Source organism: Cololabis saira, chromosome 18, assembly GCF_033807715.1.
Source record: "Cololabis saira isolate AMF1-May2022 chromosome 18, fColSai1.1, whole genome shotgun sequence".
NCBI lineage: Eukaryota > Metazoa > Chordata > Actinopteri > Beloniformes > Belonidae > Cololabis > Cololabis saira.
In genome coordinates this window covers 16871911-16943999 of record NC_084604.1, presented here as the reverse complement: position 1 = coordinate 16943999, position 72089 = coordinate 16871911, and the positions used below count along the sequence as shown (strand labels likewise).

Sequence of the window (72089 nt, the reverse complement as noted above, 5' to 3'; positions counted from 1 at the left end):
GTAAAAAAAAATGTAAAAAAAATTCTACCTGAAATAAATAAATATTAAATAAACTTCAACCTAAAATAAATAAATATTAAATAAAAAACTTAAAACTGAAATAAATCAAATCAAATCAAACTTTATTTATAAAGCACATTTCATACATAAAATGCAACACAAAGTGCTTTACATAAAACAAATAAACATAAAACGTATTAATGCCCTGCCCCCCTCCCCCCTCCCCGCACACACACAGACAGACACAAGCACACCACAATTCACCCAAGTTACACACACAGACACACACGCAGACACACGGTGTAGACATTGCTGAGCACAGAGGATCCAGGTGAGGAAACGGTAACAGGGAGCCGTCCACGCCAGGAGGTCTCATAGCCCGCAGCTACAAGGGGGGGGGCCACAGAGACCATCCCGGCCCCGACGGATAATAAATAAACAAATCCGAGTCACAAATAGCGATCAATAACTCATCAAAAGAAAGTTACTTCAACCACCTCAGTCCCCCGCAAAAAACTGAAAGCAGGTCCAGCAGGTCTGAAATCAGGACTAAACGTGCACGTGTGCCTTCTGTATTTTCTGCATGCAAAGTCATCAATGAGGTCGAATACTTCTTAACAACACAAATTGATATAAAACTATAGCCAATATGTTATATATTGGCTAAAGTTTGTGGCTTATATACAACCAACTGGTCATTTTACCACTCTTTTTCAACAGAGGTGAACGCATAGGGCTTTAACAAGTCAACATCATGTTCATGCTGCACCATATAGTGCGGAAAATACAGTCGGTCAGCTGGAGGTGTGAAATGACTTCCATAAAGCAAAGAAATGGGCAAATATTTTATTTAATCTGATGGGAAGTGACGACAAATGTATCAGTGAATCACCAGTTATTGAAATTCCTTTTGAGCAGAGCATGAAGGCCATCGCCGTCTGCAACAAATGTCACAGGGATATTTGTGCAGCCATCCTACAAAAATCACAACAATGAACTGTGTCCAGCAGTCGTGTTCTCGTCTACATATTGGTTTGGACGGGGGGAAAAAAAGGGGAAAGAGGAATGTTGGCGTCTTTCGTTTGATTTTTTCTTATTCAGCATTTATCAATCAATTTATTCCTACGAGAACATTCTGAACATGTGATGTAGTTGTGAATCTCCTTCAGGTGTTTTTTGGGGAATTGTTTGCCTTGCATGGGTTGAAAAATAGACCTGACTGGTCCATAAAAGAGCTCTTCTTTCTTGCATTGAACACCAGGGGGCACGTTCCATATTTCATACAGATGTCAAGTGGAAGCGAGGAGCCGGAGCAAATTGTGGCATCAAAGCAGGGGAGAGATCTCATGTTGTAGCTTTATGTTGCACGTTGCATTGCTTCCAGACGAAGACTGCAAACATTTCTTCATGTTTTCTCTATCTCTCCTCGTAGGTGAACTTGGCTATTATGCAGAAGCAGCTTTCGGAGATGGCCATGGGGAACCCGCGCCAGTCCAGCTCCAGTACACGTCAGAACGGCTTCTCGGGAGGGGTGGGCGCCCTGGGCATCATGAACAACCGGCTGGCAGAGACTAGCGTGGACAGATAGGGCCAACGGTATCAATGCCTGTATTGAATATATACAGAAGATGATGGAGGAAAAATAGCAGAAGTGTGGATGACCTGAAACTGAGAAAGGCTGACACCAAGCCCCCCCACCCCGAACCCAGAAGCTACTGTACGAATCCATCTCAGCTCACTCCCCCGTCAAGAATCGGCTCCATGAATGACGCATGACATTCTGCTGGAGCCTCACATCTGGACCGGTGTGCTGGAACGTTCCCTTGTGAGGAACGCAGTTTCCATGGTGATAGAAAAAGCCTGCCTTGAGCCTTGTATCTACGCTTCTTCACACCTAATCAAACCTCCACTCATCTGCAGTTTGTTACTACTCACTGTGACTCTACTCCAGTCCACACTGTATCTGTCTCTATACAGTAACATTAACGAAAGCAAAATAGCGTTAATAAAGTGGGTGTTTCCTGGTTGGTTTTTGTGCGTAACAGTGGTCTATAAAAAAAATATACATTATCTTTTTTTTTCAAAGCAGAGCATGACATCTTACAACCAGGTTCACAGGATTCATAATGCTCAGAAAGACGTATTGATGGATTTTAAATACCGTATTTTGCCGACCATTAGGCACACCGCATTATAATGCGCAATATCAATGAACAGGTCTATGTTCATACATAAGGCACCCGGGTTAGAAAGTGCATGATAAAATACATGTAAAGCAAAACAAAACAGTCTGGTAAGTCGAACTTTATTCAACTTGTTCACAGTAACTCAGAATATTGTTCAGTTGTAACTACAGAAAACAGAAAAATACTTTTTTAAATCATTTGTCTTCCACTACTAAAAAGTGAAGGAGGTTAGCATTGTACTACGTCCTGTTCTCTGATGGGTTCATCGTTGCCAGCAATAGCACACGCCTGAAGTTAGTGAGAGGTTGGAACAATGTCGTATAGAGGGAATGCGCATGACGGCACAGATGCGACTTCACAGCGGGTTACGCCCACTGAGTGGCAGAAAGACTGAGTGGCAGCGTAAACTTTCAGTTTGAGCACTCGAAAACATCTAAAATGAGAAAGAGCTGTTGTGCGATCAACTGTATTCATAGATTTAGCAAGAAGTTGGAGTTATCGTTTTACAGACTACCGAAAAATAAGCTTAAGAGAGACAAATGGATCACTGCAATTCGCAGAAACAACTGGATTCCAGGCACCAAAACGTGGATTTGTGCTTCCCATTTTGTATCAGGCAATGTTGGATTTTTGCTAACATTAAACGGTCAAATCATAAAGTTCGGTGTCCTCATCACTTTAATTTCGCCAACAAATCCTGCCTTATAGTAAGACCAAGCGTCAAGACTTTTGTATGCCTTCAAGTTTTGCTTTGTTTATTTCCCCGGCGTAGAAATGAAGTACATATTAATATCAGGAAACTCGATTTGTGGCCAAATATTAATGTCCATGGACCACTGGTTCTTGGGGTAACTGTACGGGTCATTGTCAAGTCCAACTGCCTTTAATTTAAGCTGATAATCAGCTGTTATCCTGTCTTTTCCACAGTTTCCCCTACTAGCTGCAGCTATTTTTGCCACTCCAGTGGGAAAGTGACGTCAATGCATTCCCTCTATTCCAACATTTGATTATAACTGGATTATGATACAGATTTGAAAATTGGGTTTACGATAAAAACCTAACATTGGCTGATCTAATTACTGTAAGTAAGGTAACATTGACTAGATGTTAGATGATGGTTGCTTGCTACATAATTAGTTATCTAACATTGTCTGACGTTCCAACCTGTATCCAACCAAGGACCGACTTTAATGTGTCTGAACGGTCCGACCATCAGTCAAGCCAAAGTCACACTGAAACATTTTAACAGGTTTTTGAGCGCAATGTACCACATAAAATTAGTTTGTAGGTTAGTAAGCACAACAAAATTCATACATAAGGCTCCTTGTATTATAAATGTAAGGATTTTAAGTTTGCCTCATAGTGCGGAAAATACGGTAGCCTAGTTTCTCTTTGCTCTGTCAAAGCCAAGATTTGAAGCTATCAGGGCAGAAAACAAAAATCCTCTGTTCCTTACCAGGTCTTAGAATTAGGAAAATACAACCTCAAAAAGGAACAACGGCATGAATTATAAGGCAAGGTACATTTATTTCTGTAGCACATTTCATGTACCGCTGTATTTATTTTTTTTTTACCAAAAACCGAACCAAAATAAAGAGTCAGGAAGACTAAATACATCCTTACTGTTTCTTTAAAAGTAGAGGTTTTGTACCTTTTATTCTGGTGCGTATTAACATAATACCAATGAGGAAAGATATCAGCAATGAGTTGAGAAACAATTTAAATTTCTAAACTATTGGGACTCGACAGTGAGAATATTTTCATCTTGACACTCTTGTTGTCTCATGTTGTCTGTTAATGTTCACCAGAGTACACTTAAACCAAGTATAAAGATGGTGGAGATGCCCTCTTTATTAAGCTTCCACTCTCCAGCTGTGTATTCCCATGAAGGCACGATATTCCCAGTGTGTGCTTTCACAAAGCATTACAGCGTCCCACAATCTGAAGACGATCCCCTTCCTCTACTCTGTTGTTGAAAGCCAGCAACAAGAACCTATAATGTCTCTGGTCACTGACGTAATACCTGTTTGTTTCCACGAGACACACAATAGAGCTACATGTACTTTCAGTTTCACAGTTGGCTGCTGGTGTTTGGGATGCTACGGTGGCTACAAGAAGGAGGCGCTCGCTGGCTTGAGCAGGAGGAAGACGAGGACCTGGCTTCAGCTGGTGGAGCATTCACTAGGTTGCTATGGGTGAGCAGAGCTCAAGCAGTCAACCATCCGTCCACATTGTCTCCGCCTGTCCAACCATGGTGGTAAAAATACACTTTTCTTTTTCATTATCTCAATAAATGCCCTCCAGAGGCAGAACAAACTGGCTGTGTCCATGAGGCTTTAGAAAAACACTGCAGAGGTCGGGCAGCGCAGCTTAGATTGTAAAGTCGCATCTGATCAAACATCCAGACTTCTGGGACATCAGACAAACTAATAATGCACAAAAACATTTGATTGAAAACTGAAGTCTACATATTGAACACACACAACTTAACATTTTTAATTGTCAAGCACAGTTGTGGAGGGATGATGATTTAGGCTTTGTTTACGACCACATGACCCGGTCACCAAGAACTGCGTGTGGTTGTTTGTTGTTTTATAGGGTGTACTCCTGCCTTTAACCTAAAGAGAGCTGGGTATAGACTCCAGCAGACCCCCATGACCCTGAAAGGGAAGGAGAGGTTGTAGATGATTGGTGGATTAGTGAACCACACGGTTAAATCTACAGCAGAAGCTCTGAAAAAGAAGAGTTGAGATCATCCAATCTCCCCAGTCAAAGTCTTACCCTCAACTTTATTGACATGCTATGGGAGAACTGGTACCTCAGTGAACTAATTTTTTTTAAGAGTCAAGCAAAACTCTCCAGTTTTCCATGGGAAGCAACTACTTTGAGTTATCTGTGGTAAACGCGTTTCTACGATGTAAGAACAAAATACCATCTGGGGGTTGGGACGGGATCCCAAAACCATCTCAAGCCAACCTCCTCGGAAAAAAAAAAGGATACAACACGACAAGAAGGTGTTTGAAGGTATTTAGGTAAAAATTCAAGAGGGAAAAAAATTTAAATAAAGTCTACATCTTAATATTGACATTTAACTTTGACAACTGCTGAAAAAAACACCATCTACAGACAGGACTAAGGCCACGTTTACACATAGCCGGGTATTTACAAAAACGGATATTTCCCCCTCTACGTTTTCAAAAAAATCCTCGTTTACACGAAGCGGCATGAAAACGCTGTTAAGGTGCTATGAGCATCCAAACCTGCAGGGGGCAGTACGGAGCGTGTCGCCGCGTACCCTACGCCGTAGGCTCTGCGTTGGTGTAACGCGGAACCATTAATCAGCCTTGACTGCCAGTTACTTCCAAGACTGAACGAGAGTCTTTCGTTTGGAGTGACAGAGAAGTGGAGTTAGACCCCGTCCACACGTAGCCGGGTATCTGCTAAACCGAAGATATTAGGATATTAACGCGGCAGCTCCGTGGCGGCCGGGACACGGGGGGACTCGGGCTCGTTAACTGCGGCTTACAGAGAAGGAGACGCGCCTCCCGGGGAAGCTGCAGCCCCAGATGATCTACAGGTTTAGAATGCTTATGAATGTGGTCGAAAAAGCAGATCTTCGGTTACGTGTGGAAGGGTTTTTTTTTTAAAAACGATGTAATGTGGATACAAATTATTTTATAAACGGAGGGGGGGGAATATTCGGTTTTAAAAATACCCAGCTACGTGTGGACGGGGTCTTACTTTTTAAGTGTGACTTAAGAATATAAAATACAAGAAAATATTGACGGTGGCCAAACAAATTGTAAACACCGGCCGCACAAATGATGCTGGTGATGTTTCTGTGACGTTCTGAGCCTAAATCTCCGTTTTCCTCCGTTTTCCTCTGTTTAGACGCAAACGTGAAAACGGAGTTTTTGAAAATCTCCACTTTGGCCGGCATTCTCAGAAATGATTGTTTTTGGTGACTTTGACCTCCGTTTTCGTGTAAACGAACGGCCAAAACGCATGAAAACGCCTCCGTTTTTGCTCCGTGTAAACGGGGCCTAACATTTCTCCCTGGTGACGCGTTAAGCGTCATTTTACTGGGATTACTGTCACGACTGGAGGGTGTAGGACCCAGATACAGGAGACAGAGGTGGCAGGAGTTCCAACACATCATTTATCTAAACTAAAAATGCTGCAATGCAGGACAATAAACAAGAGTCCAAACTTGACACAACCAGAAAAACATGACGGTGAAACACGATGGTGAAGAGAGTACAGACGAGCAGGGAGCAAGGGGAAGACAAGACAAGATATACATAGAGGACTTAACGAGACACAGGTGCAAACAATCAGGGCAGACGGGAACGAGGGAAGTGGAGACGCAAGAACACAGGCTTTCAAAATAAAACATGAACATAAACTATGGGGGTACATTTCTTACCTAATTTCTTACTCACATAAAAACAATCCTAACCCTAATAATGTATCAGACTCGTGTGTGACAGCAGAATTTGGGGTACAAGTTTTTTATTTACATACAAATGTTTATCAATACGAATAGTTATAACATGGACACATCTTTTTGGAAGTTATCTTACTCCATATGCAACCCGATTACTAAATGTCCGACATAGGTCCGAAGTAAATGGGGTTCAGGTGTTTGCATGCAGTTTAAAAGTCCGAACGATGTCTAATATGATCATAAACCCGATTGAACTGCTGCAGGTAAACGTACTGACTGAGAGCTACGCGCCGACTAGTGGTGTGAAGGCTGCATTGCTACTGTAGCCTGGCGGGAGCCTGTGAGTCCGAGCTCAGGGCAAGGGAAAAGATACGCACAAATCATTTTACACACGGATCTCATTTACAGATTTGCCGCGGCAGAAGTGTGTCAAAATCCACGTGTACAAAGACAGCCAATCGAGAGTTCCCGGCTGATTTTTTGCGCACACATACATATGAATACAGACACACACATCTTTTTACACACACACAAATGTGAATACGGACACACAAATCTTTTTACGCACACACAAATCTGAATACGGACACACAAATCTTTTTATGCACACACAGATTGAGATACGCACACACAAATAATATTGGAACAATAATACCCCCATAATAAACCCCAAAACTCTGACAAGACAAGTGAAGACATTTGTCTACCAAGCCTGTTAGCTATATCACAAATGTAATCTGTTGTGAAAAAGAAGAAATGAATGTATATGCTGAAGAATTTTATGGAACAGACCAGAATCCACAAATTAACGGCAGTAGATAAAATCCACCATTCAAAGCTTGTGAAATTATAAAATCAAGGAAGCGCTCACCTGACTGAGAATCTGGTAAAATCATCCTCTGCGTGCTCAAAATGTCTCCCTACTACTGCTCTACAGCCTGCTGATTTGAGGAGTGTACTTTTCTTTTTCATACACTGCTTTTGTGTTCCTTTTCTTTCTTTCTTTTTTAATGACGCAGTGTGATATGTAACAAGCAGCTGATCATTAGAGGTTGCATTCAGCTCATTTAAGACTTGCCAAAGACCATTATGGGAACTGAAAGAGTGTGTAATCTTAGTTTTTTTCACATAGATTGTATGTATTGAAGATGCAACTTCCTCAAAAAAAAATCCTCATTACATACCTAACAGATAATCTTTCGAGCAAAATGATGTTTACTTTGGATATGCGGGACATTATCTCAGCACAAATGCAAACATGAGGACACTTTCGCACCGTGTTGTTGTCCTGGCGTGCAGCTGGTTGCTATTGACATAAACTGAGTGAAACAACCAGAACTCATTATCTGTTTTTAACCTCGGCAGCATGGAGTGGATGTTTTTTCTCGTAGGCTGGATTCACGGCGAGGACAGGAAACAGAATGGACAGGAGACGGAAAGATGAGATTGTTAATACCGGTAACTCGTCCCTATAGTTGCTGATTAGAAACTTAAAAGCAGCCAAGAAGGAGGATGGCTTGCTGACACTCCAGGACACCGAAATTACAGGGTGAGAATATTCCAGGCGCCACCTGAGACGTCAACAGTTGAGCCTTCGCCTGAGGGGGGGCTGATTTTTCAGAGGAGAGCAATCATCTTCTTTTTTTTACACAGGTTCACGAGGGTTCATTTCCTCTCGTAGGAGAACAAAAACTGTGTCCTTTTCGGTTTAAGAGATGACGGAGGTAAGTTCACGGACAGAAAACTGCCACAGCTGATAAGAGAACCTTTTAATCAGTCTGGACTGCTGCTGATTGCTTCTAAGCAGTTTTTCTGGTAGGTATAAAACCATGGACGCCTGTTTCCTGCATACGGGGCGCCATCGTATGTCCATCAAACTTAGCGTTGCTTCCTGCTCCTTCAACCTGTCCAAATATCTGCTGAGCTGCCGTCAGACATTTACAGCAGAATATACCGTTTAACATGTCGACTTGATGGCAAAAACAAAATAGCCGCGGCATTTAGCCGACGCTGGGTTCGTACAAGCAAGGTGATGCTTTGCTGAGCATGACCATTACACATGAGGAAGTGCTAATGGCTAGCCATTGGCTGAGACAACTGTCAATTCATTTAAATTAATTTAATTCTTTACATAAACTCTCCTGGCAGGCCTAGACTGACTTTTTTATTTATCTATTTTTTTTAGATACTGTCCGTTGATGCACATTAGTTTTAACTGTATAATGTGAAATGGGTCATTGTCTCCTTGTCTCTTATTTGATGTAATTTAATCTGAAATGTCCATAAATATGTGTTAAAAAAAAAGAAATGCGAGGGCAATAAACCATAAACACTGACAGAAAAAAATAGGTAAAGCACGAATAAATTGGACAGTGGGCTTGAAGAAAGTGTATTGATACTTAAAACACTTTTACTCTGGTGACCTGATTTGTAATCATAAAAATTGTGCAAAAGCAGATCTGCATGCTCAAATCACACCACCATAAAATAGTAGTTAATAATCAGGATAATATATCATTTTCCCACACTTTAGAACTAGATTTACACCACACGCTATCTATTATCTCAAGTAAATAGACAACATTTCTGTACATTTAGTGAATGAGTGTTTATCCACAACATGTTATTGCTAATGACGTGTCATTGGCTCATCATTAAAGGTGATTGGACGAGGGCGGGGGGTCTGGAAGATGTGTGGACGGGACTACTGGGTCTATTTCTTTACATACAAAAAAAAAAAAAGGTCAGCCAGTGCTGGCCCATTAATGGCCGGCCCACCGGGAAAACTCCCCATGGACGACCCAGCCGCCTCCTGGTAGTAGTAGTAGTTTATTTGGTCAATCAGTTTCAATTGATACAATACATTGCATTTCATTTCTTTTTGTAGGAAAGAAATAATACAAAAAGAAGTAAGGAATAAACCGACCAAAAGGTGTAGCTGAAGCCTAAGCTTATTGTGCCTACCCTTTTTAACTTTGTTTACTTTATAGTTGATACTAATACATCAAGGACAAACAATCTACAACAAAAAAACAGCAAAGTAAACACACATGCAAAACAAAGAAGGAAGACAAACGTAAATATGACAGAAAAATCAAGTAAAAAACAAACAGAAGAAGGATCTCAGAAAAACAACTAACAGGGAAAGTAAATAATCAATGCTTAGAGGAAACAAAACAAAAAAAAAACAATCTCTAGAAGAGTGAAAACAAAAGGAAACCAAAGACCAATCATTACATTTTTTTGGTATATAGATATTATTATTACAACAATTATTCTTATTATTGTAATCGTTTCATATAGTATGGAGCATAATATATATGTATATATATATAGTTTTGTATCACACTAATGTTCTGTATCTTTCGATTATATTGGATTTATACATCGTTTTAAATGTATTTATTGAACTACAGTTTTTTAATTCATTCATTATTTAGGCTGTTCCATATTTTAACTCCTGTAACCGATATGCATCTTTCTTTAGTATTTATCCTGGTTTTGGTTCTATTATATATATTTGGTTCTATAGTCTTCTGGTACAAAAAAAAAATGTTATTGATGTGAAATCAAACAATTGAGACCAAAACGGTCTTTTGAACCAGGATGTAAATATGTTTATTTCTGCTTTAAAATTGGACATTTCAACATGGTAGTCTATGGAGAGTGACTCACTTTTGCAGCCGGCCTCTAGTGGCCAGTCGAGGAACCTCAACCAATCTCATGAGTCACAATCTCATGAGATGCAGAAGTAAGATGGTCTGCAGTTGGCAGGAGGTTTCCTGGGAACGGGTTACGCTCAAGCAACCCCCTCCGTGCCTCTGGTGTCATGATGCAGCGCAAAGGCTGAAAGCGCTGAATGACCAGCAAAAGACAAAGGAATTGACGGGAACAAAACTGACAACTAAAAGCAGACTTATTGTGATGAGAGTAGCAACCCTGTGAAATAATTATTTAAATCTAGAGAATTTGGAGCTTGCAGGTTGAAAAGGCTGTACAATATGATCTCTACACTTGATTCCTTTTATCTACACACGCAGTCATTAGGGGGCGTGACACGTCTGCCAGGGTGATGGAGGAAAACAGATACTGCTAGAATCAATTGTGTTTACCTGTGCAGTATTGCTGTTACTCCCTCGCCAGGAACTATGGGAACCCCCACCTCCTGTTAGATTAATAAGGGAGCGCCAAATGATTGATGGAATTGATAACTTTCTTTTCTTTGAAGTGGGATTTGAATGAAACCTCTATGATGAGAGCAGACGCCACAGGACACACTTGTCTCACCAAAGTCTGTGACCCAAATTCTGCAGGAATCTGAACGGTCTTAAATGATGAATCCTTTCGCTCATATTTTGTCCTGATTTTTGTTGTTTTTTCAGTAGACTCCTTCGTGTTTAGATGTGGTCACATATTTTGAGAACTATTGCTATAAAACTGTAACTGAAGCTTGTGTGGCTCAAAACGAGAAAAAAAAAACAACCTAACCCTACAATAAAAGAGGATTTTTGCAGGATTCAGTATATATTTCCTCACCATTAGATGACCATTTTGTAGTACATTGTTATAGATAAAAAATTAAAAAAAATTAAATCTGGGACCTCTGGACTCCAGCGCTCTTAAGTTTTATTGATGTTTGTTACATTTGTTTGCCATACAGAAATGTCATACCCTACCTTTAAATCCTAAGGAAGCAGTAAGGCGTTATTTAGTATTATCCACAAGTTTTTTTTCTTGTTTTCTTTTTGCTTAATTTTTTGTCAGATAAATAATGACATAGTCAAAACAAAACCTGTTATTCATCTGATCCTCTATTCATCAAATGAGATGAGTTTATTGTGTTATGAAAACTATGAAAAAAGATAATTTTTTATTCAAAATTGTAAGAGCAGTACAGCATCCCACAAATTATGTAATTGTTTGACATTTCAAGGAAATTGCACATCTTTCAAGCAATTTTGGTGCGGTTTGCAGTGCACTGAGAGAGGTGCATGTAGACACTTCAAGTAAAAGCATTTATAAATCATGTATATTGAGTTGAAATTTCAAAACACGGAATCTCACGGAATCTCACGGAGTACTGGATTTTTCCACATGTGGACATAAACATCAGAGAAACAACATTAACCATAAAAGATTATTAGTAAATGGTCCAATGCATTTTAATCAAATGCCTGTTTGTAGAATCTGAACTGATGATGTTATTTGAACCCAGAAAGATCTTTTTTTCTGTTTTTTTTGGCACGGAGACAATCTCACAGACACAGACCCCAGTACTAATAGGGCATCGCAGAATGTGTCAGAAAAGCTGTACCTACACAGATAATAATACCTTTGAACCAGTGCCGGTGTGCGTTTCTCTTTGAGTGAGTCTGTGACTGCGCAAAAGTGTGTGAGGGAGACAGAAGAGACTCACACCGATGCAGACGTACAAAGAGTCTTTGTTAAGGCTCTTTTCTGAGTCACGACGACAGTCACGATGACTCCCAGAGACCAGGCGACACCGCTGTTGCTTCTGTCATGCCAGAGCTGATTTGCACCGAACTCTAATGGACCTAATGATCTAAAAGAGTGTTTCAGGTGAGTGTTTCATCATTCTCTTTGCTTAAAGAGTGACAACTCTGAATACAGTAAATACATCCTGTGAGACAACAAGCATCTTGGAAATAAGTGAGGAGTCCAAACACACTTCCATAGTTAATAAACGTTGCTTCATATGTGCATAGCTTCAATAATTAGGCCTAAAATCAGCAATGAGAACAAATATTGCCTTTTATTTTGCCTTGGCTGGACATGGGAGAAATCCAAGTCTGTGAAATCCAGGTGACATCTGGAGAGAGGGAAACATTAGCAAAGAAAGATAAAATGATTTCTTCAACTTTATTTTTGCAGCAGTGTTTCAAGGATCATCAACAGGCGCGTACACACCTCGATAACCAGCTCATGGCGATCCATTCATTGGAATCAGGTGTAATGGTGCAGACAGACGTCAAAGGCGTGCCGAGCAACGGCCCTCGATGAATGGAGAACACAACTTTACAGCAAAGAACCCAGTAGTTGTTAAACACTGGAGATCACAGTCGTCTGTGTTGCTCCCATCTTTATCACATGAAACAAACTCATGTCTTGTCTTATAGAACAAAGAACCTAAATTACTTAGCAGCACCAGTTACAGCCCAGAGGATTAATGATTGGCTGGGATGTGCAACCATGCCAACAGATTGATTGTTATCCACATTAAAAACCTGTATTCAACTATTATCTCTACCTGTTGCCAATACTCAGGTCCGGGGTCTGCCGGGGCCTATCCCTGCTGTCATCAGGATACACCCTGGACGGGTCACCTGTCAATCACAAAACCAGCCCTAGACCACACACGCGGTACTAAAGCTAATTTAGATTCACCAATCCGCCTGTTCTTGGACTGGCAGAGGAAGCCAGAGTAAACCCACACCAGCACAGGGAGGACATGCAAACTCCACACAGACGGTACCGAGCTGGGGCTTGAACCGGGACCTCCGAACCAACAAGGAATTAAAAAACGTGCGAACCACCAACCCACGGTGTCATTTCGAAAAACGCTATACACTCACCAGCCTGGTACTCAATAAGGTGGCGAGTGTAATAAGTGAGTGTATAATTAACATTAGTTTACACTGTTTTATAGTAAATAGTATTACTACTAATAGTAGTTATGAGACTATGATTGTTGATATTATTGTTGTCACTGCAGATATCTCTATAGTCACTATTACTATTATAAGTGTACTGCCAGGCATGTATTCCTCTCCTCTCTGTGTATATATGAGTAGGTATATTTATATGTATGTACATGCATGTATATGAGCGAATGCTTGCATGTTCATATTTGAATACATGTTCATACATGACCTTTTATGAGTGTTTCTCTGATGAATAACGGTGGCTGACAGTCAGCGTGTTACAGATCTATATATGTACATTTTTGTTTACTTATTTACTTATAAATGGCAGCTTCAATATGGGAACTATGAGCCAGACCAAACCACTGACCATCATATAAGCAGCTCTACATTCTCAAACACACACAAAACCAAACTGAGATGAACTATTAATTAATAGCTTGTAAATAAATCTGAATGAAGGTAAGATGGCATGGTGGAGAGAACAGAAATGACCTGACGTGATTTTGTCAGAAAGCACAGACTGATATTGGCTTCTAAGGAAAGACAGCAAGAGTGACTGATGGTCATGACGCGGACGCTGGATTTCAAGAGATGACGTGGAAAGGTCAGAGAGCACCTGGAGACGGATGGTTGTGAAGAAGAAGTTGGCAGCTGGAGAGAACAAGGTGAGCACCACAACATCAGCAGAGCAGCGTGAAGGGAGCGTGTAAAAGCTCTACTGGCATTTTGGTACGAAGTGGTTAGACACAGAGGTATATGCAAATGTTTCTCTCCCAAGTAACTGTTGCACATTTGTATAATACTCCATTTTCTTGTAATATTAGCCTACCACTACTCAAATATCAATTATCATTCTTAATTTTTTTTAAATGCAACTAAGTCTAAAGTGAATTGTTTTCTTCTTCTTGGTTCACCTGTAATGCAAATTCAAATCAGGAAGTCAGATTTTCTTGGTTTTTGTTTGTGTAGCAAATGAAATGATTGATGGATGGGTATAAATGATGTTTCAGTTTCGAGTACAGTTGTAAGGCAGTAACAGTCAGCTGAATAGTTTAAGTTAATAGCACATTAACTAGCATTGAAATCTGAAGAATCTGGTTTTCCCATTTTATCCCTTTTACTCTTTTTTTCTTATTTATTCAGCTGTTTTTGTTGTGGCATATACATGCAACGTAATTTAGTTCCGCAGCGCATCTCATATGTTATGCTTGAATGACAATAAAATCTGAAAACGTTGCTGCATGTAGAGAAATCCATGGTTGGGTGAGGTTCAAAGTAGATCTACTCCAATAAATGCAGACTTTGACTTTTTTTTTTTTTAACCCTCCGGGACACCTTTAATAATTGTTACACTCTGACCCCTTCGCGCAGAAAACGCGCTTTTCATAAGGTAGCTATAAAAGATATTATACATTAATATTATATTCCACTTTAATTGAGCTAATTTCTTTCACCAATATCTGACCTAAGTGTTGATATCAAATATTAATGATATTTTAAAGATTTAACCCTTTAAATGCCAGGTTTTTGTCACGATGCCACCATGTTTTTAGATGAAAAAAACAGAAAAATTGAATTATTTTCAATATACTACATGCAAAGTAGATTTTTTTGTTTTGGGTTATTACAGCCTGGGATATGTCAATGATGAGTAGCAACATTGATTTTCATGCATTATTATTTTTTGTGCAGTGTCAAATAGTTACACTCTGACCCCTTCGCGCAGAAAACGCGCTTTTCATAAGGTAGCTATAAAACATATTATACATTAATATTATATTCTACTTTAATTGAGCTAATTTCTTTCACCAATATCTGACCTAAGTATTGATATCAAATATTCATGATTTTTTAAAGATTTAACCCTTTAAATGCCAGGTTTTTGTCACGATGCCACCATGTTTTTAGATGAAAAAAACAGAAAAATTGAATTATTTTCAATATACTACATGCAAAGTAGATTTTTTTGTTTTGGGTTATTACAGCCTGGGATATGTCAATGATGAGTAGCAACATTGATTTTCATGCATTATTATTTTTTGTGCAGTGTCAAATAGTTACACTCTGACCCCTTCGCACAGAAAACGCGCTTTTCATAAGGTAGCTATAAAACATATTATACATTAATATTATATTCTACTTTAATTGAGCTAATTTCTTTCACCAATATCTGACCTAAGTATTGATATCAAATATTCATGATTTTTTAAAGATTTAACCCTTTAAATGCCAGGTTTTTGTCACGATGCCACCATGTTTTTAGATGAAAAAAACAGAAAAATTGAATTATTTTCAATATACTACATGCAAAGTAGATTTTTTTCTTTTGGGTTATTACAGCCTGGGATATGTCAATGATGAGTAGCAACATTGATTTTCATGCATTATTATTTTTTGTGCATTGTCAAATAGTTACACTCTGACCCCTTTGCGCAGAAAACGCGCTTTTCATAAGGTAGCTATAAAACATATTATACATTAATATTATATTCTACTTTAATTGAGCTAATTTCTTTCACCAATATCTGACCTAAGTATTGATATCAAATATTCATGATTTTTTAAAGATTTAACCCTTTAAATGCCAGGTTTTTGTCACGATGCCACCATGTTTTTAGATGAAAAAAACAGAAAAATTGAATTATTTTCAATATACTACATGCAAAGTAGATTTTTTTGTTTTGGGTTATTACAGCCTGGGATATGTCAATGATGAGTAGCAATATTGATTTTCATGCATTATTATTTTTTGTGCAGTGTCAAATACTCACACTTTGACCCCTTAGCGCAAAAAATGCGCTTTTCATAAGGTAGCTATAAAACATATTATACATTAATATTATATTCCACTTTTATTGAGCTAATTTGTTTCACCAATATCTGACCTAAGTATTAATATCAAATATTCATTATTTTTTAAAGATTTAACCCTTTAAATGCCAGGTTTTTGTCATGATGCCATGTTTTTAGATGAACAACACAGGGAACACAGAGCAGCAACATTGATCTTCATGCATTATTATTTTTTATGCATTTCAAAAGGTAGCTATAACACATACTTTTTTACCCAGAAGTGAAACAATGAACAATGAACCAGGAACAGTGAGCCAGGAACATCAAAACTGACTAAATAACATTCAATAACATTCAATAACAGCAACAAAATTGTGACAGAGAGAAAGAGACTGTGTGTGCGTGTGCGTGTGCGCGTGTGTGTGTGTGCGCGCGCGCGTGTGCGTGTGTGTGCGTGTGTGCGCGTGTGTGTGTGTGTGTGTGTGTGAGTGTGTGTGAGTGTGTGTGAGTCAGTTCAGGTGAGGCAGGAGCTGCAAACAATTTGGTAGTGCTCCTTGCAGATGGGACTGTCGCACTTTCTGCAGGTGTAGACGTAGGAGTTTGTTGCTGGTGCTCAAAACACACTGCCTCCTCCTCTGGGTGGTGTGTGGGGATGGGCTTGCACTTGAGCTTGGACCTGGGTCTCCTTTGAGTTCAGCACCAACACCAAGGCCGCAGCAGCTGGTGTGCGGGGAGGTGGCGTCTCCTTGCCATTTGTGGAGCTACAAGAGTCTTCCCCAGCTCCTCAATGAACAGCCTTTCTCCGCTAACTTTTTCCCCGTTGCCATGAGGGATCCACGGTGGTCCAAAGGATGAAAGCAAATTTCACTGCCACTGAATTTCCCCACTTCTGGAAGTCTCATCTTCCTCACTGTCAGAGGACACATCCAAGCTCTCAGAAGACGATTCAGACACCGGTTCCTCGTCTGTAGTATCTGTGTTCTCTGTGTCAGATTCCTCTTGCCCGCGATCAGAATCAGACTCCATCGCTATGTCCAAAGCGTTGTGCACTCAATAGGCTCTCTCCATCTTGCCAAATAAGAAATGACTAGTTCCACAGGTTGCATTTTTATAAACTTTGGCTGCAGTCGCAGCTGTGTAAACGACTCAACAAAAAGCATGATTCTCTCTATGGCTGCACCTTTCATGTGATTCAAAATGCCCCATGTTTGGATTTATTTGTGTTTATGGACCTCTTGTGTAAGTGTGTGTGGTGTGCATTTATACAAAATAATCTTAGAGGGGCTTTGAACTTCTGCACAAAAACCATGTGAATGAATGAAAACAGTGGCACTTGAAAGCCTTTGCTCATAATGTCATAAGGTCACACACACACACACACACCACACACACACAAACACACACACACACACAAACACACACACATACACACACACACATATACTAACTGTACATGCACACACACACACATACACACACACATTAAGGGAGGGGGAGGGGTGAATTGTGACGGTGCCATCCAGTGGAAATAGCATGTTTTTTCTCCATATGCCAAATATGGTAAAAATGAGGTAATCTGGTTCAGAGTAGTAAATATGATCAATTCCAAGGCAAAAGACCAGATTGACACCTAGATATAATAAAATGCATTTATTATGCTTTAATGGAAGCGAGATCAAAAATTGAAGTTTGAATGGGTTTCAATGGCGCGTTTTTTGCGCTAAGGGGTCAGAGTGTAACAATTGTATTTTACAGAGTGTATTTTAGACTTACTGTAGGAACTGAGCTGGAAATATAAAGATCATATAAAAATACACAATCTCACCAAAATTCATGCCATATGGATGAACTCAGCCAAAATTATCCAAAAATGAAAAGTGAAAAGCGCGTAAAATGCGCCTAGGTGTCCCGGAGGGTTAAACATGTGTTTTAGTTTTTTGTTTGCAATTTACAGCAAATCAAACAGGACATTTTTACAGGCAAGACAACAGAGCAAACTTCTCCTTACTCACCCTCGCTAAATAAGTAAAACATTAAAACTGTCACAGGGTGTGGCAGGACCCAAATGCAACACAACTCAGATAGCAGTAACAGTGATTTTTGTATACTCAAAGCAGGTAAACAGTCTAACAGGCTCCTCTCGTGGTCAGGAACAGAAGGCAGTAGTGTTTACCGGGGCAGAGACAAGAAGAGAAGATCAGAGACAAGCCGAGTCGGTACCAGGAAGTCAGTTTACAGGTGAATGCTGGAAGGTCAGGCATGAAGCTAAGACAGTCTGGCAGTGAGTGGATGAACTGGAGCTGCTTATAAAGCGGCCGGGGAATGAGATGCATTTGGGAGCAGCAGGTGTGGCTGATTGGCCTGATTGGGAGCTGTGGCCAGAAGTTAAGTGAGTGGAATTTTCCACCACAGCAGAAGAACAGCAGAGTGGAGTGTGACAAAAACTAAAAAAGATTAGATGAAGATAAAGCAAAAAGTAAGAAAAAGTAATAATAAATTAAAGCTGCAAGCAGCGATGAACGGGCCCTCGCGCATGCAATTTTCACCAATAAAATATGAATGAAAAGTTATGGCAGAAAATAGGAACTATCAAATATCGACCAATCAGAAGAAGGGGCGGGGCTAATTTGCACCAATTATGGTCAATTACTCAATACCAATACCACCCACGACTCTTTATGTCAAACCATTCAAAAGTTATAGCAGAAAGTAGGAACTATCAAATATGGACCAATCAGATGAAAGGGGGGTGCGCTTTTTGGCATCTATCATCGCCACAGTAACGCTTTTGAAAGAGAAAAGTAATGCGCATCATCGCAGGATCTAGACGCACATTTTGATGTATAACACACCTGGGTGCATGTTACGGTTCGGGCGAAGAAGCGGACCAAGAAATGGCATAAATTGCGCCAAAATTACATGATTAATTCAAAATGGCCAACTTCCTGTTCGGTTTCGGCCGTGGCGCCAAGAGACCTTTCTTTAAGTTGCGACATGATACAGGTGTGTACGGTTTTGTTTTCGTGCATGTACGTCAAACCGTATTGTGGGGCTTGAGGCACGAAGTTTTCTAGGGGGCGCTTTTGAGCCATTAGGCCACGCCCATTAATGCAAACCATTAAATATCAAATTTTTCGCCAGGCCTGGCTTGCGTGCAAAATTTGGTGACTTTTGGGGCACGTTTAGGGGGGCAAAAAGGCCCTCATTTCGTCGGAAAAATAAAATAAAACGAGAAAAAACATTGAGAGGAGTCAACTTGGGCATCTGTACCGGATGCCTCATGGACGCCTCCCTAGGGAGGTGTTCCAGGCATGTCCCACCGGGAGGAGACCACGGGGAAGACCCAGGACACGCTGGAGAGACTATGTCTCTCGGCTGGCCTGGGAACGCCTCGGACTCCCCTCAGAAGAGCTGGAGGAAGTGTCTGGGGTGAAGGAAGTCTGGGCATCCCTGCTGAGGCTGCTGCCCCCACGACCCGGGAACGGATAAGCGGAAGAAGATGAGTGAGAATGATGAGTGAGTGAGTGAGAAAAAAAAAAATCCTACAGATACAATAGGACTCATGCACTGACATCCTACCCCCTCAGAGCCTCTTCCTGCTGAAGCAAATTACCAACATTAACATCATGTCTCAAAAACCTTATAAAAGGTCTCCAGATGTCATCAAAAACATGATGTTTCCGTTTAATAATGGACGTTAACTTTTCCAATGTCACATTTGATGTCATGTATTTAATCCATCTTCCAATTCTTGGAGCATCGACATTTTTCCAATTAAGAGAAATTATACATTTAGCTTGTAATATACACATATCTACTAATCTAGATTCTTTATTTTATAAATGTGGGGTAGTTGGATATATGCCCAGAAGGAAAAGTTTGGGATCCAGGGGTAGCTTCTTAGTAAATACTTTATCGATCATGCTTATAACATCTTGCCAGAAGGATTTCACTTACACACAATCCCACTTTGTCACAAAGTGCTTTACAGAATAAAACAGTTTAGAGCAATAACATACATAGAATACATGATAGAAAAGAAAAGACATAAAATAACTTTTCTTTTCTATCATGTATTCTATGTATTTTATTTGTTTTAAGACATAAAATAACTTAAAACAATGCAGTTTACATAAAAGCCTGTTTAAAAGGGTAGGTTTTTAGTTGGCTTTTAAAAGAGCTCACAGACTCAATAGATCTAAAAGTTGCAGGTAGAGCATTCCAAAGTTTAGCGGCCATAACCTTGAAAGCTCGGTCACCACGAGTCTTAAGGTGGGTGCGAGAGATAGCCAGTAAGTTCTGCATATTTGATCTGAGCAAGCGAGCTGGTGAATACAGTTCCAGTAGGTCAGTTATATAAGAGGGAGCCTGACCATGCAGTGCTCTGTGGGTGAGGGTGAGGATTTTAAACTGTATTCTAAATGAAACCGGGAGCCAGTGGAGAGATTTAAGTATGGGAGTGATGTGTGACCGTCTATTTGACCTGGTGAGTAGTCTTGCAGCAGCATTTTGGACTAACTGTAGGTGCTCCAGAGCAGAAGAACTAAGTGCAGTAAAAAGTGCATTGCAGCAGACAATCTGGGATGAAATGAAAGCATGTGTGAGCATTTCAATTTCAGTGGCAGAAACTATGGATCTCAGTTTGCTGAGAGTTCAGAGTAATCAACCACTTTGCTATAATAATAATAATTAAAGCTGCAAGCAGCGATGAACGGGCCCTCGCACGTGCAATTTGCACCAATTAAGGTCAAGGACTCAAAACTAAGTCCAATGACACCACCCATGAGCCTTTATGTCAAACCATTCAAAAATTATGGCAGAGAAAAGTATTCTAGGGGGCGCTGTTGAGCCGTTAGGCCACGCCCATTCATGCAAACCATGAAATATCAAATTTATCACGAGGCCTGGCTTGCATGCAAAATTTGGTGACTTTTGGGGAACTATCAAATATGGACCAATCAGATGAAGGGGGGGCGTGCTTTTTGGCGTCTAGCGTCGCTACGGTAACGCTTTTGACTGAGAAAAGTAATGTGCGTTGTCACAGGATGGAGACGCACATTTTGATGTATAACACACTTGGGGACACGTTACGGTTCGGGCCGTATTAACTGTCGAAGGAATGGCATAAATTGCGCCAAAATTACGCAATTTATTCAAAATGTTCAAAATGGCCGATGGAAGAAAGTTTATCTTATCAAGTTAGTGCAAAATAATGTTAGAAAACAAAAATGCGGTGCGCGCATGGGGGTAGGTGTGTGTGTGTGTGTGTGTGTGTGTGTGTGTGTGTGTGTGTGTGTGTGTGTGCATGAGGTTCCTCTTACAAAGGATTAGTAGCATATGTAGGTAGGATAGTTAGGCTATATGTTGGAATAATTATAGCAGTAGAGATGTGTGTGCAGATAGGCCTAGATAAACAAAGCTAGCTCGTATTATGTGTGTAATTTTGTATGTTTTTAATGTTTGTATTGTGTATGTTTTTAATGTTTGTAAGGGCATGTCAAGTATGTGTACTTTTCTAACTCCTTTCTTTTAATTGTGATGTGAGCCCTGTTAGGGATGTTATGACCACCTGGCTCACGGTAGATCATAACAAGTAGGGAGACCACACAGGTAAACCATTTCATGTATTTATTAAAAATAAGGCCCTAAGGTACAAGGTAACTAAAGATAATAATGTGCAAAGTAACAAGAAACAACTAAGGGAAAAATGGTTGGCCGTTGTTGTCGCAGGCAGGGAGGGAGAGAGCGTGGCAGCCCTGGAACCCTCTCCTTAAATACCCTCCCAGGCAATCAGACCCAATCCTGTGCACCTGGATTGGACCTGACCTGAAAGGCAAAAATGAGGAAAGCACCAAGGCACCAGGGAAACAGCGCCTCCCCCACCACACAGGAGGAGGACAGCTATTCCCAATACAGAGATACATAACAGGGACGAGTGTTGCAAATTAGCATTCGCTATAATCGCTATGATACAGGCATCAGATAGCCATTTATGTCTGTCTGTGTTTTCTGTATCTGTCCCTTCCAAATAAACAAATGGAATGGAAATGGACTATTTAAATCTGGCTTCAGTGAGCGAAAAAAACAAACGAAAACAAATTCCCTGTCTGGCATGTTCATACTTGGCCAATAAAGTTTCTTCTATTCTATTCTATTCTATTCTATTCTATTCTCAGGTGTTATTATATTATATGCTGTAACAATGCACCTTTCAATAACCATGACTACCTCACACTGCTGCACCTTTCTATTCTATTCTATTCTATTCTATTCTATTCTATTCTATTCTATTCTATTCTATTCTATTCTATTCTATTCTCAGATGTTATGCTTGAATGGCAATAAAAGAATCTGAATCTGAAAACGTTGCTGCATGTAGATAAATCCATGGTTGGGTAAGGTCATTTTACTCTGTGTCATATCAAGAAAGTTTATCTTATCAAGTTAGTGCAGAACAACGTCAGAGAACAAAAACGCTGTCTGAGATTTTGGTCCCAGGTAGTTGCCGTAGCGCGTGACGTCACAGCAGAGGGACGCGCAGCGATGGTAAGTGAGCCAGCAGTTTTCTCTCCAGCTCAACTGTTTTCTTCCTTAAACTTTTAATACACACACATGTCTGCATTCATAATACCGTAGATGTTTTTAAATTGTGTTCACGTGTACTTTCAATTGCCTCCATGGTATTTTTACACATCAGTAACAGCAGAGCGACACGGATGTTATAAACCTACTAGCCGCGTTAGCTCTTCTGTAGCTACAGAAAAGGGCTTGAATATCTCATTTTTCTTTGTTTAAGGCAGATTTACGCTCTTCAGTGTAGTTTTTTTCCGTGGATGATGTTGATATTGGACTTATCTTCTTCACTTATCGTAAAGTGCTGGGATGATGTTCTTCGCTTTGACATCGTTTATAACTGCTCATTCAGATTCAATCACGTTGCAGGAAAATGTGTCAAAAACTATTATTTTGGTGATAAAAGTCTCAAACATTGTAGATGTCTTATCATTATTATTTATTATTATCTCAAATTATGGACAATTATTAAGCGTCATAAAACCCCTTTTTATCTGTTTGCGACATTGTGATCTTGGATCATGTTAATGTCATCAGGGAAGAAGAAAAGCCTTCTGTAAGCTTTAAATATCCACTGGGCTTACATCAAATACATCAAAACACAACAATAAAAAACAGTTTTCTGAACTTATCAATATGACTCTGTCCTTCACAGGATAAGTAAAATGGATCACTGCAAAAAATCTTAAGAAGAATATTTGTGTTATTTCTAGTTAAAATGTCTCATTTTAGCAAAAAAAAAATCTCATTACACTTAAAACAAGACTGATCACTGGAAAAAACAACAATTTTCACCTGTTTCAAGTAGATTTTAACTTGAAATAAGTAGAAAAATCTGCCAGTGGAACAAGATTTATTTGCTTGTAATGAGAAAATAAATCTTGTCCCACTGGCAGATTTTCCTACTTATTTCAACTGAAAATTTACTTGAAACAGGTGAAAATTGTCAAATAAGTTATTTTTCTGGTGATGACTCTAAATGTTGAAATAGCAGTAAAACCACATTCATTGATGAAATGACATAAGGGATGGAAAGGGGGGATGGCAGTTTTACAGGGGGGATGATTTTGACCGTTTTTATTTCAGGGGGGATGCCATCCCCCCTCAACTCCAGTACTGTATGTATGTATATATATATATATATATATATATATATATATATATATATAGATAGATAGATAGATAGATAGATAGATAGATAGATAGATAGATAGATAGATATTGTGTGTGTGTGTGTATGTATGTATATATATATATATATGGATATTACTGTCCCGTCCAACTGCAGGTGTTTGAGAAACATTTAGTTTTTAAACAGGGTTGAGCATCATAGGAACTACATTTAGTAACGACTGCTAGTATGTCAACACAAGAGGAGTCACTTGTATTCAAACATCAAAAGAAAACAAACCTTTCTCTGTAAATAAACACCTACTTTGACTCAGTTGTCTGTAACATACGGTATATCAAAGCCTGTATTGTTGACAACACTGTAGGGGAGTAGGTCATTTGCAGTTAAGGACAAAGCTTGGTAAAGATGCTGAAGGTTTTAATTGTTGATCTTCTTTCAACTCTGGCTGATGATGGGTGATGTGAGCGTGTGCATTTTTGATGTTCTCAAATTATTTCTTTCATTTTGCAAACCCTGAATATTAAGTGAGTCACATACAGCTACCCATACACTGTTAAAAATCCATCTTTTTCGTCACTGTTCAGTGTACCTTTTTCGTGGATGATGTTACTATTGGACTTATCTTTGGTTAAAAGTGTTCCAATGTAGAATTTCATGTGCTAACGGTAGATGCCAAGAAAACTTTACTGCTAACCGGAAGATAATTATTAATAATGTTTATTTTTCAGCCAAAATAAGCCACAATCCAACAGTTTCATGGACCAACTCTATCTGGGATTATGGTATTCGCTATGACATCGTTTATAGGTGCTCATTCATATTCAATCACGTCCAGAGTTGCAGGAAAATGTCTCAAAAACAATTCTTTTGGTGATAAAAGTCTTTTCCAAAACACTTCAAACATTGTAGATGTCTTCAGGTCTGGATTATCTCAAAGTATGGACAATTATTAAGCTCCATAAAAAAGCCTCTTTATCTGTTTGAGACATTTTGATCTTGGATTTTAGTCATGCCATCAGGGAAGAAGAAAAGCCTGCTCATTCACAAAATAAAGGTTAAATTAATATATATATGAATATTATATATATAATCAAATCAGGGCTCTAAATAAACTTTTTTGATCACCAGCCAATGTGGCTGGTAAATTTCTGAAGTTACCAGCCAATCAGAATTTCCACTAGCTAAATTTTTTCCTGTGCAAAAAAGACAGATTATCAGAGCCAATGAATTAATTTGATCATTTTATTTACAAAAGCTTTAAATTAATCTTACAGTGAAGTAGGGAATGTATATCCAATTAAAATAATTACAATAAAATGAAGCTTAACTCCATACAAAATTATCCTAACATTTCAATACTCATGAACCCTTGCATACTATCCAGGGATCTAATTTTACCAATTTTTCTGTGCATAAAAACAAAAATAAACATTAACACTTTTCTTTTTAGCTAGAAAATTTGAAGATTTATTTTAATGTGACCATTAATATACAATAATGGAAATGTTTTACAACTTTCTAAACGTGTTTTAGTGCAGATAATGCACAAAATTACACGCAAAATGATGTACAGAGAGATTATGATTTTGATTTGATAATTATGAGGGGGATACTGTATGTAAAGGTTAAACATCATCAGAGCTCTCTGAACTGACTTCAGACTGACTCAGCCCCCTTCTAAAGCAGTTGCATTTTTCCCTTTTCTCACAAAGTGTGGCCGACGTGTGCGCACACTTTCACGCTGCCAGGTGATAAACATGGTTGAGCATCATAAGACATAGTACTATCTAGGGCTGGGCGATATGGACCAAAAGTCATATCTCGATATTTTCTAGCTAAATGGCGATACTCGATATATATCTCGATATTTTTTCTGTGCCTTAATTGGGGTTTCCCCCAAAGCATTATAGCATAGCATCTCTGTTAGCTTCATTTTTTTCTGAGGCAAACCCTTAAAAAAACCTTCAGTTTTAATACAAAGCCTCGTGCCAAATGTCACACAGGTACCTTTGTTAACAGAGGTCTGCACAATATCAAAATGTATAAAACAAATGAAATAAAAATAAACTGCCTGCATATATAGAATAAAAATGCTTCTCGAATAAAATAAAACAAATATCCCTTTCCTGCATAACAATTAAATTAAAATACACTGTACAATTAATACAATGTAGACAGTAACAGACAGACTTTTCCACTGAGTTTGACAGTTGTGCAAATAACAAAACATTTGTGCAAATCTCAAATAAAACATTCAAGTCAATTTGTCACAAAATAAGCTATATCAAAAACATTTAAAAAAAACATCCTTAAAAATTTTTTTTTTTTTTTTTTTTTTTTTTTTTTTTTTAGAAATCGATATAAACGATATTGTCCTGTACCATATCGCGTTTGAAAATATATCGATATATATTAAAATCTCGATATGTCGCCCAGCCCTAGTACTATCCAAGTCAGTGTAACTAAATTTAGTAACGACTTCAAGTATGTCAACACAAGATGAGTCAAACATAGAATAAAACAAACCTTTCTCTGTAAATAAACAACACCTACTTTGACTCAGTTGTCTGTAACATACAGTATATTGAAAGCCTTTATTGATGACAACACTGTAGGGGAGTAGGTCGTTTGCAGTTAAGGACGGAGCTGAGTAAAGTGTTGGTTAAGATGCTGACGGTTTTAATTGTTAAACTTCTTTCAACTCTGGCTGATGATGGGTGATGTGAGCGTGTGCATTTGTGGTGGTCTCAAAATATGTATTTCTGTCAATTTGCAAACCCGACTCTCCTTGGCAATATGACCTTTTATCTGTTGCTCCCGACATGGTTGGATGAAATGGGAAGCTACTCGCCTCATTAGTTAAATATCAAGCTGCCAGCTGATACATACTAATCACTGCAGCACTTTTGTAGAGGAGACACTTGCATATTCGCTTACTTAGATTCAAGTGATGACTTTCTTTTGGCCAAGTAGTAGTGCATCGTTACATACTGGGTGTATTAAAGTCTGATATTTTTCCAGGGTCAAAGTCAGAGTGGAGGTCACGGTCCAGGAGGTGGAAAGAAGGATGACAAGGTGAGAATGTAATTGTAGATTAGTTTATTTTTTTCTTCTTTTTCTTGTTTTACAAGTTTTATGTATATTTTTTCTATATCAAAAACATTTACATTAATGTCAACCCCTCACCTCATCCAGGTGGCATCCTCAGTCACCCACACAACCAAACACACAATACAAGTAACAAACACTCACACACAGAAAGGAAAAGAAATATACTCAAACAAAAACGGATAGATTCGTAAAAAAAGACCCAAACCAGTTTGCCTCGACCAACGCGATCATAACACCAGCACTCTGGATCATCGGCATGAGAGGGAGGAAAACAATGGGGGTCAGGCAATTTTGGCAGGGTCTTAATAAGACTTATGTGACCAAGTTTTGTCATATTTATCCTCCAAACAATATACCGTATACCTGATTTTCTCATTCTAATCCCAGCATCACTTCTGTAATAAAGTGAACATAAGCAGGGGGGGTCTTTCCCTTCCAGTTAGGCAATAACAAATTACAGGGATGCAGCGATGCATAACAATTGCAATGTTGTGGAGGCGGGACGATTCCAGTTCGTTGCTAACTACACTTACGACAGCTGTTAAAGGCTGGGGCTGTAGCGGGTTTCTGTTTTGTTCTTAGGTCAATCAAAAGAAACACGACACAAGTGTCTTTTACAACTCTTTGCTATATTTGTTTTCAGGAAAAATCTTTCGAGGATTTATTTATATAAACACAGTGGATTCTTATTTTCCCATCATCAGAACAAATTCCTATGTGTTTTACACAAATGGCTAATAAAGTAATTAGAATCTTTTTTTTCTGATATTCATCATACTGATTTTTTTTTTATTATTGTTTTTATTGAAGGATAAGAAAAAGAAGTATGAGCCTCCCATTCCTACAAGAGTTGGCAAGAAAAAGAAGAAGACCAAGGGACCTGATGCAGCAAGCAAACTGCCACTGGGTAAAGAGAGAAGAGCCAAAAGCCCCTTTCACACAGAGATTCCGCAATATTGGTGTAAAGAAGTCCTGCCAATACGCCGCCTTTGTTGGTTCACACAGAACCATACAACGCCGGCATAACGCCGCTCCCGTCTGTAAATTCACACAGCATGCCGGCGTTCCGCAATCAGAGGCGTGACGACAGCGTCAGCGTCTAGTGGCATGCCGGCATGCCGGCTGTGTCATTCACACAGACCCCGTTTCGTCTCTGTGACGGCTCTGTGACTACCTCCGCTGCCGGCTTATTGGTGGGGCCACTTGGCCCCCCCATTCCGCCTCCGTGACTTTCACACAGAACAGCGAGGCGGCTTAAAGGCGCAACGTTCCCGCCTCGAACTGGCTGTGTGAAAGGGGCTAGAGACTGTTGAGAAGCATTTTACTCGTCTGGCACCTGGTTTTCTCTTCACAAACTCCTTCAAGTTTTGCATCACATATTTAATTAATCTGACTTTGTCTTTTTGTATTACGGCAAAGTGTCAAAGTATTTGATGGAGCGCAGTGTAAATTAAAGTAACGCAGACTAATATACATTTTTAGGAGAAGATGCATGATACTCGCAATTTATGATGAAGTGAAGGCGGTAAAGTCTACGAATCAAATTATTAGACTTGAACTGATGTTATCTATTCTAATGTATGGTTTTAAAATGTGATATCTGTCCAACTTTCAGTCACGCCTCACACTCAGTGCCGCCTGAAGCTGCTGAAGCAGGAACGGATAAAAGATTACCTGCTGATGGAGGAGGAGTTCATCAGGAACCAGGAGCAGATGAAGCCCCTAGAAGAGAAACAGGAGGTCAGCCTTTATACCACAAATCTCCCACTTTCTATTATAAGTGTATAATATTATTGTGTGATAATTGATTGTAAAAATGATAATATAATCATATTGTTTGTTTTTACAGGAGGAGAGATCAAAGGTGGATGACCTGCGGGGAACCCCCATGTCTGTGGGCACTCTGGAAGAGATTATAGATGACAACCATGCCATCGTCTCCACCTCGGTGGGATCCGAGCACTACGTCAGCATCCTGTCCTTTGTTGACAAAGATCTGCTGGAGCCGGGCTGTTCTGTCCTGCTCAATCACAAGGTAAGATCTGGTGACATGTTCTAATTCAATTCAGATTACTTTATTAATCCCCAAAGGGAAATTAACTAAAAGAATTAGTTTCACAATAGTGAACCAAGGCAGTATTTTTTTTTTTTTAGCAAAGGTGAGCGACTCCAACGCGGCTCTCGAAAACGTAACCCACTTCTCTTGACTGATGTAAAAACGGCTTCATGCTGTGTCGTATCTGCTGCAGGTTCACGCTGTGATTGGGGTGCTGATGGACGACACCGACCCCCTGGTGACGGTGATGAAGGTAGAAAAGGCCCCACAAGAGACGTACGCTGATATAGGAGGCCTGGACAATCAAATCCAAGAGATTAAGGTGGAGTTTGTCACTCTGGTCATGTTAAATAAACAGCCCGGCCTGAGTAGTTTTTTCTCTCACAGCCGCTGCATCCGTCAGTGAGAGTGATGTTGCAAGTGTTGTGATTTTTCTTTCCTCTTTGAGGATGACTGTGGAGTTTTCTGTTGTTTTTAATAGGAGTCTGTGGAGCTGCCTCTCACACACCCAGAATACTATGAAGAGATGGGCATTAAACCACCCAAAGGTGTCATCTTATATGGACCACCTGGCACAGGTAGATTCCTTAAACTTCTCTCACAGAACAAGCAACACCAGAGATGGATTTTTTAAGGTTTCCAGTTAAAGTGTGAGCAGCTATACCCCAAGTTTAACCAACAGTGTTAAAAAGGTTTAGAGATGTTTCAATACCACTGCTTCCCTTTGGGATACAGATTCTGTTACCTGGGCTCTGAATTTTGGTCGATACCGATCAGTTATCAGTCCAGATGTCACTAATAAAGCTGTTTGCCAGAACTTCTTGTAACTCAGTCACAGTCTTGTGTGCTACTAGCCAAAATTGTGATAGATTAAAAGCAGAGGACAACATTTCAGTGTGTTTCCATGTATACTGACAATAAAAAGATTATTATTAGTTTAGGGAGAGCCGTTTCAGAGACGTCTAATGAGGATTTCAGCATAAACTAACACCATGTTGCCGACGTAATGCTAACACTAAACACCAAGCACAGTCCAGAATCAGAATCAGAAAAAGCTTTATTGCCAGGTCAGACATAAATCAGACAAGAGAACTTACACCGATGGCACCATTAATACGGACGCCATTTTTAGAGAAAGGATGACACTGGGATGGGGGTGAGGAGGGGAAAAAAAGGCATCTTCACACTGTGTATTAATACCTAGTGTCAAGGTGCAAAAAAACACCTCAGCACAGAAAAGCAACATACACACAACAAAACAACATCATGCTTATGGGTATATGATATGGGCAGGTCGTGGGGGGGGTGACCCGGCACAGGTCATCCAGGTGAGGGCCGCGGCCATTGCACTTGGCGCTCAAACCCGGAGTCTGTGAGGGAGGGGCTGGTAAGAGGGGGGCCGATGGAAGGCGTTGACATTAATTGGGGGAATTGTCCAACATCTCATGTCCCACCGCTTCTCTGCCCCAACTCAACTCAATTCAACTTTATTTATAAAGCACTTAAAAACAACCGCAGCTGAAACAAGGTGCTGTACACAAATAAATGAAACGACACAGGAACGCTGCCTCCTTTGGATTCTGTTTTGTGAGAATTAGAGGTCATCAAATGTAGCATAGATGTAAATACTCCTATGTCCCGATACCACTATTGTTGGCAGGATCACTGAGTTTTTTCCGATTCTGATATAATAATTGGAACATAGATGCTTATCATAGATGTTATCACACTACTTTGACGTTTCTACTTCAACCAGCTCAGTTATTCGTTCCTTGTTTTCAGACTTTACCATTAATATGCAGTAATGAGACAAAGTGATGACGTTAGTTGTTGTCTCAAATACACACACATTCTTTCAAAGCTTGTAAAGAAAATTCCACCCATCAGCTGAGGTCGCAGAGTGATTTAACTATAATGAAAATGTAATCTGTCATAGTAAAATCTACCTTGGACAGTCTCATTAAGATGGACAAATGGACATCAGGCGGCCAGGAATAGCATCAACGTTCCAGGAATATTCTTTGGTCCGACATTAATCAATGTTCACTCCTGTATTTTAAAGTGTAAATGGAAAAAAAAATAAATTAAGAAGCATCATCTAAACCTGTCTGTTACGAATGTCCCAGGTAAGACGCTGCTCGCCAAAGCCGTCGCCAACCAGACCTCGGCCACGTTCCTGCGCGTGGTGGGATCAGAGCTGATCCAGAAGTATCTCGGAGACGGGCCCAAGCTGGTGCGAGAGCTGTTCCGGGTGGCGGAGGAGCACGCCCCCTCCATCGTCTTCATCGATGAGATCGACGCCATTGGCACCAAGAGGTACACGGAGCTTTTCTCATTCATTCGGTGTACTACTCAGATGATCCAGAAAGATGCGGGCAAAAATCCTTGATTATGCGATGAAATATGCAGGGTTTTTGTATGATTTTATGCGGTGAAATTGCGGGGAAAAATGCGAAAAGTTGCCGAATATGCTGGAAATGTAATAGTGTTCTAACTGGGCTACTACTGAATAGAAGAGATTCCTATGATAAACAAGCATGCTAGAAACAAGCTGCATCACAGACGGTGCAAATTTTAGTTTTTTTTTATTGTCTCAACTTAAGCATGGCTTAAACATTCCTGAGTCACAAAATTGTAAAATTAAATAATTGCTTCCTGCTTTATAAAAGTGAGGTAGAACAGAATCTGTTATGCTACAATACTATAGTAGTATTTCTCTTGAAGCTGGTGAAATCCTGGAATGACTCCGCCATTGATTACTTTTTCATTCAGGAATTTCCTCATTGTAGGACGGTCGCTCTTAGAGAGGGGAATATTGACATCAGTGCAGGTGACGACCCAGGTCTCACAAATCTACAAACAAAAAATATATATTTTTTACAAATGATTTAACTGTATTTTACCTTATTTATTCTCTCTCTCACTCACACCCTCACACACACGCAGCTAATGTTATTCAGTTAAACACAATTCAGTATTAGGACATCTATTGTAAAAGCATTTATTTTAATTGGGCTATTTTCAAACACACACACATATGTTAAATCACTTTGTCCATTAAGTTACACACAATTCAGTATTAATTGACATCCACACGTTCATGCAAGACGCCACAGTGTTGTTTTATTTACCTGACTGTGAATGCGCAAGCTGGTGACGTTGCGCGTCGCAGCATCATTTCACTTTTTCTCCCCAACTTTATGCGGAAAATATGCGGGGATTGTGAAATCAAGCGAGCCCCGCACAATCAAGCGCCATTTGCTTGATTATGCGGGAAATTGTGCGATCGCATAATTGTGTTTTTCTGGAGGGTCTTACTACTTGTGTATATTTAGTCATGGTTCATGTGTTTAAAGAGTAATTGAATTGATTCCTCCGGTACAGTGGAAGGACCGTTTAAAGCTTTAAGTTTCTTATGCATTGCACGATTCTTGGCCGTCTCAGACTAAATATGGCTGTGGTGAAAGAAATCATGGAAATATCTTTTATCATATGTGCAAACCAGCCATCCCAGTGTCCCCCAATGTGAGCTGCTCCACGACTGCTGTAACTCTGGTAACCATCTACTGAGTTTATAGCATTTTTTTGTGAGAGCTACAACAGAGCGACTTGTTGTCACACGTTTTTGTTGTTTACTGCGTCGATGCTGATGATGCAATCCTGCATGCAACGTACGACTCAAGAGGGCGTCATCGTACAGACATTGTTGACTTATTACAGTAAATTAAGCAGATCCAAGTCATGCAGCGTGAAACCTGTGTGTAGGAACCTTTAGTTCTTCTAATTGACGTTTTTGTCAGTTAGTGTGTTGATTATTTGTTTTTGTTTTTTAGGTTCCTTTGTTTTAAAACACTTTAGGGTCTTCTGACATAACGATAGAAGGTGCTGCAGAATGCAGAACAAATTCTTTTTAGCTTGGCCTCTCCAAGTCAGAAAAACAGTTATGAGCGCATCTCTTCATCAACAACGTAACACAAAACTAGTTAACAAAATTTAAGAAACCTGCTGGAATGACGGAGAAGATGAATGAATGAATGAATGAATGAATGAATGAATCTTTTATTTCGGCTTGTACACACTTTTTTACAAAACAAGATGAAAAGGTAAAATAAACATTTCTTTTGCCGAAAAGGTGTAGCTGAAGCTGTAGATTATAGTGCCCTTTTTATCTTATCAGCTTATATATGAGACATTAGCTTTTACTCCGTGGAAACAAACAATACATAAAGAATACAAAAATAAGTAAGACAAAATATAAAATTGACGTTTCACATTCTGGAATGTTTTTGATAATATACTTTATAATTATAGTGTTTTATATTTATTTACAGTATTTTCTTTAAACATTTCCTTAAACTTGAAGATAAGATAAGATAATCCTTTAATAGTCCCACAGAGGGGAAATTTGCAGTTTACAGCAGCAAAGGGGATAGTGCAAAAACAAGAGGCATCAATAGAAAAATAGTATTAACACAGTAATAATAACACACTATAAACAGTAAACTGGTGTATACAAATAATAATAAGAAGAAGAAAAATAAATAATAAGAAATACTGGTATGGCGGATATTTACAGAACTTCATAGAACTGCACATTTTTAGGTTGTTATTACAACTATTCCAAATTTCTCTAGCCTTAATTGATGTACATCTCTTTTTAATATTAGTTCTTGTTGTCGTCATCTCAAACGTGAGTTTCCCCCTCAGGTCATAGCGGGTTTCTTTTATTTGGAACAGGTCCTGAATGTAGTTTGGGCTTTAAAGGCAAATAGAACCGTTTTCTGCTCGGCTATATCATCCCCGATGATGCTGCCCAATGACTTCCTGTGTGTGCGGCGCAGGTACGACTCCAACTCCGGCGGTGAGAGGGAGATCCAGAGGACCATGCTGGAGCTGCTCAACCAGCTGGACGGCTTTGACTCGCGGGGAGACGTCAAAGTGATCATGGCCACCAATCGGATAGAAACCCTGGATCCAGCGCTCATCAGACCCGGTCAGTCGGTGCTGTCGGACCCCCCCCCCCCCCCCTCTCTCCGAGTCTGCACACGAACCTACAACACTGTAAATCTGTCTGGCACTCAGGGAATAGATGCATTCTGCTGAGTCATTGCAGGCGGTGGAAATTGAAATGTCAGGTGTTTTTTTTTTTTGTGTGTGTGTGTCTTTTCCTGCTTTTAAAAGTGAATATTTATGTTCTTGTTCGTTTCAGTCGCTGCTCTTTAAAAGAAAGACCCAAGCTGAAGGTTTATGGCGGACATTAACTTCACTTGGCACTTTGAAATTCTTTCTCTTCTTCCAGTATTTTTCATAAGAGGATTAAAATGTCCCTTTTGTTATTAAAACAAAGCAGTTCTTCACTTTAAAAAAAACTCTGCATGAACAGTGTTTCACCTGCAACAAATGTATCATCACCTTCTGAGTTCACACACTTTAAGTTGAAGTGTTGGCAGACGCCGGAAAAATGTTTCCTTAAATAATGTTGGACAACATGTGTTGGTTTTAACACGTTTGTCAAATGACTCACTGCTGTTAGTCTGCTGATGGGAGGCAATCAGCTTTTCTCTCTCATGCTCCTCTTCAGGGAGAATCGACAGGAAGATTGAATTCCCTCTGCCAGATGAGAAGACCAAACGCAGGATCTTCCAGATCCACACCAGCCGTATGACCGTGGCTGACGACGTCACGCTGGACGACCTTATTCTGGCTAAGGATGACTTATCAGGAGCAGATATCAAGGCAAGAGACAATCTGTTCATTCTCTCTGTTTTATTTCCCTCCTAATTCCCCCACGTATCATCGAGCCTGCCACATTTTTGTCTCATTGGTAGGTCCAAAGCCTACAAGTTACTTTGTGGAGCACAACAACGACTTTTTCCACACCTTCACTTAAGAATTGAATGTATAAACAAAGAATAAATTTAAAGAGAAAGAAGAGATTTACTAAGTCTAACTTTCTCTGCACTTTTTTTTTTTTCTTAAAAAGTGTTAATTGATTTTGTTAAGTCTTGGATGTGGCTCAGCAGAATGAGATGAAAAAAACCGTCTGCAGGAAAACCCACCGGGGCTAATTTTCTAAATGATTTCCATGTCAGCTGATAATTAACTGGTAAAAGTTCTCGATTTAGAAATATCCGAGTCACTGCCTCGGCTCTGCTGCCCCCTAGTGGGACGAGTGGGAGGGACGGCTCATGTATGAGGCTGAAACGCTTCTGGGACGCGGTTGAGAAACGCTGCTGGAAGTGTTGCTGACTCAGACGCGTCATTAACACGAGTCATGACTGAACTGAAGCCAGCTCTAATCAATCCCAGCGGCGTGGAGCTTTCATACGGGAGGAACTTGAATAAGCTTCAACTTTATACAGTATTGGCTGTTTGTTTTTTTTAACTGTGATGTTTCTATTAATTCTTTAAATAAGCCGTTTTCACATTCCACTCGGTGTTAGTCACAGCTTTTTTCTCTTTTCTTAATGACTAGTTTGCACTGCGAAGCCGGGAGGTTAAACACACAAAACCGGGTTACAGAACAACACAAAGCAGACCTTTGTTCCTGCTGCTTTTGTTTCCCACAGCATTTAAATGAGCTACAGCAAAAGCGTTGTTGTTCTCCTTCTACAGAGCACAGCACATCCTTTTTATTAAAATCATTTATGGAAGGTAAAAACTGTGTTCCTCTCCTCTGACCCTCCAGGCCATCTGCACAGAAGCCGGCCTCATGGCGCTGCGAGAGCGTCGCATGAAAGTCACCAACGAAGACTTCAAGAAATCCAAGGAAAACGTCCTTTATAAGAAGCAGGAAGGCACACCGGAGGGGCTTTACCTCTAACCCTGAAACTTTCTCCACCCTCCTCTCCATCTGTTCGTGAGAGAGAGGGGAAACAGCAGCAGACTCGTCTCCCCACAGAGTTTTTGATATATTTTGTGCATGTGATGTCTGGCCTCTCCCACTCCCCTGTTGCCGTTATGTGTTAAGACAGTAAATAAAAACCACAAATATATCCACTCTTGTTGTGTTGGTCGTCACTTGTACCAGTTTGATTTGTTTGGGGCGCTTTATCTTTCCGCCCCATCTGGTGACATCTGCTTCCTGTTACATTTCTGCATGTTGAGTTCATCAGCACACTCTGTTTATGTCACAGACGTCCTTGTTTATACTGCGTGTACAGTTCATTTTTGCTGTATGGAAACACCAGAAACCCAAAGGCATGAATAAATGGACCCTACATTTCAAAGAAAAGTCCTCCATTAGTTAGTTTAATATTCTGTTTGACTCCTGAGACTGGGACAGGAGAGGTGCGCGTAATTAAAGCTCCCTGACTGTCGCTTTTTTACTCAGACGTTGCCTCCAGGAGCTGCATAATACCAATGCATTAATGCTTCCCTTCAAGTGTGGACAGAAAATAGTTAATTATAAGTATCTGCAGTGGTCGTTAGGGCTGCACGATTCTGGACAAAATGAGAATCACGATTTTTTTGCTTAGAATTGAGATCACGATTCTCTCACGATTTTTTTCCAATATAATATTTATTGCACTTATTACTTTAACTTTGCAACAGCTGAACAAAAATATAATAACAATAAACATCTCTTGTCTTCTTTACACAAACCTTTGAATAATTTAAACAATAATAACAATTTTGAACAATATTTGTTCCTCCCTGAGTTGAACACCCTTTCAGAAAGGGGACTTGTAACAGATCCTGTAGTTCTGAGGCAACAAATTATTCCTCTGGCTGGGATGAACCCCCCCATTGCCTTTTGCTGCTATTAAGAAGCTGCCGATACAAAAGGTAAACGTTACAAAAAATATGATGGTGCCTGATAAAAGACTGGCATCAACTTTGTAACAGCTGACATTGAACATAAAAACAATAAACATCAAGAAATTTTTTTTTTTTTTTTTTTTTTTTTTTTTAAATCGTCATATGGAAATGAGATTGCGTTCAAGCATGAATCGAGATCGCGATTTTTTAACGATTAATCGTGCAGCCCTAGTGGTCATGTGACATGATTTTTCTCTCCCGAGTTCAAAATCGGCCTAAAAGTTGAGTAAATCCAGTCGAGCTGCCCCTCGCTGACGTCTTGACACGTGGAGAGCGGCGGCGTTGATTTAATTCCTCCTGATGTGGAACCGTGTGGAACTCGGGACTCAGCAGAAAGTGGCCCCATGCAGCAGGCAACAAACCACTTTGCAGGGCCTCGAGTTAAGAGTGCCGCTGCTGCCGCTGCTGCTGCTGCACTGCAGCCCCCCTCCTCGCAAAAACAACCTCCCCATATTAAATCAGTCACGCATTTCAAATGCAGCACATTCAGCAAATGAAAACGAGAAACTTTAAATCACTCGTGGCACGTTGGGCCATGGGGCTCGGGAGGGCGACACGAAGATGGCTGTGCTCAGGAGACGTTTACCCCGTCAACTGCAGGGGGAAACTCTGGGACGGTTGCTTGTTCTTTTTAAGGGGTCAGTTTTTTGCTTTTCAAACCCTGCAGTCTGCAAATAAGCTCTTAGATAAGACTTTTTATGTTTTTTTTTTTTTATTCAAAAGACAGGTGGAGTGGATGTGGTCGAACCGTGACTAATTCAAAAAATGTGCAGGGAAACATAATCCCAGGGAAGTATTAAAAAGAGAAAATGTCTGCGTTAGAGAGAAAGAGACTCTAAAAGCAGAAGGAGCTGCAAAAAAAAAAGTATATCTGCTTATGTAATAGCTGTTTCTCCCGGTAAACAGGGCACAAACACAGCAAATTCAGCAATCGATCCTGATTAGTTCTAGTAGATTAACGAATAAAACGGCTCTGCTTGTTACCAAAAGTACGCAGACGGCTCAGATGCAGAGACTTTAGTGTTTATGCAGATTCATAAGACTGATCAGGGACCAAACAACCGCTTTTCTGTGCCAATTCATGTATTTTTACACACACAAACATATAAATGAATGAAATAAAAGCCACTTGACTCAAGCAACTCAACTGCTTTTAAAATATAACCTGCTTAAAAAATCCACATCTACATGAGAGCATCTTTCTGTGCTGCTGTAAGTGTCCTGCAGTTCCCCTCCTCGACCGCTGGGGGGCGCTTGTGTCAGTTAATCCTCCCGCCCTGCGACCAGAGCTGGAGCTGAACACTGTACTATTGTGACAATACTACTTTCCCCAAATCTGCCTCGTCATTCTTCCTATTCATTCAACTGCGTTTTAACCAGCAGGAAGACACGCAGCTACTTTAAGTAAATTACCCACGGCGGGGGCCTGTTTTATTTGTTTTATTTTATAAGTTAAGAAAAAAAATAATAATACACAAAAAATATTAATACACAATAAGGTGGCTGAAAGATCGCTGTTTGCTAAGATTCATGTATTTATATATATATATTACGTTTCCATCAAGTGCCACTGCCTGGTGCAATGCAGGTCCCGTGTAGCCAATCAGCGCGGCCGATACATCCAGTATAATATTGCAGGTCTGCAGCAGCCAATCAGAAACGAGCTCACACACGGCGCTACCGCAAACGCTCCAGCGTGAGCCAGGCTTCCTGCACTCGTGGTATCCTTCCGCGTTAAAAGCTAGTGCCATCGGCCTGGAAATATTGTACCTGTCCTGAAATAAAGATTTTAAAACCTTGAGGTGTTATAGGGAGGTTAATGTGTTTGTATTATTATAGAGTTTATATCTTGTGTATAAAACACTAGTTTTAGTGAAAGTGTTAAGAGTTTGTAGTTATCTGCTTGAATTAAAAGGCACAGTCTTGACTTTCCCCACAAACTTGAGTGCTCTTCAACCCTGGTCCTCAGGGATCATTGACCTGCATGTTTTAGAATGTTTCCCTGCTCTTAACACACCTGGCTGAAATTAGTGAGTAATTGACAGGCTGACGGTGATGTAGTCACTGGAATCAGGTAAATTGGTGCAGAGAAAAGTCTTAAAACATGCATGACAGTGGGGCCCTAAAGAGGTTTCACAATGAAACAACAAATAGACAGACAAATAAGTAGATTGACCTGAGAATGAGAAGTTTGTTTTGGCATATTGATTGCAACTGCTCTCTTTTTATGCTCCAAACATTTACAAATAGTTATACCAACTTGACCAACCTGGGCCCTCACTTTAATTTGCAGCTTTATCACTATTATTTAATCCAGTGGTCACCAACCATGATCTCCAAGATCTACTGTCCCGCATGTTTTGGATGTTTCCTGGCCTCAGCACACACAGATTCTAATCAACGGTCCTCATTAGCTTGTTATCAAGGTCTGGACAGTTCTGTTGTTGACGCAGCTCCTTGTATCACGGTATGCTGAAGCAGGGACACAAAAAAACATGCAGGACTGTAGATCTCGAGGACCAGGGTTGAAGACCAATGTTTTAAAACATGCATGACAGTGAAGCAGTGAAGGGTTTAAAGTAGTTTCACAATGAAACAACAAATAAACAGACAAATAAGTAGATTAACCTGAGAATGAGTTTGTTTTGGCATATTGATTGCAAAAGCTCTCTTGTTATGATGCAAACATTTGCAAAAACATGCATAGTAGGTTAATTAATGCTTCAAAATTGCCCATAAGTGTGAGTGTGCATGGTTATTTGTCTCTATATGTGGCCCTGTGATGGACTGGTGACCTGTCCAGGGTGTAACCCCTGCTTCTCGCCTGAAAATAGCTGGGATAGGCTCCAGCAGACCCCCGTGACCCTGCAAAGGATAAAGCGGGTATAGAAAATGGATGGATGGATATACAAACTTGAGCAACATGGGCCTTCACTTTAAATTGCTGTTTTAGATTAGATTATTGTCCTTTATTCCTCCCTCAATGGGGAAATTCACTATGTGCAGCACACACAGTACACACAACACACACAGGCAGTGAAAGGTTAAAAAAAAAAAAGTAAAAAATCTATAATTATATACAATGTATATACATTGGAATGAAAATAAAAGTAGGGCAGTACGGGAAAGAAAGAAAAACAGTGCAAAAAAAGCAGGTAGGATGTGTATGAGGCCGGGAGATATTGCATCATGTTGCTTTATCACTACTATTTCATCTAACTAGGCCTAAAAGCTTCCAAAGAGGTACAAAGCACAGAATACTCCTTGTAATGGCGAATATTGGAGATAATGACTCATTGAAACAGCTCTCTTTCTATGATACAAGTATTTACAAATAATCATGCGAACTTGAGCAACCTGGGCCTTCACTTTCAATTGCTGCTTTATCACTATTATTTAATCTAACTAGGCCTAAAAGCTTCCAAAAAAGGTACAAAGCACAGAATACTCCTTCTTGTAATGGCAAATAGTGGAGATAATAACTCAAAAGCTGTTTGGAGTGTCGTCTACAGGAGTCAAGATCAGTTTAAATGAAAGAAATAATGCTATTATTATTGTTGGTTAGTTTTGATGAGCAGTTAAAATGAACACGAAGATGCACTGCAGACATTTTTTTTTTTGCAGCCTGTGTGATTGGCGTGTGGACAGTTTTGAGCTGCTGCTGCTACGGAGCTGGCCTGGAAGGAGGAAGTGAGTGATGAGTGCTGAGCGTGGCGGAGGGATACGCGGCTGATATACTCGCTGCGACCCGCCGGTGCAGCTCCATCTACGGACCGAGCTCCCTCCCAGTCTGCCTCCGCGGAGCCCCGAGAAACACCAGCGCCATGGTGAGCAAACCCATTCATTCTCCCCCCACAGGGACGAAATACGCATTTTAATCTGTTTGTTAAAAGTGAACATTTGTATTTGTGTGTTTTGTTTTGTTTTAAATATATTTAATATCCACCTCTTCAGAGCGACTTGCACAGGGAAGTGTGGGGAAAACGCCCGCAAGGCGGCATTTTATGTGTTTTTAACTCATGCAAGTGGACATTAATCTTTATTTATGACTGAAAACGCGTTCATAGTCATACAAGGAGTTTTGTGTTTGATAACTGCGCAATTGGAGCGTTTATTTGGCCGTTTGTGCCGCCTCGGATCAAGTGGCTGCTCCATTGGCTTCATGGCTGCAGCTCGAATTAAAACCTGGACTAGATTTAGTGGTATCGGCATAACTACCAAGCTATTCCGGGTTATTACGGCTTAATTGTGCAAATTTGGACACGCTTAAAGATAAAAGCACGCTGATATGTATTGTATTATTTGTTTTTTGAGTGTATGACATCTTGTGGGCTGCAGGAGCTGGAGGATTTCTGACGCAGAGCTTCTTCTCCTGCAGCCTCCCAGGGTTTATCTGAGGGGGGGGGGGGGTTATCTATTTATGTTATGTCGCCTGATTTGGTTGCCTCTTTGCAAATTTTCGATGTTACGCAAATGTTGCACCGGTGTGAACTGTCTAAAGGAGTTTTTCTTTTCTTTTTATGCCTCTGGTTTCTGCAAAATATTCACCAAAGTCCAAACCAAGACCCCACCAGCCAAGAGTGAAATGTGACACTTTGCCAGGCTGTCATGTCAGCTGTGTGGTCGTTTTTTTTATGTATTCATTTATTTTAAGGGTGATTTTGACAGCATATTGAACATCTGCAGCCTTCCCCAACGAAACACAACCTCTCCATCAGCTACGTCACATATGCAGAAGTTACCGACTGGAAATGATCTGAATATGGCGAAGAAGCTTGTCCAGAACTTTTCACCCCCCGCCACCCCCTCACCAACGATCAGATATCCCACGAACGGTATCGAGCTACGATTCGGTGTCGCGTTGCAACGCGGTGCAGTAATTGGAGTGTTAAGTGGAACCGTTGTGGACCTGACCCTCGCATCAGCATCCCTCCAAAAGTTTAATCCCCCTCGGCCCGTAAGCCCCTTGTCTGCTTCAAGAGACCCACCCAGGTGGAAACAGGCTCCCCCATTGAGGTGGAAGTATCCAATAAGTAGCGGGAGCACGCTAAGGCCGTATCCTGTTCCTATTACGCTCTTGTTTGCTGATGCATGTTTGGTAACTCAAAGCACATTTGATCCGCTGCAGTGAATAATTTATGTTGCTTGGCGGAAACACTCGGCTAAACCCCATGTTCCCGGAGCCCGGGAGCGATAAAGCCCTGCCTGTGGCGCGGACGAGGACCCACTCACCTGCCGCCACCCGCCATATGGCGAGCTGGCCTTGTCACTGGGTTGTTGTGAGCGTGGTGTTGTTTACACGTCCAGACGCAGCTCGGCCCCGGGGCCGCGCCGTCTTTTGTTCGGCCTCAAAGAAAGGAAGCGCTCTGTGCCCTGTGGAGGGCCGGCATTGAGAAGGAGGGCGTGTGTGTGTGTGTGTGTGTGTGTGTGTGTGTGTCACATTGATTCTTTGTGCTCGTGTGTCACAAGTGTGTCACGCTTGTGTGTCAGGGTGACAGCTGGTTCTACACCTTTTGTATGGCGGCTATTGTTATGCTGCTTCATGAAATCCTCCCAGAGACACACAAACAAACACCACAAGCACATTAAACATCGATTGCGTGTTTGGCGTGAGCATGTTTTTTGGTTGTAAAAAGAGTGGTATGGCCTTCAAGTTAAGAGTGAAAGGAGTGAAAGATATTCCTGCTTGCGACCAGCCTCCTGCCTCCCACAGTCCTGCTTAGAAAGCCGAGCCTTGCTGCCTGGGCAACAGTGGGAGCGACTGACCCGCTCGTGCCAGCAGAGCCACCCCACCATCCCCGAAACACCCACACATACACAGACTCCTGCGTCCCTACAAGCTGTTATTTAGACGGAGAACCTGGCAGCGAGAAGCCCTCCCCAGAACACATCGGGGACGGTGAATCACAGGGAGTTTCCTTGCATATTGAGTTAGGAAAAGACACACGGAGGGGAAAGGTCTGGATCAGGAGGGAGGAAAAAAATGGTCCTGTAGTGGTTTTGCTGCAGCACCAGAAGGCTCCAACCACTTGGGTGGAAGCCAAGGGAGGATCCTTAGCACTGAGTCACCAAACCCACACCCAGTCCGCCTCAGCGGGGAACTGGAGGAGATGGCAGAGATACACCAGGAGCCACTGCGTGACAAGAGGGCGATTCAAGAAAAGCTAGAAGTGTTGGTCAATCGGTGAAAGCAAAAGTAAGAGAAGGGCAGCAGACGGGCCTTTTCTGTTTGTGAAAGTTAAAGGTCAGCTCACAACGTTGTCATGTGTGCTAAATCTTATCCAGTCTAAACTAATCTTACCCCTTATGCAACAAATTAAATTTACTGGCTTGATTTACAAAATGGAATAGCCTCACCAAACATGGGCTTATAATGAGGCTCAGGTCTCCACGGTCACAGGATTCAGGGATGACTCTGTTATTGCGTGTTTGCCTGGCTGTATCCAAAGCAAGATTGCTTGAACAAACATAAACACAACGATGGGTCGAAGGAACTCACTTTGAGGCGTAACTGGCTACTCTGACTAATTCGCAGGAACCATGGGGATGGAAAGTAATGGTGTAGAGGAAGAATGCCATTAAGGGGGAATGAGTGCATGTGTGCGCGAGCATATGTGACTGCTCATGTTTGCCTGCATGTGTTCCTTCGCTGCTGCCAAGTACAATGATGTCAGTTTGGTCTGTTAACAATGGTAATAAAAATACCTTCTTTTTTTATATAAGAGATGGTGGGGTGTAAGTGAGAAGTACTTCCACTAGCAGCTTTGTATTAACACTTTAACACTTTGCTGGTTTGACCTTTGAGGCTCTTTTTATAAAACACTTGGCAGTGATACTTGTGTCCAAGACACTCTAGGCGTATGAGAGTTGAGAGAAGCAGGAGAACCGAACAAAACCCATCTGGAAGGCTACATTTTTTCACTTCAGCGATGGATCACACAACCTTGTCCTGATGAGACCTCACCTAAGTTCTCCCTCCTGACCTGGAGCCACCTCATCTGCTTAATGCTCTATTTTTTTCTAACTTGGGATAGGTCAGTCCCATGAAACCAATCCTCAGATGGGAGGTAAAGTTCAAGAACCGCCCTTTTGCAGAGCTTATTATCGTTCTAGCAGCCAATCAAACAAGCGCAACATTTCTAAACTACTTAGATAAGCCTTTTGCTGTCAGGTCTGATAACAGATTTCCAGCATCATTTATTATTTTATGGCCGCGAGGGCCTGAAAATGAGATGGACTTGTGGGGCATTAAACATAAAACATTTACAAACCCGACTGAGCACCGAGTGCAAGATTGGAGTGGTGTTTAGAGTATGTTTTGGCCGCTCAAAGGCGATGATGGGTCCTAAACACAGCAGACAGCGTTGAGTTATTTGCTGGCTGCAGTGCAGAAATGACAAGAACCGTGTTTAATATTTGCAATGGTAACATTTCTAACTAACCTTTCCCCTTTCTTTTCCTCTCAACAGGCCGATCAGCTAACAGAAGAGCAGATTGCAGGTACGAATACGCTCTCCCTCCCTCCATCGTCCTTAACTTCTCTCTTTGTAAGATTGTTTACGGGTCGCCGGTGGATTGGTTCCATCCTGCATTATTCAATAAACTTCCACAGTCGCGTAAGGTAATGTCTCTCATTAGCTGTTCTGGCTGCTTCAGTGTCACATGCAGCGAAAGGTTGTGGCAGTCCACCGTCTCTCGGTGCATTTCCTTTCAGATATGAGCTGTTTATTTGAGGGGAATAAGTATTCATAGCCGCCAGGAGTCGGGCCTGAAACCCAGCGAGCCACAGCCAAGCTCCCGGGTCGTTTCAATCACGCAGGCATCTTGATATTCTTCATTAAAACTGATATAGGCTTTGCTCTGAAACTGGAAGCTGCAGTTCCCCCTCAGTCAACCCCCCTGTGTGGTTAATTATCTTTCTCCAATACCCTCAAGGCGACTGTTCAGTGTTGCCAACTGTATGTTCACTTCGCTGGATGGGTTCGTGCGGCTCGTAGTAGATCGGGAAGTTCAGCTTTCCGCCATCTGCTTTGGTCTACTGTCGTGTTCCCTTGAGATGTCAGAGCTCAGCACATTTTAAAAACTCTAGGCAGTCTGAAAGCAGTTAACACGGTCCCTGCTGTCAGGTCGCTAGCAAGGATCGATGAAGCCAGTGGACTGGACCTCAGCAGCAGCCTTCTGACTCCACAATCTTTCTTTTTCTTCTTCTGCAGAGTTCAAGGAGGCTTTCTCCTTATTTGACAAGGATGGCGACGGCACCATCACCACCAAAGAGCTTGGCACCGTCATGAGGTCGCTGGGCCAGAACCCCACGGAGGCCGAGCTGCAGGACATGATCAACGAGGTGGACGCTGACGGTCAGTATGTCATAGAACTGTTGCACATCTCTCGGTAAGACTTTGATCCGTCAGCACAAACGCAGTCATGTCTTCCTGTCTTTGATCAGTTTGTATAAAAGTCACATGGGCTTTCTGTCAAGTAAAGGCGACAACTGGCCGAAAAAGACTGTCTTGTCCAACCAAACTAGGGGGGGACGCACCTCTGGCCGGAACGTTGGCAAATCTGCAAATTTACTCAAATTTTAGAAAGATCTGTTCAAGCGGAGGAGAATGGTTTTACTATTTAGGTTAATATGATCCTCTGCTGTAACACCCCTGGTTTTAATCAACAAATTGACCGGCGATGGCCCGTCCTACCTGCAGGGCTGCAAAACTACACATTTCTGACCCACTTTCTGCTCCTAAACTCAAAGTGCTGTGAGTTTCTAGAGTTCGTTTCGGTCGTCACGGCTGTATACGACGGTGCTTTCATGCCACAGCACGACTTTGGTGTCCGAACAACTGTTCCAAATGGACGGGGGGGGGGATTACGTGGAGCATCCATTAGTTGTCTCCAAACTCATCAGTCATGCTGCTGCCCAGCTCCCTCCCCTCCCCTGCCAACTGTCCACCAACTGTCCGAGCCAACTGTCTGGCCGGCTTGGTCGTCGGATGACATGCATCCTTGTGTGTCAGCGGTTTAGTCACCGTGTGTTGGGCTCAATCAAAGTTGGCCGTGTCGGAGGTCTGGATGAGCAGGGGGTTTTCAAAATAGGCACAGAGTCACTGCCCTGTCATGCTTCCTGGTTCCTCCCCGTAGGCTCCGCCTGAGACGAGTCCAAGAAGTTGAACTAAAACGCTCACGAGCTGAGCGTCCTTGGGAGGCAGAGGAGGTTCGCCGTGGATGCTGCTGCTCCGTCAGCTTCTAGGAATTGGTGATGGGGCCACATTGATCAGCAGAAATCAATTGCGCCGCAGCTTTAGTGAAACATCCTCCCACCATCCTCAATGCCCCCTCCCCTGAATCGTACCCAGGAGCAAGCACACACTCACCATCACCACCGTCCCCTTGTTCTGCCTCTGCCTCCCTTGGCTGATGCAATCTAGGTCAGACAGCAATGAAGCTAGTAATGGAAAATAAAAGTGGTTACATAAGGCCTCTCCGCGCTCTGCACATCCAGTACCCGCATCAGCAGCCATGACATGTCAGCTGCTCCATTGAAAATCAGCTTTATTTACCAAACAAGGAGGCCGTGGCAGAGAATTACAATGAATGCAGGAGAGGATGGGCGGATCTCACCGTCCACCGAGGTTGTTTGAGAAGCCGAGCAACGATTTCATAGAGATTAGTGGCGGATTGTATTTCTGGACTTTGCTTAACGACGCACAGGTCGAGATAAAAGCTTGACACGCCCGTCCTTTTTTTTTTGCGTGTGTTAAATTATGCAGATGATGACATCAGGCATGGCGTAGAAGATGGGATAAAACTGCTCCACCGCTAAATCTAGCCGCAGTAAATCATTCATCATTACGCAATGCTGCCTTCTTCCTCGGTTCAGGGATGGATGTTGGCTTTTCTGATGCAAGGGAAAGAAAAAAAGAGGAAAAAAATGACCACGTATAAGTGCGCTGAGATGCCTCGCTGCTCTATAGTTTGCGTCAGCACCTCTTATGTGTAATCGCACCATCTCCCACTCGGTTCACTCCTTACATTCTCTCCTCTTCACATCTCCCTCATCTCCTTCTCCGCCACCCACTCGTTTCCTTCCTCCCTCCCTCTCTCTCTCGTTTTTCTTCTCTCTTTTTACCTCCCACTATTTTCTCTCTCTCTCTCTCTCTTCCCATCTGCTGTCTTCCCTATCTTCATCCCGCTTCGCTTCCCGTCTCTGGCTGGAAGTGCAGCTGAGAAGATATCACTAGAGGGCTTTTACCTTTTCATTCGCTGTAGTCCGAGTCAGGGACCCCCCCCCCCAGTGGCCGCATGTGTTCACTGTTGCTGCCGGATGTCTCTGCGTGTTAGATAACTAGTCCTTAGATTGTTACCCTGGGCAATGGGCTCACCATCTATCCCATCACATTACTACACTCACTTCTGTCCCACACACACACACACACACACACTGTCCTGTTAGATCTTTATCTGTTTTAGAGGCGTGCTCTCTCATTGGTTAATCTGCCTACAATCCCACCCCGGGGCTAATCCCTTTGGGTCCTTCAACCTCGTCGTCCCTGACCTTCACTCCGAATCTTCAAACCCGTTTTTACAGTTTCCTCAGGTGTTCAGAAGAAATACGCGTTTCCTTTGTCTCTGGTCGGTTCCCGGTGTATATAAAAGGAAAGTCCCCCCCCCTTTTAGAGCCGGCCTCCCTTCACGCCGCCTGTGGAGAAGCCAGTGAGCCACTGAGCTCCTCACAGATCCTCCCACTGTGGACAGGATCTCATCCCCTATTAATCCTGATCTGACTACAGCGACACAGGTATCGATCCCGCCGCCGGCACAGCAGCCGCCGTTGCTACCTGGAACCCGACCGGGAATCATTCCAACTCCAAAATTGAGGACATAAAGGATGGTTAAGTGTAGATTAGGACGGATCCCTGTAGCTTCGGTGTCTTGGACACCAGAGGGGATGAGCCTGCGATTTTTACCCAGGCTGCTTTGCACGCTGCAGCACCTGTCTACATTATAGATGACTGGCTGCAAATAACTTGTGCAGCACTTTCCCAGGGTTTCCCTGAGGAGTAGAGGGGAAACACACAGCCCCCCCCCCCCCCCCACACCTCCTCCTCCTCCTCTCAGGCCATGTGTTCATCGCAGGAAGGAAGGTAGATAGAAACATGTTGGAGGGTTCCTCCCTTTCCAGCAAGTACGGGGAGGGAGCTGCTGCTGAAGCACAAAATCACTTTTTCAGTCGGGTGCCTTTCATCAGCTAAATGCAGGGTTATGGTATCTCTACTTAGCAGAGTTTAGCTTTCAACTGATTGCAATTTCTGCCGATTAAACGCGGCCCATTGATCGCCCCGTTTCCAGGTAACGGAACCATCGACTTCCCAGAGTTCCTCACCATGATGGCCAGAAAAATGAAGGACACGGACAGCGAGGAGGAGATCCGCGAGGCTTTCCGGGTATTTGACAAGGTGAGCGAGATTATGCACAATTAGGACTTTTTTTATTTTTATTTTATGTAATAAGATACGATAGTCCTTTATCAGGTGCTACAGCAGCTCAAATTCTGACAACATGAACTCAATAAACAATAGAGATAAATTATAAGTATAAAAAAAAAAATACAGTAGAAAAGAAACGGAAACTGAACAAGTGTACTGTAAACTGAATAAATTATAAACATAGTAAGTACGGTATAATAAAAAGTCTGTCATACTAATAGTCTAAAGGAATAGTGTGCAGTTGTTCTTATTATAAATACAATCTGGTCTTGAGTACAGCTAATCTCGATTGAATCTTTGATCAAATTGAGGTCGTACCGGGTCAGGCTATCGACTCGTCCCGATCAAACGGAGCCACATCTGATCATTGTGTCTCCTCGACCACTTTAACAATATTTTAACCGACTTCTTTGCACGATTTCAGGACGGCAACGGCTACATCAGCGCCGCAGAGCTGCGTCACGTCATGACGAACCTGGGGGAGAAGCTAACGGACGAAGAGGTGGATGAAATGATCAGAGAAGCAGACATCGACGGAGACGGACAGGTCAACTACGAAGGTAACATCTTCATAAGAAGTATATTAAAAGTGTCACGGAGCTCAGTCAGATTTAGTTTTTTATTAAAAAACGGGGGTGCGCTCCGTATTTCTCTGAGGGGCGAGGCGGCGCTCGCCACACGCCGCAGTCGTTATTAGAAAGGGATTAAAGATGGAGGCTGCTGAAACGGAGATTGAAGAGAGTCCTTGTGAATTATCATCAGGAGCCTTTTCACTTCTTCATCCTCTCTGCCCCCCCCCCACCCTTCCTCCTCCTCCTCCTCCTCCTCCTCCCTCGACACGTTAGTTGAGGCTGCACTCATTTTGATACGAGCGGTCCTGGAGTCTTGTGTCCTACTTCTACATCGTCGCCGCATCACAAACAGAATCTGCTCCGCGGACAAAACAAAAAGTCTCTTTTATAAATATGCGAGTGCGCATTTGTGCCGCCGCGCCGCTGTAAGCACAAAGCACAAGGTTTTTAATCAAACGGGTTTAATGAGATGAACGTGGAAGCTGTTTGAAAGGGGGACAGTAATTAGGATGTGTGTTCTGAACCTGCTCAAGTTGATTAAAAAATTAATAAAGCATTTAACTATTTAGCAGGCGAGTGCTCTCGCCGTAAACCCCATGACCTCATTGTCCTCTCTTCTTCTTCTTCTCCTGTTTGCAGAGTTTGTACAGATGATGACTGCGAAGTGAAGCCCGTCCGCCCCCGTCCTGCCCCCCCTCTTAGAAGAAAAGGAAAAAAAAGAAAAAAGAAGAAAAAAAATCAAAAATGTTTTACTTACCTCTTCGGAAAAAAAAAAAGTTCATTTATTCATACTGTTTCTGTATAGAAAATAATTGAATGTTGAAATAAAAATATCCTTTATGTCCACACAGGAGAAAAAAAAAATATACGAAAAATGTACAAAAAACGTCTGCATGAAAAATGATGGTTAGTGATCCTGTCCCCCCCCCATCCTCCTCCAAAGATCAGTTTAGCATCAGTACTTGACGAGTTAAAGATTAATAACAACAAACCCTGTAACTTCTACCGTCAGACTAAAGCAAAAGCACGAGGCTGAGCTTCTTCCAGTTCGCCGTGCTGCTGGTGAACGTCTGGGCTGGCCATCTCTTCTTTCTCTTCGTTTTTCTGTTCTTCATGCATGCAGCTTGAGGCCGGAGCACTAACCCCCCCTTCTCTCTCTCTCTCTCTCTCTTTCTGTCTTTCTCTCTGTCTCTCCCTCTCTTCTCCGGGCTACCAGAGCGTGCTGGTTCCACTATAATGGTCCTCTTGTTGGTTTGGTACAGTTTTTTGTATTTGGAGAGGAACCCTGTACTGTTAAGACGAGAGAGTATACCAGGTTCTGATTTAAGCGTTAAAGTGGAATGGGACTTAATTGTATGCTAGATATAAAAAAAAAAAGAAGAAAAAAAAATGTACAAAAAATACATTTTCAAATGTTTGGCATGTTATTTTGTTTTTTATGTTATTTGGACGGCCATCTTAGTAGTTGTTTGTCCTCCCCTTTTTAAAAGAGGGCTGGACTTAAAAAAGTCTTACGGCAAGCTTTTTGTTTTTGTTTTTCTTTCTTTCCTTTTTATTTTTGTTTGCTAAGATGGAGTGTCTGTCCTCTTTTCTTGCAAGAGAGAATCACTGGCCTTCACTTTTCTTTTACTTCTTCTGTTTCTTGACTCGGACCGGAGCAGAGGGGGGGGTGCGCTGCTGTCGACGCATCAGCGCACCCGTCTCCGCCGCTGCTCGTCTGAGTTCAGTTTACATTCATTCCAAGTTGTACATGCTAGTTTTTTTTGTTTTTTGTTTTGTTTTTGTTTGTTTTTTTTTTTCAAATAAAAGAACATGAACTTTATTCTGCCTTATGTCGTTTTTATGGTTTAACTATAAGGAAGTGACTTTTTTTTTATAAATGTGTTTATTGGAAACAGGACAATGATAAAACAAGGTAACAAGAGCAACAAAGTGAGTAGAACATTACTATATACAGCACAGGTGCTTGCTGATCAGGGAAAACAATTAAATAATATTAACAGTGAATCACAAGGGAAAAAAAAAGGAGCACAATATATCGGAGTCTCTTGAGAAAGGAAAATTAAACAGAAAGAAGTGTGCTCCGTCTTCACATCGAATCCTATTTTTTCCATTTTTATAGTGAACAGGAAGTGACCTTTTTTAATGACGGAATAACAAGCCTGTGTGTTGTTTACCGATGAGACAAATGTGTCAACTGTAAATCACTCTGATCGTCTCCATGTGACGTGTCTGGGTGGTGTTCACCATTAACATGGGGGGGGGGCAGCAGAAGTGTGTTTGCTTTCGCTCTCTCATCCATGAGGCCTGTTAAGAAGACCCAGCTCGTTGCTAGGAAACAGGAGCGTGCTGTAACTGGGATGATGGTGGTGAAGGGGGTGGGGGGGTTTGAAAAGCCAGGTGGGAGTTTGAATAAAACCCCGCTCTTCTGTCCCAGTAAAGTAAATCAGGCCAAAATCCTACGTTGGTTTCTGACGCAGAGGTGCCGAAACGTCCCAGGTGTCAGAGAATTGCATCATTTTACTGTATTCGGACTGGAAATCAGGAAAAAGGGGGCGAAGATGAGCAGAGACATCCCTCCATCCCCCTCCATGAAGAGCTTACACACACCTAACGAAAGCCTTTAAAACACACTAATGGGTGAGATTCACTCCAGAAGGGAAAGAGGGCTGCATACCTGCTAAACCGGCGGTATGAGTCCCTGTGGAGGGAACCTTGTTAACCAGATCAACAGTTTGGGGGGGCGGGGCAATGGGAAACAACAAAAACAACAACCTGCCCAGCTATGTTCCTGTAATTTCAGCCGTGGGCTTTTATTTTGAAGGACACAAGGCAAACACTCCTCCTTGACTCCTCCCTGCAGCACCACATCAGCCACTAGCAACCAGCGTAGGTTTGATTGACAGCTGGACTGAAGTTGTGCTGTTCTGGGCGACTGGAGCCGGTTAGATACGCAGGCCTTTATGGACCTCCAACCGTTAGCTGTTTGGACATTAACACATTTCTGTTTTGAGTGTTACATATGCTGATTGGTTAACTTATATGTATAAGGTGCATGTATTAATGAGTTCCTGCCAGTGTTTGTGTTAAAGTTAAAGTTGCGTATAAGGGGTTAGGGTTGGGTATAAAAACAGGTCCTTCAGAGGCTGTGGACATGACAGCGGCTACATCTGCTTTTACAGGTTGGGTTCATCACAGAGGTAAGAAATGTGTCAGTTCCTTCGACGGCCACTAGAGGCGGGCTCTAAACGTGAGTTAAGCCTGGGATATTCTTGCTGTTGGTGCTTGCGTTCGCATCCGTTCACGTCCGTTCGCGTGCACCACCAACCGCAACGTCGCTCACGTAGTACGCGAGGAGAGTGCGTCGTACCGGCGGTGACCAATAGGGGGCAGTAAGCAGAGCAACAGTTGGAAAAGTGATTAAATATTTAGTAGTAGCGGTAGTAGCAGTAGCAGATTAGAACAACAAACAAGTTTACATGACACCATTGGATGATGTAGGAGATTATCTACTGGCCCTGCCCCTTCTCAACCTTTCCCCGACCCTGCACCCCAACCTGGGGCTTGCTGATTGGGCCGGAGCTTCGGGAGCTGCATGCTGGCCTGCGGTCCCCACCCCTGGTCATCCCGTTGCTGCTTCCACCTGCCTGCTGTGCTGTTGCCGTCCCTGACCCCCAGTCTGGCCCTCGGCAGGAGGGTCCCCCCTTATGAGCCTGGTCCTGCTCAAGGTTTCTTCCCTCCTAAAGGGGAGTTTTTCCTTGCCACTGTTTGGCTTAAGGTTTTTCTCCCACTAGTTTTTTACCTGCCATTGTTTATATAATAATTGCTCGGGGTCATGTTCTGGGTATGGGTCTCTGGAAAGCGTCTAGAGACAACTTTTGTTGTATTAGACGCTATATAAATAAAAGCGAGAACTGCAGGTCGCTACGCGTTCAGTGTCTTTTTGAGAACGTGCACATCGACGCGTCAAATGAACGCAGGATACGCGTGGCGGCCATGATGCGTACGCGTTCTGAACTGCAAGTATATCCCAGGCTTTAACTTTCACAGATCTCCAACCACCAAAATGCCAGACGGTGTCGAGTTTCGGAAGGATTTGGCAGGAAATCGCATGAAAGTTGAGTTCCGGTTTTGTTGTCTCAGCGAACGGTGGCGACTGAGTAATACCCCTTTTCCACCAAACCGGTTCCAGAGCTGGTTCTGGTTCACAACTCGTTCAACTTGAGAACCAGCTGAGAACCAGTTTGTTTTTCCATAGCCCGGGGTGCTAAGGGGAGCTACATCATTACGTCACTGTAAACGTCAGTTTCGTTGCTGTGCTTGCATTGCTGCGAAAGTTGAAGCAACAACAAGGTATCTGCTCTAATAGGACTTGGTCCACGTAGCTCCTCCGTGGACACATCTCTAAAAGACAGGTTGTTTCCTCCTAAGACCACTGCTGCTTTGCTGCATCCAGATTCATTCTTATTTGAAAATGTCATGCTAATGCCGTTGGTCTTAATAACTCCGCCCCCTCCACTTACGTAAGCGGTTCTTTCCTCTAGCCCAGAAAAGAGTTGGTTCTACCTTGGAACCGGGTTTTCTGGCCTGGAGCCAGTTCTTTGTCAGTGGAAACAGAAAGCCCGGTTCCAAACTCATCACTGGCCCAGAACCAGCCCTGGAAACGGTTTTGAGAGAGGACATCGTGATTTGTACCGTAATCTTCAATCCTCAACGCCAGCGAAGATGCCGCAGCCAGGAAACTTTCATGTTTCGGGAAACTTTCATGTTTCGGGAAACGTCCAAGTTGACTAACCGAAGCAGTAGCCAACGATATCTGAAATGAGAACTGACGGAAGTATGCTAGGACTCGGAGTCACTCGACCTGCTAGCAGGACTAGGCCGCAGGGCAGGCGACTGTTTACCTTCCTAAAAGCAGTAAAATTAGCTGCGTCTTGACCCATCTGTACTGTGAAATTGACTTTCTGAGTTGGAATTCGGACTTTAGGAGGCGTTCCGGTTGAAACTTCCAACTTGGAACTCGGAAATCCCGACTTCTGACTAAACATTTGTAGAAACTTACAACTTTTATGTGGCCATCCTCATCATCCCGGCACTGAACTATTTAGTTTTACCCAGCACCTTGTGGTGATCCTGCACCACTGCGACAAGACGTTGGTTAGGCTCCAGAGCTATTTACTAACCGCCATGACATTTAAAAAAGGGGGTCGTTTTGTCGCTGCTGGTCTCTGGCAAAGCATGTGACGCCATGATCTCACACGATAATGGTTTACAAGTGACAGAAAAGAAAAATGTCGAGCTGTTTTTAGATTTGGTGTGTGTCCAACGTTGAGTTATTACGCCTCCGTCTGAGACAAGTGCAGATTTTTTTCAGTAATTTGTCAGTTTAGTTGTAATGCCGACCCCCTTCGAGCTACGTTCTTGGCAGCACGTATCTGAAAATCGTTAATCATATGATTTTGAATTATTACCCTTGTTTGAAACCCCCCTCACCCTAGTTTGGACATGACCATGCATACCGGTTTTAGCACCACATCAGCCATCCCACCCTCCACACTCTGACTACTCAAGCCCCCGGTCCGAGAGCCGGTTTCTGCAGCCGCGTTACAGGTAGGCCTAATCAAACCTAGACGGCCTATCAACCTGTCGGGGGCGTGGCTTCAGCGTCACGGCCGCAGGTTCCCTGGAAAAGGCCTCGTCTTGCTGGAGGACGGGACACCTGAGCACCCTGGGGGTTAAATTAAGCACTTCAATATTTCATGTGTAAATCAAGCAGCATACTGTGGAGGCAGTAACATGAGTGGGTTTGACCGGCCGTGGGTGTCACGTATCCCACCCCCCACCCACCCACCCTGGAAAGAACAAGCACCCTTATGAGACGGACCTGGTACATACAGCAGGGGAACGAGTGTGTGTGTGTGTGTGTGTGTGTGTGTGTGTGTGTGTGTGTGGCCACGTTAAAGTCCTGTTGTATTGTTATATTGAGTCAAACAAGCGTAATTCTCCTTCTGGTGGCTGTAAAGCTGGTGACATTTTAAATACCCCGGCACAAATAGTGCAATAAAGAAAGGCGGATACAATCTTTAATAACTTAATCCTGCCGTGAATAACGCACATGCAGTAATATGCAAAACTTTTTTCCTGCACTTCCTGCATGTTCAAAAGAAAATAAAGCCTCAAAAGAACTTTCCACAGCGTTACGACTGTATTAAACCAACCCTCTCCTGTTCTTTATGACCCCCCCCACGTTATTTACGATGAAAAACTAAAAGAAAAGCCCCCCCCGGTAATTAGCTGGTGTGGATTTGGTCCTAACGGAGGGTCGTTCTCAGCAGGTCGTGCTAATGACAGGCAGAGGAGTGGAGATCTGCAGGGGCGGTGGCAGTTTCTTGCTCTGCAATGCAGCGGCCCCCCCAGCCCCCCCAGCCCAGCCCCCCCACCACCCACTCACCATCACCCAACCAGCTCAGCTAAGCTGCCCCTCTAAATCAGTCCGGGTGCCTTTTCAATTAGGGCCTCTCTCCCTAACTCTTTCTCACAAACTCTAATAGGTCCATCTCTTGTTTTTCTTGCCCCCCCCCCCCCCCCCCCCGTCTTGATTTCTTGCTCCATCTCGCCCTCCCACGCCCCCTCTGCCTCTTTCCCCTTCATTTACCCTGCGCTCCCGTCCCTGCTTGCTCCATTTGTCTTACAGTGCATTTTCATTTTTATGGACTCCAATCACTCTTCCCGATTCCCCTCCTCCTTCCTGAACCGCCCCGCCGTCCCCCAACCCCCCCTCTACGGTGCGTCAGTATCACCGTCACCATCTTCTGGCTCTTCCTCACTGGTGCCAGACCTCCCTCCATTTACCTAGAAGAATAGGCTCATCCATCTTTGATTGTTGTGAAATATTACAGCAGCATCCCGACAGCCAGCGCCCCCCCCACCCCCAAACCTCATGCAATATTCAGTGGCAATGATATAAGATTCCTGCTAATGAAAAAAAACAAAACAGCATGCAATACAAACAGGCCTTTAATAACGGCCCGGCAGAACAAGCTGCTCCCTGTCGAGGCCGGGGTCTGATGCCCCCACGCCCAACACAGCTACCACCTTTCATTTCAATGACCTTTGCCGCGCGGCGACCAGCTGCGGTTCATGATGATGAATCCTCGCCCGACTAGAAGACACGGGGCATCAGATGGTAGAAACTCTGTTATTGTGTAAATGTTTGACACAACTTTGATGGGCGTCCCCTGGCGTCCAGGCCGCAACACAGGTGCAGGCTGGGAACTTGCAGGGTCGTCTAGGACAGCGGTTCCCAACCTTTTTTCCTTGGAGCCCCCCCTACTTGTGTCTAAGACCAGCCAGGCCCCCCGACCCGTACGTACTAGCACCAAATTAGTCTTTAATTGAAAAAATGAACATTAATTATGTTTTTTTGATACATTTCTCTTTGGTTTACACTGTATACATATGACTTTGTTTTTCTCCAATGTCACCAATGTATAAAATACGCACAAAAGGACATAAAAATATTTCTGAAAAATGTCTCTTTTAATATGAGACCAAAATTTTTAACATTTTTCCTTTAACAACCTGTCGGAGTAGATTAAATGTTGAGTAATGATACAATAATAAGGAATTAAATAATTTCCTGTTTGTCACCAGTGTATAAAAACACAAAAAATATTCAAGACATTTATAAATGAATCCTAACAATGTCTTATGAATGACTCATTCGCAAATATAATTTTTACAACTGCATAATTTCAAAGCAGACAAAGTTTCGCACCCCCCCAGAGATCTCTGGCACCCCCCCAGGGGTCCCAACATGATAATAATAATAATAATAATAATAATAATGAATTTAATTTATAATGCACTTTACATTCGATGAATCTCAAAGTGCTACAACATTCAAGGCAAGAAAAAAATTAAAAATTAAAAACAGCAGTATCATCACTAAAAGGTAAAAAAGTCATAAAAGTCATAAAAATCTATCTATAATAGCTTTGTCGTGAAGCAACGAGGGAATGGAGCACACCTTCAACTAATTTCGGCTAGGGGCCCTGGATAGCGGGTGCCATTTGTAGAGGCTATAGTCCTCGTGTGGGCAGCGCAGGTTCGAGTCCCGGCCTGTCGCTCTATACTGCAATGTCTCCCCTCCTCTCTCTACCCGTTTCCTTTCTATCTACTTTCTAAATAAAGGCCACTACTTCCATAAAAACGTTTAATAAAAAATTTTTTTTTTAAACTAATTTTGGCCGTAAACCCATTTATGTGTCATATTTTGGGATAAATTGTTAAAGTAAAGCTGAAGGTCCACACTTTGATAACATCTTGAATGCTTTATTTTATTGTACATCTGCGAATGCAAGTACTACTTTGCTCTATATTGGTCTGATTTGACAGTAGAAGGCAAAGACCAGCGTTGGGCGATTTAGGAGAAACAAAAGAGGATTTTTCCAGGTAGAGTCAGGTATAAAGTTTTTTTAAAGGCCTTTTGAAGACTTTTTTTGTCCTACTGAGTTCTGAAACCAGCTGGAAAACAAGTAAGTTCGCTAATTTAGCTTTGGCTGGCTTAGCTTATGCTAAATATGATGCTAACTGATGTCACCTTGCAATCATTTTGACCAGATTTGTCGAAAACATCCTCTTTTTCAGAGTTGATACTGAAACAACACCTGAAACGAGACCTGCCAGGGCTTGAACGATGCCCGGCAGGCCGGCAGTTGCTCAGCCTGAGACTCATGGGCCTCGGTTAGCGACCACAACTGACAGGGAACCACGAGCAGCGGCCAAGTGACCCGCCAGGGCTCTGCTCGTCCTCATTTCAGCTGTGGCAGCACGTGTTTCAGATGTCATCGGCCATGGGTCTGGTTAGCCAACTTGAAAAGGGTTCTGAAATTATCCGAAGCAAAGGTCACGCTGCAGGACCGACATGCTGCGAGAAGTAGAAGCTGATCAGGCAGTCGAGCCGGTGCCCTGTCGTTGACCCTGGCTAGCAGCCTTCAGCCAAAGCTCTGCTAATCTTAGGCCCTAAAATTCAATGCACAACCAGTCGCAGTGGTCTATTAGTCAGATTAATGCCACAACAAGCAAAATCACCTCTAAAATATTGATAACTACGACTGCTAGAGTTGGTCTTTGTTCAAGACCATGCTAAGTGCTAAGTAACTGCAAACTCAGCCAGCGATCATTTATAGCCAGCTGTCGATCAAAAAATACCATGACTCTAATTCTGCTTAAATGTGTGACTTTTCACCAAATGAGTTATGTATAAGTTCACCAACTCACCCCGGTCACAACCCATTTATGCTTCTAGCCGGATATCCAGTTGTCATGGATGTCAAATCTAACTATTGAGACTGCAAAGACTATATGTTTATTTCTGCATCAAAGTTTGACATTTCACCATCGGGGTCGATGAAGACTCCCTTTGGGAGCAACAAGGTTTGCATCACATCAGCAAGTCAGATCTAGCCCCTAAAGTAAATCTCTTAAAAAAAAAATGTATGTTATTTTATTTAGAGCCGTCATTACCATGTCTACCTCATACTGCTGCACCTTTCACTTTTTTAATTGTATATATGTTAATAAGTGCCACATTTGTTTATTTACTGTTTGCTATTTTTAAATCTTGGTACAGTGAGCGAAATAACCAGTGTCAAATTCCTTGTCGGGCAATGTTCAAACTTGGCCAATAAAGCTGATTCTGATTCTGATTATGCTGTTGTAAGAGCCACACAACTTCCACATCTATAGCGAGAGCCTCTGAGCTGAAAACTGTAAAAGTTCCTTTCATAAACCGTCGACACAAGGAAGGAAAATCCCACAAAGATGAAACACTTTGGTATTATATCTATCTTTAGGAGCCATGGTAACCATCCCCCCCCCTAACCTAACACAGCCACGGGCCGATGCTGATTACTCATCTAAGAATTAGGAAAAATTGACAATTGCTAAATCTGTGGCATCTTTCGTAGCCAAGGATTTACAGTCTTTACAAATCCTGGAGCCGCAGTTTATGATCAAAAACCTCATTTGAAAAAAAAAAACCTATATGTCCAAAGTAAAGTAAAGGGCTTTGTGGGTAAAGTGGGCTGAGTAGCTATTACATGTGATTCATGGATCTGGTGCAACTGACTCATATGTCTTATGCTCAGTACTGAGGTGGTTCACTGTGCGGTACATGGTGACGTGAGGATGCATGAAAATGAATCTTTACCTGTAATTTCTAACCAAGTATACAACTTGTCATGATACTGTCTCTTCACATTTTACATCTTGGAGATTCAGGAGTGTTTCGGACGGCAACATGGAAGAAAATGGTCAAAATGGAAGATGGAGCGAGGCTTCGTTGCGGTGCACGGTGTCAGAAACTTGTGCGCTGGGAATAAGAGTCCGAATGCACGGATCAGTGCAGAAGCAGCAGTTCAAACACACAGGGAAAAGATGAAGACGAGGGATTGAAGAAAACCGGAGGAAACAAGGCAGGGGGAGGGAAGCAGAAGGAGGAGTCCGTCAGAGAGAAAGCTTGGAGCTGGGATCCTCCTGCGAGGGATTTCCTCACTCTGACATACCCCACTCCTGCACTTTTTATTCTTTACCGCAACGTAATCTTTCCCAGCTCATTGCACATTCCCTGCCAACGCCAGAGCGCTGCACGAAGCTGCCTCCGAGGACCTCGCTGAGCCTCTTCCTGCCCCGTGTGCTGAACAGCTCGCAGTCGAGTCTCGGCACTAGCCTGACACCGGAGAGGAGGATGATGAGGGGGGACAGACGGAGATATAAAAAAAGGGCAGGAGAAGAAGGGGAGAAGGGGGGGGTTGAAAAGATGGGCCAGTCTTGCAGAGGCAGTGCAGAGGCAATACGATGCAAATGCAACATAATGCAGTGGTGGTGGGGGAGGCATTGCAGATGAGACGGGGCAAGGATGTCCAAGAGGAGGCAGGCAGCGAAGGCCTCATGGGACGGAGGAATAACGCTCGTACTACACCCTTGACCTTCACAGATGCACAGTACACTATGAATTACATATTAGTACGCAATGGAAGTGTGCAACAGTAGCTGCAGAGGAAAGTGAGAACGGCCCGAAACTCGTCCCCTTTAGTCGCAGACGAATCTGCACACAGCTTCTCAATTACCTCCAATATGCACACCGTCTGATATCGGCACTAATGGCTCAAATGTACGTCAAACAAAAGGGTCATTAAAGGTTCAGGTGATGCAGACGAGGCGACCCGCGCTGACGCAGGACAGAGTCATACAATTTTTACAAGTTAATCTTGCTACAAGTCTGAGGATCTCGATGCCACCCCCCGTCGGGCTCGGCGAACACGTCTGGAGAATGTTCCCTCAGATGTTTACGTCCCCCGTTTTTTTCTGGTTTAATAATTAAATAAAGCGAGACCTGAAATGGCCGGCACCTCCTCAGCGCTGCCAGGAACAATTCACTTAACCAGACGACGTTCTGTGACAGCCGGGTTTATGCTTAGTGTTTGTCTGTGCTGCTTTTATAACCCGTCAGCCACAACCACCTTCCTCTCTCCGTCTGCATTGACACGATATCCCGGTGCCGAGAAAGCTGAGGCAACCAGCCGACTCAGACTTTTGTTTTTTGACCTGCTGTGACGAGCCTCGGGCAACGTTTTGAGCTGTGGGGGTAAGAAAGAAAAAAAAATGCTGTCAAGGGGTAACTGGAAGAGACAGCGGGGAGAAATGTGATGGGGATGGAGAGGCTCTGCATTCGGATAGTATTTTATGTGAAAGATGCTGACAGGCAACGGTAGGGGAAGGGCAGCGGACTCGTTTCCAGGATGGGTCGGTCAGCCAAGCGTCAGCGTAGGCTAATCCAAAGCTGTGTTGACTGACAGAGAGGCTACTGTCAGCAAATGGGGGGGAGGACAGTGCTTTTTTTTGCTCGACTACATCGCGCTGCAGGAGTTCACCTCAGAAGGTGATTATTAGCAGGCTAGGATAACATCAATCCCAAGATTAAAGCAGCACAAAGGAGTTTTTCATACTTAAATGTCAGGTCCAATGTCGTTTCAGAGGATATTCAATTACTTTTGGGAAGTGCCGCCTGGCTCTCCTAACTTCCTAACCCTATACGATCGGCCAGAACCAGCCAAAGTAACTTTGGGCTCTCATCCCGGTCGACAACTGCGTATCGATCTATGGCACCGTGTCAACGGACATCATGGCAGAGGTGACTGAGACCTCAGAGAGTGACAAGGCGAGAGAGAGAACGACCAAACAGGAATAAATCCAGTGTGCATTTAAGGCAACTTAACCGACACTGTGTTTTAGGGACATTGTGGTCCGTTTGAGTCCAAATGATGACCGGATTCAGTACCTAAGTATCAGTCCACATGTAAGAAGCTTGATTTAGTCCAAGTTCAGTCAGACACATCTTTAGGTTCGGTTTCAAAGTCATGTTTTGGTTCGACAAATACAATAATTTGAAAATAGGGAGACTTTTCATCATCAATTTGGGTAAAATTACATAAAATAAATTGACATCTATGTTCTGACTGACTCAGTGGTTTCAGTGAAGTGGTGCTGGTAACCCGACAGAAAAAGTACAAAAAGGGTGCAAACAAGTCAGTTGATCTTTGCAGTTTCTGCACAAATATGTGGTGACGCAGCTTGTGAGGCAGCCAAAACTCAGCCGAAGCCGGTTCTAATCGGGTCCCGTCATTGGTTCCTGTCATCGGGACGGTTTGGCTACTTTGAGCTCATTGTTTCGGTTCTAACAGTGCATGTAAATGTTCTCGGCCGAACGTATCTCCCTCCAAAGATTAGAGCCATCAGACGGCTGCACACCTGCTCAGAGAGAGGACTGGAGTTACATCCAGTCAAGCGAGCTAACGAAACATTGATGCAATTAGTATGTGTTTAATGCACCTTAACAGATAAACTAGGGGCTTTGTATTGTATATTGTATATCACTGGATCAGATAAAAGATCTGGAGTGCTTTTCATTATAAAAACAAACAAAACAGTTCCATTACTAGCATTAGTAGCTTGGAGTGGCTTAAAAACAGAAAATTGGCTGCTGTGTTAAAATTAAGCTGGAATTCCTTGTAAAATTACTCATCTCGCTGTGTTTGATCAAATCTGCCCAGAAAACACCGGTGTTTGCTTTAAATAGCACCGATAGATATAACAGTGTGTGTGTGTGTGTGTGTGTGTGTGTGTGTGTGTGTGTGTGTGTCCAAGTGTGTGTGTCCGAGTGTGTGTGTGTGTGTCCGAGTGTGTGTCCTGCACATGCAACCACGGAGACGGGGCTGGAGCGCAGCAGTGTCCTCCTCAACCTGTCCGCCCACACAGCGGCCTCGGCTGCAGGTGGGCGGCTGGCAGCCCGGTGTTTATTGGCCAGCTGAGGCCACCTGTCCACTGTGAAATGAACGCTTTTCCTCTGCCAGAAGAGGCTCCGTTTCCTCTCCACACATATTCCTGCCACCGTTGTGAGCAGGGAGGTGATTCAGATGGAGAATTACTGCTAAATACAATTTCTGCATCAACGTTCTGTCACCAGCTTTCAGTGAAATTATAAAGAGACAATAAAGAATAATGAGGAGCATCATTGTGAGCTTTTCTGGTCCACTTTAGACAGATAAAGCTAATGGAAGCTCCACCCCTCCATACATCCCTCCATAGATCCATCCATCCATGCTGCAGTCTAAGCAAAGAGGCCCACACCTCCCCAGCCACCTCTTCTGTCTCTTTCAGGGAAATACCAAGGTGCTCTTGAGCCTGCAGGGAGATGTAATCTCTCCAGTGTCCAGGATTTGCACAGGAGGGGAAAAAAAAAATCAGATGCAAAAGTTTGGGTACCTGAAGTTCCTGAAGTCAGGGGCAAGTGAGCTTTTGTCTTTCTGCTACGCAGGAGGTTGCTGTCCTCCCTGAGCTCGCCTTTGGACATCTGTGTTACCGTTCGACAGGTGTACCGCTCCAGTCAAATCAACAATTAGCCTGTTGGTCTTCCGCTTCATTCTTCACCACTCGTGGGGAAGAATAATGGCTAATAACTAAAGTTGCTGATGACAATAAAAGTCTGATTACGAACAGTCGTGCAAGACAATACAGACAAGAAACCGATAATAACAACGGACATCCAAAAAATAAAAGGGTTAAAGAACTCGTCAGAGGACGGTGTCATGGTCCAGAGTTTCTGTTGGGTTTTGGGTTTCTTTTGTGTTTTTCACTTGTTTCCTGTTTTATTTTTATGTACTTTGGTCTTCTTTGACTTCCCTTGAGCCCATTGATCCTGATTATTTCCACCTGTGTCTCTTGTGAGTATTCATTGTCTTGTAATTCCCCTTCTACCTGCTGGTCTGTCCTTCTTTAAATCTAAAAAAACTTTTGGATTTTCTTTGTTTTCTGTTTCCTTTTTGGATTTATTTTTCGGATTATTTGCATGTGTATCTCCTTTTGTATATAATAAAAAATATGTTTTTGTACTCGTGCTGCCTGTGGATCTCCTGTATTTGAGTCTTGTAACCTCACATCACGGCGGATGTGGAGAAAGTCAAGTTCCTTGAGGACCTACATCACGGAGGGCCTCGCATGGACCAAAAAACAAACAAACAAAAAAGGGCCCAGCAGCAGCTCAGAGCAGCTCAGCAGCGCTGTCACTGCTTCTTTCACCTGCTGATTTCTAGATGATGAAAAACTCGTACTTCCAGACCTGAAAAACATTTTCTTCCCCCTCAGGCCATCACTAAACTAAATAAACGTCTGCTTTACCGTTCACTGTCTACAAAGTAATCTAAACATACATATCTGACCTATGGTGCATTCATTGCCCATTTTTATCTTTTAAAATTATTTATTTCGAACAAGCAAAGCAAATTGTGTTGTATTTTCTTGTGCTGTGCCAATAAAGACTAACTGTTAAGGGGTTTACAACACATCGGACCAGGTTTATGGTTGAACAGGAGGTGACTCAGACTCATCTGGATAAATCAAGAAGCCTGTTCCTTTAGATGCTTTCATAACCATTATTTGTGGTAAAATGTTCAGCTCTTTGCTCATCTGACACCTTTTACCACGCGATTCTTACTCATTCATGCACTTCTGCATCAATTCTTATGATGTGTATGGACTCTATGAACGGATGACGTGCATGAATGACGTGCTTCCTCTCTACTCCAAGGACAGTTCAACACATGAAGAACCAGTGACCCAGATGGAGGAAAACCTCCACCCACTGACCCACAGCCAACACATTATGTACTGTATGGACATGATAAAATGTCTCAATTTGATTTCAGATGAGACAATTCAACCCCTTCAAACCTAAAATACTTGAAACACTACTATTTTAAGGATAAAAGTTAACTTGTTAACATACTAATTTTAATGCCGAGGAATTAAAAAAACTGAGGCCACGCCGACAGGAGACTTGGAAAATCAATGACAGTGACAGGGGAAAACCAGAAAATGTTAGAGGATACAATGACCATTATGAAAGATTGCGTGGCCTAATAGTTCAACAATTAAAGTAATTGAATCATATTTCCCAACAAAAGAATTGAGTAATTTGGGGGATTTTGGTAAAGAATAATCACTAATCCCTGCACGAAGAGGAAAGGCTGAAAATGCAACGGATGGCTGTCATCTTCAGACTCGCGTTCGGTCGTCGTCGCTCTGTCATCAGCAGTTCACGGCTGCTGACGGTCAGCAGCTTGTGTTTAAGTCAGAGACGCAGAAAAACGGCCTCAGTTACGCACCAGCAAAATTCTGGCAAGTATCCATCAAGATAGACACAGCTTTAAGAAAAACAATGAACTCCCTTAAAAACAGAGGTTGAGGGTTATATAGTCGGCCCGTGACATCATTGAAAATTTGTTGGGAGACATCGGAAGTGCACAGCATGCAAGACAGCTAAAGAATGTCACGAACAAGGAGACCTTTGCAGGAAGAATGGCTGCAAATCCTCCAACAAAGATCCGATAGACTTTCATGTGAGCATCCTGCCAAAGCTGGTGTTATAAGAGCTGACAATGCAGGGGGGGATTACTCCTGCCTCAAGCTTTTAATTTTCAACCTGGAAAAAGGACGGAAAAAGTCTCTTCTACTTTATTTCCGATAAAAGTGAAGGTCTGTGATATTACCGAGATGCACTGATGGAACGTGCATTCGTAAAATCAACAATATTATACATTTGCTACAATACAGATAACATTTTTCCTTTTTTTTGGTTTTTAGTTTCAGCGTGACAAAGCAAAACCACATCCTGCACATATTACAACAGCAACGGGTATCTCCGCAGATTACTTTCTGTATCCTAACTAAATATAAAAGTGGTGAGAAATTAAAAACTCAAATATGATGTAACTGGGAATTTTTCAGTCAGTTTTGCTCCATCGCTGACACGATACCCGAGTTTTTTCGCAAGAGGCTTTTAGTCATCACCTCAGCGACGTTCGGTTCAGCGGCTCATTCTTCTCCGTCTCCCCGTTTTCGCTGAATACCGCCTGGAGAGCCAACGAGAAGGACTCTGTCATTAAATACAAATATCTACCTGCTCCTTAATTAGCAGCCTGTCTTGGTTTTTTGAAAACAGTGTCAGAGTCCAATAAAGACGTCAAAACTGGAGGAGGAAATCATCAACGAGCGTCCATCAGATCTCATTAAAATTCAGGGTTTATTGTTGCAGTCGATGTTCAATGTGATAGTGTAATATAAACTAAAGAAAAACACCCCTGACCAACCTCAAACAGGGAAACTGGGATCAGATGGTGAGCCGGTTTATCTGTGCCTTTATTCCTACGTTACATGAACATAAAAGCACAGGCTTCTTCCATTTATGGTGAGCACCTTCTGGAGCAGTGGTTGCAAGCTAATAAACTATTACCTTCTCAGGCTGATATACGGCTGACATTTAAGCAAACAGTTCCCAATTGCTGTATCCAGCAAGTCACTGATAGCTTTTGTTGTTGTGTTCAACAAACTGTTTGGGGGTTTGTTTTAATCTTCAGCTGCTACATGCTAACCATCATAGCCTATCCAGTCATATAAAAACACCTCTTTACTGCACTTTTAAAAAGCTTTCGAGTAGGAATTTCTTCTACTTTTAGGTGTCTAACCACACTACTGGCAGTTAACTTAAGGATTCAATACAACACAAGAGTGTACAACATTACAAAAGACAATCCCACTACCGGGTTTTGCAGGATGCAAAAAAAAAAAAACAAGAACCTAAACTTGACAAATACCCCCAACTAAAAATGATGAGACACGTGGTGGTGAAAACAGTGCGGATCAGGGGAAAGACAAGACAATATATACACAGAGGACTTGATGAGACACAGGTGCAGACAATCGGATGGGAAAAAGGGGAAGTCAAGACAAACCCACAGGTTTTCAAAATAAAACAGGTACCTGAATACAAAAACCTTGACATACAGTAACCCAAAACCTGATAATGAGTACATACTCTTTGTACTTCACAAAGTCCAACATTTTATATCGTAATTGTATTATTATTATTATTATTTATTCAACAAAAATTAAGTCAAAAGAAAGGAAAATCATGTGAACATTACGAGGCACCCTCACAGTTCAGCACCCTGTAGATCCGGCTTTAGAAACAATAATTTGAAGTAGTTGTTTGAACCAGCAACCCTAAATCATCCCGCATCCACTGCCATGCTTGATGGCGAGTATGAGGTGTTTCTACTGGAATGAATCTTTGGCTCAGACCAAACTTGGCGTTTGGTATTAAGACAAAACATCCCGGTCTGTTCTCCTTTTTCTTTCCTTTAGGAAATGGATCCCGGGGTCTTGTAATAGTTTGCTCTGATGGAGTTTTGTACTGACATGGACTTTAACATTATCAATAAAGACTGGCGGATCTGACATGTAACTGGGTGTTTTTTGTGTTGGTAAAATTTAAAGGAGCATGAGGCAGGATTGAGGCAGGATTTATGAAAAAAATTCGTATACGTTTTAAGTTTTCTAGTAATAATGTCAGATGAAGCGTTCCAAACCAAAAACAATGAGCCCTCAATGAACCGTATCTCTCCGTCGCCTTGAACAGGCTGTGTGCTGCAAAATGTGCTGCAATTCCGGGCCGGAATTTCCCGCGCTGTCCTGCGGATGTGACGTCACATGACGCTGCATGCGCGTTCTCCCTGTTCTCCCGTGCCGGCTTCACTGTTGGCTGCAGTACCCCCAACGGCCGTCGTGGTGAAGGGTGGCGCTAGAGAGTCTCATTTCTTAAAAGGAGCCTCATGCTCCTTTAATTTTAGGTTAAATTTCCTTGGATGTCCACTACTGGGAATATTAGTGACAGTCTTTGATGTTTTCTAACTGCTTTCCACCGTATCACTGAAGAACATTGGACTCTGCCATGTCTGGAAATGTTCATATAAAACACTTTACAGACTGATGTGGAGCAACAATTGCTTCTCTAACACCATAGCTTGCATAGCATAGCATAGTGTCTTTTCCTTTGATATTTTCTCTTTGGCTTTATTTATGTTATAAACACTAAAGCACTATGTTGTTCTGAGGTTGTATTAGCACTAATCTATGAGATCCACTAAAATTAGAAGATTTTTTAAATTATTTTTTTAGACAAAGTAAGAAAGATTTAAGAGATGATGTGTATAGTTTGTGCTTTAGTTGTTCTAAATTCTTCCTCTTGTCTGAGATACTGATGTACTTATTTACAAAACTACCAGCCAATGACGCACAAACAACAGGAACCATAAATGCATGCTTTAATCAAGTGCTCATGGCAAACTGTCCAATAATGGTGCTTCTGAATCTTCCGCGTCTCAGCATCCAACGGACCACTGAAGCCGCTGTGGTGCTGATGGGAGGTCAGACGCTTTAGCACAAAGAGCCACAGTCTGCTGCTCTAAAAATAATCCATTTGTTCTACTGTCCTCTAGTTCATGTGGAGTTTTGCAGTGTAATCCCAGCATGCCTTTCACACCAACCAGTGCGAGTTAGGGGGGGGTACACCAAATCCCCGGTTGCCAAGGAAACATGCAGCAGACTCTAAAGATGAAAACTTGAGCTGATGCCAGTGGCCTGCTGAAATTAGCCGCCACCGTCAGAGGCATCTTCAGTTTCCACCGCAGCATCGAGTCGCCAGCGAGACCGCGGTCACAACAATCACCGCCCCGAGATGACAAACGACGTGGCGGCGGGGCATCAATCCATCAGGCGGAGCCGGCCAGCCGGCGGCAGACCGCTGAAGCCACAAAAGCTGTCTATGCGAGGAAGCTGAATGGACTGCTAATGAGACATCGGATCCTAAATGACAACAGAGTGTTTATGAGGGGTCACCTGAGATGCCGGATGAATAATTGAGAGGCTGAAGCCCAGCGGGGACAAGAGAACTCACCGGACGGTGGTCAGAGCTCATCAGCAGAGCAGCCCCGGGTCAACATTTACAGACTCCACCAGAGAGAGGGGCAACAAGTGAAAGGGCCACGCAGAGGCCAACAGGTGCGACACCTGAGCGCGCAAGAGGTACTGAGCTGCAGCTGAGTCCCTGGAAGAGAACCCACCGGTACCGTGAGCAGCAGCTGGCAGGGAGTGATGACAGCGGAGGAGGGCAGCAGTCATGTTTATTATGCTGATTGCTCTTTAAAAAATGTATAATTTGTTGTTTCATGTAGTAAAAAATAATTTAGAACATAATTCATCCATCCATCCATTTTCCACCGCTTATCCAGAACTGGGTCGTGGGGGCAGCAGCCTCAACAGAGATGCCCAGACTTCCCTCACCCCAGACACTTCCTCCAGCTCCAGTCAGCAGCACACAGCAGACATCCACGTAGGCAGGTGGAAACAGCAACAGGATGACCGGGGATGTGTGTGGGGGGGGGGACCGGGACCGCAGTACATGGTACATTAAAGAATTAAACAAATGAAGGGGGCCTAGGGTGCAATGGTTCTCAATCTGCAACAGTATCTTCCTGTGTTCTTCAGCAACCACACCAACCAACTTAATGCAGCTAATACACAGCAGCTACTTCTCTTTTGAGACCGATGTTCAATTTATGACAACTATTTATACATAACTTTAAATCAACCACCAAAGCCACATTATGCCGTTAGAGTGGGCATACAGTTACATAAAGTTTAGAATGATGTCACACATTGACCACACTCCGGCTGCAAAGTTAAACATCGGACTAGCCATTATCAGTGCTATCTGTGGTTAGAAGTAGTGAAACACAACAATGCTGCATGTGGTACAAACAGTGTAGCAACACATGTACTGATAAAAGGGAACGGTGCGTCTGATTTGATGGGAATGAATGAGACAGAACTGCTATAAACACTAAAATTAAGAGTGTTTACTTTGTTGACGCAAGCCTTAAGTCGGGGCAGCATGGTGGCTTTGTGGTTAGCACTGTTGCCTCTCAGCAAGAAGGTTCCCAGTTCGACTCCCAGGCCCAGGCTTAATGTAGTGTGCATTAATATGCATTGTCCCGTCTAAATAAACTTTGAAACTTAGGTGAGCGTTCTCCGGTTTCTAGAGCTGGAATTCGGACTCCAGAGCTAAAATCCCAGAACTCAGATATTCTGACTTCCACGTTCCAGTTACCAACCTGAGAACTTATGGGCTGCGTCTGAAATTGCATACTTCCACCCTAATGAGTATGCAAAAACACTATGTGAGATTTTTTATGGCGTCCGAAACATTAGTACGTACTCAATAGTAGCTATATCCATACTCATTCCGTAGAAATCTATAAGTATGGATTGATGGACACTAGCTAAGCAGAAACACCTCACAATGCAATGCAGCCGTGTTTGGTTGCTAAGTGATACATATATGTCATAAGTATAATATTAAGTATAATAATATTATTATATTATATTAATATTATAATATTCGTATATAATAATATTATATAATGTCATCTTGTTTCGGCCAGGATAAACGGGAAAGAGCGGAGTGATGCGCTGCTACTGCTGCTGTGAAATGTCACTTCCTCCCTACGGCAGGAAGTGACGTGTGTGCTCTTAATAGTACGTCCGAATTAATGCATACTACTGATATTTACTCAAAAGTGTGCCGAACTTAAGTACACTTTTTAGTATATACTGTTTAGTATGGCATTTCGGACGCACCGATGGAAACATACACACAGAAACCTGAGCTCGCGCTACCAAACAGATGAAATAGCAAAATGATTTAATGAAGTTAATTTTGTCCATGGCTCTACAATTAATTTGCTAATTCTTTTTGTCGGACAAGACATTTTTGGGTTTTTTAAATACCTGACATGTTTTGGCGATTCCTTTCACCTTTATCAGAGTCACAAAATTTGTTTGGTTTGTGTGACCCGTCATTTATCATCTTGTGACTCTGATGAAGGCAAAAGGAATCGCTGAAACATGTCAGGTATTTGAAAAAATCTATAAATTTCTTGTCCGACAAAAAGAATTAGCAAATTAAATTGGAAAAATACTTGACTGGAAATGTTAGTCTTCTGCAGGATCGTTTCAGCAGCAGCACAGACAAGCAGCTCCAAGTGATAAAACCGATATGTTCAACTAGTTAGCATGCTAACTCGTTAGCCAAAATACTAACTTTGCTAACAAAAATAATCCCTCAGGCTTTCAGTTAGCCTAGGAGTTTTGGTAGGGAACACATTTAAATATTTTGCGTTTCTTACTGGTTAATAATGTAGTTGGAAAATCTTCACTTAACAATGTAGACGTTTAAAAATGCTGCAGCACGTTAGCTTGTCTGTTGTCAAGAAAATGGACGGAAAAGAAAACGCTTCAGACAATTTACAATAATTTTTGATAAAGATCAAAAAGAAGAATAAGTAAGATAAGATTGAATCACCAATTCACATTTTAGGTTTTTCTATATTTAGTTCTAATTAATGACTTAAAAACAATCCCACTGTCCTCGCACAAAGGCTTCCTGTCTGCAATCTCAAAACTGAAGAGCGCAAAAATTCCCCAGAATTTGATTTTCCAGCCAACCCTCCAGACTTTTACTTGCTAAATGGATGAATTAATCAGTAAAGAATTTGTCTACTACTTTGATTAGTCTACAAAAGAATTGTTAGTAGTCTGCCTAAAGCCAAAGTGACCTCCTAAACTTGTGACCTCTTAAACTTGCTTTGTTTGCCCGGGCAACACACCAACAAAGCTCGGGGCTGTTATATTCTGGCGCTGTCGCTGTTGGTCCTGACGCGACAAAATATTAATGAGGGCTGGTGTACTCTTCATAATCCTGCTGGAAAATATAACTCTGCCATTTTAGAAGCGCTCAATCATACAGTATTATTATTGGTAAGGCGCAGTTACATCCCCCTGTGCTCGATTATAATCGCCCCAGAAGCATAGACAATTTGTGGCAATTAAAAACCTATTGAAATTATTTGAACTCCAAAATTGTTGGATGACGGTGAATACCATTAGCGCTCCATCCGCGCTCTCGTTCTGTGTCTCTCTGCTCATGTAGTCACTGTAATCCATTAAACGATGCATAAAAGCTCCTTTTTTTTTACCAGCCTTTCCCCCGGTTCCCTGCATTAGTCTTCTGACGGATAAAGGGAACAGACATTTCCTTATAAAGAAAACAGACAACATCAGCAGCAGCAGCCTGTTCGTTTCCACATTAAACATGTATGTGGATGGATGGATTTCTTTGTTTTTTGTGATCAAATTTTTATTTTATTTTTAAACAATTATAACACAAATAAACAATACTTCAAGCACAGACCTTCCCAGGATGGGGGAACATGTCAACAGGGGACAAAACACTACGAAATACTAATAATGTAAAAAAAAAACAAATTAATTACCGGTAATTAAAATTAAAAATTAGAACAAAAATTAGAAACATAAAAGATTAAACAAATAAAAAATAAAAATGAAATTAAATAAAAAAATATATACACAAAATACAGATACACACATACACCAACATATAAGACGAGACAGGCAAGACAGAGGGAACCAGACAACGGGGAACACACAAAAAATGAAGGATGGATGGATGGATGGATGGATGGATGGATGGATGGATGGATGGATGGATGGATGGATGGATGGATGGATGGATGGATGGATGGATGGATGGATGCGTCAGGAAGAAGGAGCCTTGCTTTTGCTCCGAGGGCCCTCTGTCTTTCTGTATGTTCCAGTGTGCAGTCTGCGGGGCTTAACTCGCACCCCTGGGCCTCGCTGAGGCTCAATAGAGCCAGCACATAAAAACAGAGCGAGCCCGCTCCTCTGCTTGCCCTCCTTCTCAGGGTTATATAA

The 72089-nt window shown here is 42.2% G+C and overlaps 3 protein-coding genes across 3 annotated transcripts in view; all 3 read left to right on the top strand.

Moving 5' to 3' along the window:
• The window catches only part of kcnk13b (potassium channel, subfamily K, member 13b), a 12581-nt gene extending 10571 nt beyond the window's left edge, over positions 1 to 2010 (top strand). The window contains exon 3 of the mRNA XM_061747038.1: positions 1433 to 2010. Coding sequence (XP_061603022.1) covers positions 1433 to 1588 — 156 coding nt within the window. The 3' untranslated portion in view covers positions 1589 to 2010. The remainder of the gene's footprint in view (positions 1 to 1432) is intronic.
• Positions 2011 to 22585: 20575 nt separating this feature from the next.
• psmc1b (proteasome 26S subunit, ATPase 1b) lies at positions 22586 to 35963 on the top strand. The gene is made up of 11 exons (XM_061746556.1): positions 22586 to 22637; positions 26818 to 26871; positions 27718 to 27814; positions 28523 to 28647; positions 28757 to 28942; positions 29157 to 29285; positions 29445 to 29541; positions 31090 to 31279; positions 33805 to 33956; positions 34545 to 34699; positions 35652 to 35963. Exons 1-11 carry the CDS (start codon positions 22635 to 22637, stop codon positions 35784 to 35786), a joined length of 1323 nt encoding a protein of 440 aa, XP_061602540.1. The 5' UTR covers positions 22586 to 22634; the 3' UTR covers positions 35787 to 35963.
• Positions 35964 to 40491: 4528 nt separating this feature from the next.
• calm1b (calmodulin 1b) lies at positions 40492 to 50661 on the top strand. The gene is made up of 6 exons (XM_061707160.1): positions 40492 to 40611; positions 44254 to 44284; positions 44998 to 45141; positions 48131 to 48237; positions 48692 to 48827; positions 49479 to 50661. Exons 1-6 carry the CDS (start codon positions 40609 to 40611, stop codon positions 49505 to 49507), a joined length of 450 nt encoding a protein of 149 aa, XP_061563144.1. The 5' UTR covers positions 40492 to 40608; the 3' UTR covers positions 49508 to 50661.
• The last annotated feature ends 21428 nt before the right edge of the window (positions 50662 to 72089 follow it).

Coding starts and splice junctions, on each gene's coding strand:
- psmc1b (XM_061746556.1), top strand. Junction 29,542..31,089: donor ATATGGACCACCTGGCACAG/GTAGATTCCTTA, acceptor CGAATGTCCCAG/GTAAGACGCTGCTCGCCAAA. Junction 31,280..33,804: donor GACGCCATTGGCACCAAGAG/GTACACGGAGCT, acceptor TGTGCGGCGCAG/GTACGACTCCAACTCCGGCG.
- calm1b (XM_061707160.1), top strand. Junction 48,238..48,691: donor CTTTCCGGGTATTTGACAAG/GTGAGCGAGATT, acceptor GCACGATTTCAG/GACGGCAACGGCTACATCAG. Junction 48,828..49,478: donor CGGACAGGTCAACTACGAAG/GTAACATCTTCA, acceptor TCCTGTTTGCAG/AGTTTGTACAGATGATGACT.